This window comes from Podarcis pityusensis (assembly GCF_964106645.2).
Source record: "Podarcis pityusensis genome assembly, chromosome: Z".
NCBI lineage: Eukaryota > Metazoa > Chordata > Lepidosauria > Squamata > Lacertidae > Podarcis > Podarcis pityusensis.
This window is the reverse complement of record NC_138044.1, coordinates 34,411,896-34,483,984: the sequence shown is the minus strand read 5'-3', so window position 1 is coordinate 34,483,984 and position 72,089 is coordinate 34,411,896. Positions and strand designations below refer to the sequence as shown.

Here is a 72,089-nt window from a genome sequence, read left to right as displayed (position 1 = left end):
ATTTAACTAAATGGTAGGGGTGGGGGCAGATTTCAGTCTATATGTGAAGTTCATGCCAAATACTACCACAAAAACAGGAAAAGTGTTTCCCTGTAATTTGTTTGTTTAATTTGGATTACTTGGTGCAGGACAGCATATGGATGTTCTCAAACACGGTTAATTTGAATTTGCATTCAAATTCCCACGGAATTTCATCTCTGGATGAACTTGGGCAATGAGGAACACAATCCTATGCATATGTGCATAGAAGTAGTTCTTCATGGGATTTCTTCCCAGGAAACTGCATATGATTGTAAGCCTCAATACAGTATAGTGCTGGGGAATCTGTGGCCTTCCAGATACTTTGGGGCTATATCTCCCATTGGGGCTGACCATTGCCAATGCTTACTGGGGCTGATGGGAGTTGGAACCCAACGTTATTTAGAGGGCTGCAAGTTCCTCACCAATCTATATTAACAGTCTCACAGTTGTGGATACCATGTGTTAATTTCACTGGTACTCCATGGATGGAGCTTAAAATGTGTTAAATGCTATACTGCATGAACCAAAACTTTTTCTCCATGGACCAATTTAAAATTCTTGAGGGTCTTGGTGCACCACTTAATTATTTTTCTGCCTGTTGCAACGTACTGTGCTAGATGCAGTATGCTTTTTAATTGAATCAAGATTCAACTTCTTAATTCTAGCCCCCTATTAACTTCCCTGCTCATTGCTCCTTTCAAGTGCCTCATCTTCCCGTCAGTCTGTCCTGATCACCTGCCAAGTGGGCTGTTCTAAGAATGAAGGTGCTGTGGCTGCATCTGTCATCATTTTTCACAGACATGCCACAGACCACCTTGAAAAAAAATGACAGAGTGGTCTGCACTGCTTGGGAACCACTGCTTGGGAACCCCTGTCACAAACTATTCACATCTACCTCAGGCCTGTCTGTATACTTAGTAGACATAAGTGGCAAAAAGATGGTATAATATCAACATTAAAGGAAATGTCTTAACAAGCTGAAACACATGCCATTTCCAGGCAGGAAACAGAGCCAGGAAGGCAACTGTGTTGTGGGAGGACAGTGATCTCTACAATAACAGGCCATATGTGCATTATAGCAAATGCACTTTTTTTTCCTTAGCACATCACAGCATAATGGACAGCGAATAGGTCAGGAAGCTTTTAAGGATGGGATGTACAGCACAGTTATATCCATTAATAGCCAGATGAATGCCGAAAATTGCTGGTTAATTAATCTGCATTTTGTTTAAATGTTTCCCTTTTCAATTTTCACTTGGTGTGAAAGTTCCCCATTAAGGTTTTACCGAAATGTTAATACCTCCTACTGTGTAAATCTGTTTTAAACTGTCCTTGATGATTCTAATGTGAGACGGCTGAGTGTATCTTCAAGCAATTCATTGTGAGGACAGTTCTGTACTGAGTGAACCTAACTTACTTTTAAATTCTCCTTTTATTGATTCAGCTTTTAATTAACATTTGACTTTTTACCAGGTTTTTTTTTAAAAAGAAGACAACCAGGAGGAGATCTTAAATAATTACTGTTAAAAGTCCATATTTTCAAATCTTCTATAATCTGCTGATGATCACGTATAAAAAATAAATCCATATAGATTTTTACTCTCCTCTTTTATGTTTCTCTCAGTAAATAATGTGTTTGATGGGTGGTAAATATCTTTAGGCACACTTTCTCCCACTCTTTTTACAATGAAAAGGTTGATGATCACACCCCCTTTTTTTATATTTGATGCCAGAATACATGTACGGAAAGTATGATAGAAATCTTTTATTGCAGGGCTCACTGCTGATGGTCCTTCTTAGGGTAAGGGTTATCATTTTTGTCCATGAACTGCAACAACACACACTCACATGCACACACGCACAGCAACTGGACTCTCCCACACATACACACAAAGTTGAAAAAAGGTGTTGCACTTTAATAAGCAATCCAAACTCTACAAAGCCAGGGTAAATTATGCTGTTGTAATTTACACTATTCCAAACTCCATTCAGCAACAGGGCTACAGCCGGCTGAGACAACCCATGCTTGGCAGAGGGAAAACAAGACACTACACTTTTTGGCAGCATCACTTCTGTTGTGTTGCCAAGTCACACAACTGAACTGAACAGAATTTGGAATAGGGATAAGTCTCCCCCTTGCCCCATCCTGTCCCTGCCACTTCTCCTGAACGCTGCTTGAGACTTATTCTGGCCTTTACTTAGGTGGCTTTGGCTCAGCCACCTGAGCCCTGGCTGAGACAGGATGAAGGACTTAATGCCAGTCCACGTCTGGCTGAACTGGAATGAAGGTCTTCAGCCAGTGTATTCCCTGATGAGCCCAGATTCAGCTGCAGATCTGCCTATTCCAAGCTCTACTCATTCTGGCGTATCTTGGGCTTGGATTGCTCCCTAAGCAGCTACAATGGAACGCTTCATTTCAAACCTAACTGCAGTGTGGGAGGACATTTTAAAGTGTGTGGGGTCCTAGGCTGGGGAGTAAAGGGCAATCCTTCCTCCCCAAATACAACCCACCCCCCTTGGAAGCAACACTCCTCCATTTTAATTAATATTGAAAGAAGTATTTTATTTATTGTGCCTAATGGAAGGCTTATTGTCATGAGACAAAGGTTCTTGAGAGCAGAAGCAGGCAAGGCCTAGGCAGTGCAGCCCACGAGGCCTACACAAATCTTTCAAGCCTGTTAGCAGTAAAATGCTGTGTCACTGTGATTTGTGACTCATCCTGGGTTCCCTATACAGTGGTACCTTGCAAGACGAAATTAATTCGTTCCGCGAGTTTTTTCGTCTAGCGAATTTTTTGTCTTGCGAAGCACGAAATCCCATAGGAATGCATTGAAATTCAATTAATGTGTTCCTATGGTCAAAAAAAGTCCAAACAAAGCCAAATTTGGTACAACAAGAGTTTATTAAGTGCTCTTTAAAGTCACACATACTGTAAAGAGCATTTCAAAAACTGAAGGAACAATAAATTACATTTCTAAACATGACAGAAAAACATTTAAAAATCAACAAAGTGTACAGTACATTTTCTAAGACTCTGGGGGACAACTCGAAGAAGGTTCCTCTTCCACTCTTTGCTTCTTGCTGAAGAACCCCCTCCTCAACTGTTCCCCCAGCCACCCACCACACAGAAATTCAAATCCAGAATTTTTTTTTAAAAAAAACAGCAGAGTGGCCCAATGGTCACAGAAAATCATAAAAATGCAGAAAAAAACCACACAAGCTTCCAGATTCTTGCAAACCCCTCCTCAACTGTTCCCCCAGCCACCCACCACACAGAAATTCAAATCCAGAATTTTTTTAAAAAAACAGCAGAGTGGCCCAATGGTCACAGAAAATCATAAAAATGCAGAAAAAAACCACACAAGCTTCCAGATTCTTCCAAACCCCTCCCCAACACCAAGTCCTTGAATTCCAAACACCCCAACCCAAAATCCAAAAACCCCCCAAAAAGTTTTAAAAGTTTAACTTACCAAATGGCTGCAAAAGAAGTTTTGGAAAAGCTTCAAAAATCACCAAAGTCTTCAAAAACCTCAAAAAAGGCTACCACACCACGTGCTATGAGTTGCTCCTCGAAGTCAAGTCGCAACTGTATTAACGGTGTTAAGAAAAAGGAAACAAACTTGCAAGACGTTTTCGTTTTTCGTCTTGCGAAGCAAGCCCATAGGGAAATTCGTCTTGCGAAGCAGCTCAAAAAACGGAAAACCCTTTCGTCTAGCGAGTTTTTCATCTTGCGAGGCATTCGTCTTGTGGGGCACCACTGTAGATGTAACCAGCCATCTCTGTGGGCCTCAGTGTAGAGTGTGTGTGTGTCTTAGCCAGTATGCTGTGTTGCTGCTGACAGAGCGGCTGCAGGACTCCAGTTAATCAGCGACTCATATCTGTGCCTCTGAGAAGAGTCAGCTAGCTGTTTTGAGCACTCTGTGTATGCTCTTTGACTATGCTGTTTCTGAGCAAGTTTATTTTCTTCAGTAAAGTTTCATTCTCTTTATGAAGAAGACTCTGCGTTGATTAATTTACCGCTGTGCGACACTTATTTCAACCCAATTTCACAGTGGAGGGCTTGTTTGAAGGGGAGCTTGCACATGGTGGTGTTGGTAGTTGGCGCTGCCTTTCCCTTCTCCCCCAAATTGTCCTCATACTGCAACAAAAAATAACATATATATTCCAATCTCTGAGCAGTGTGAGATTCCAGGAGCCTATATAAAACCTGAGCCTATGATGGAGGGGCTCACAGCATTAACACTACAGAAGGTCTTGCTTCTCTAACATGCGCAGCCTTGGATTCAAGCAGAAATCAAGGATAGCTCTCACTCTCAGGCTTCTGCCTGCTTTCTGCTTCTTGCCCAATTCACACACTCAGCTCTGGCTATAGGTGAGCCTCCCTGGGGAGAGCATTCCAGGAGTGGCTACTGAAAAGGCCTGTTCTCATGTAGCCACCCTCCAAACCTCCTATGGAGGGGACACATGGAGAAGGGTCTCAGATTATGATTGCATGGTCTGAGCCAATTCATGTGAGGAGAGGCAGTCCTTGAGATTTTGAAGTCTTGGGGCTTTATAGATTGTTAAATGTTCGGAAAAAGTCAGAAGCCCAAGGCAATATAAGTTCCTCAACTAAGTTTATGCAACATTTGTCAGTGACAACAGCTCACTCATAGGTACACAAGAACCAAACTGACTGGACAACACAATAATAAACCGTGCATGAACTGACCGTTGACAGTTGACAGTTGAAAGTGCATGCGCTTACTTGCCATTAGAACGCTCGTCTACCAACGCTTATACGATTGGTTAGAACGCGCCTTGTGACCTAAAATGTGTTAAACCCAATACATAACACTCCTCCCCCCAACTTCCTAACAAAAGGAACAAACATAGTCATCAAGGTGTGCCGGCATTTTCCGCTCCCGCTGGGACCATTGCGGTTCCTGTGCCCGAGTGGGTGACCCAGGAGGTTCCTCCGGTACCCGCGGTCTGAGTGGGGCGGTCACCGAGGCCGGCTCTGAAGGGGTCACTGCTGATGGAGCCACTGAGGATTCCAGCCTGAAGTTGCCCTGCTGAGGTAACTCAGTCACCAGCAACCTGTCTGGTTCCCACCCTGGCCTGGGCACAGAATCTCTCAAAGTACCCATTTCTCTGTCCTCTGGTTCCACTTGAAGTTCCATGTTCGGAGGTGCCCTGGCTCTGATCTGGTCGAGGTGTCTCTTCCAAACCAGTCCCCCCTCCAACCCTACCTCGTAGGAAACCGGACCTGTACAGCGGGCAATGATACCAGGGACCCAACCCTGTCCAGGCCCATAGTTTTGGACGTACACAGTGTCCCCTAGGGAGAACCTTCATGGAGCCCCCCACACCACGGTGGATGGTCATTGCTCAAGAGCCCGGTCAGATCGATTCGAAATCTGCCCTTGGGGAAATCTGATTAAGCCCTGAAATACCTAAGCCTAACGACCTGAACCATGCTAGGCCCAGAAGGCTAGTGAATGGCCTTAGGTTATAATGAGGTTCAAATTCTTGGTGTACTTCTTAAACTGGACCTTGAAGGTGCCCGTCCCCTTTAGCTGGATTCTTTTTCTCTGGAAGTCCCACAGCACTACAGGGGCCGGGGGGAGTTGAGGACTGCCGTTAGGGCAAAGCTCTTTCTGAGTCTTAGCAGATATTATGGAGTAGGATGAGCCGGCATCCAACTCCATAGTGCACGGGGTTCCCTCTATCTTGAGTTGTACCCTGAGCTTATTGGACCCTGGCGGTGGAAATTGAAGTACCCTGGCTGGAGCGGTGGACACTCCTCTTCTATGTAGGCCTCGTAGACATGTTGCTTGGGTCATGCTCTGGAGGTCTTGGAGTGGCAGACTCGACCAATGTGCCCAGTCTTCCCACAGTGGCGACATGTGGTGTCCCGAAACCTGCATGTCCGATGCTAGTGGTTTTCTCTGCAGCTGGCACAGGTCCCTCAAGGTGAGTCAGATGACCGCTGGTTCGAAGATGCGCTCGTAGCTTGGGAGTACTGGTGTTGGTAGAATCGGTCCGAAGCTCGGTGGACATCCTCATTGTGGGAATCTACAGAAGACGACCGATCTCACTGGATGTGGTGAATTCTCCTTTTGGTATGTGGGCTGTGGGCCGCCTCGTGGGCGTTATCCTTCTCAAAGGCCGTGGCCATATTCGTTGCTTCCATCATTGTGATGTCATCTTTTGGCAGCAGCTTGCAGCGGAGACAGCTGTCTCTCACGCCACTGAGTAACCTTTCAAGAAGTCGTTCCTCGATGTCAGCGAATTGGCAGTACATCAAAATCGTGCAGAGCGCTGTGATGTATTCACTCGCTGACTCTTGCGCTTGTTGCTCTCTGTGTGCAAAGTCGTAGCGGCTGTGGTTCTTAGTTGGCTGAGGCACAAGGTGTCTTGTCATAGCCTGTGTCAGCTCATCGAAAGTTCATGCCTCTATGTCCCTGGGTGCCATCAGACCTTCCGGTAGAGTGATGGTGGAACTTCCCAGCACCATCAGTAGCACATCCACCTTGTCTGCCTCCCTAGTGAAGCCTTGTAGTTGGACATAGCTCATTATTCAGCAGAGCCACTGCGGCCATTCTGCAGGATGGCTCATATCAAAGTCCAGTGGTGGCCGACAATGACTGGTAGCCATCCTCGGACTTGGAGCAGTCGCTTGTGCGATTATGAGTGGCTGCGAAGACGCGGCAGGCGCGGTCTTGTTTCCGGGACTATTTGCTGAGTCCAGTGTGGCGGTGAGGTCGCGCTTACTGCGAGGCTGCAGGTGGTGGTGTTGTGGTGCAGTCTTGGGCCTCTGGCAGCCAGCGGGAGCTCATCTATCCCACCTTCATTGCCAATGTTAAGAGTTCGGAAAAAGTCAGAAGCCCAAGGCAGTATAAGTTGCTCAACTAAGTTTATTCAACATTTGTCAGTGACAACAGCTCACTCATAGGAACACAAGAACCAAACTGACTGGACAACATAATAATAAACCGAGCATGAACTGACCATTGACAGTTGAAAGTGCATGCACTTACTTGCCATTAGAACGTTCATCTACCAACTCTTATACGATTGGTTAGAACGCGCCTTGTAATCTAAAATGTGTTAAACCCAATACATAACGTAGATCAAAACCAGAACTTCAAACTTCAAACAGAGCCCAGAAACTAACTGGTAGCCAGTGCAGTTGTTCCAGAATTAGTGTTGTATGTTCAGATCATCCGTAACAGTCTAAATTTGAAAAACCTGCATCTCCGTCTTTTGCGGGGCGGACGGGCGGAAGGTTACAAGTCATGAAGATGTGAAATTAACATGCTTGGTGCATCCACAAGTGCTATAGCTAGCAGTGGACAATCAGTTGATTGCAGTTTCTTTCCATTTCTCATTTTACCAATCTTAAATTTAGTTCTCCACATTTCCATATTGCTTTGCAAATATTATTATTTTTAAAAATCCTGATGAAAAAATGCATCCATACTTTAATGCACGTTTCACCTAATATTCACAACACAAAAATTATTCCAAAGCAAATTTCCCTAATATGCTGCCTTTGTGATGTTACTTTTGCTATTATGTGCATTTGTTTGTTTTATTTTGTTTTATTTCAACAATCTGTTTACTGCTCAATCACAGTAATCTCTAGGTGGTATACAAATGACCCGATACAGTAAGACTCAAAATGAGTTAAAAAAATAAAATATGAATTCAGTTAAAAAGCCTGCTGGAATTTACAAAAAGTGCTCAGTAAGCACCAGAGGTTTGATAGGAACGGAGCTGTTTACGCCTGTATATGCACTTTTTACACATTACTTGGCAGGACAAATGAATTGCAAATGTCAGAGATGTGTAAATTATGAAGGAAAGTTGCGTTTAGGTTCTTGTATTGTTTCTGATAGTATGAATTAAGAAGGTTCACCTTTAAATGCAAATTGAACTGAATCTCTTCCACCATCTGTAATACTGTCATATATGTATATCATAATCGTATATAAGTACCTAACAGGTATAAGATGCATGACACAGCACCTTTCTGCAAGCTCTTTGCTTGGTTGTTCTTTGAATGCATTTGTCTATTTATAGCAACAGTGTACACAGCCAAAATCCTCACATCCTTTCAGTTTCTGACTGCACAATAACTCAGAGAGGGAAATGTGCTCTGACATGCCTACTGAGTTACGCTAACTCTCTCTTTCACTTACTTGGTTTCACCACTCCAGACAATGTTGTTCATTTCTGGGTAGATGAACTTCCTGCCTATTCTTTTTTTATGTAAGCTAAACACCATCCAGAGCCAGCAAAGCTGGTCATTGATATAGTTACTTGCAGGGCTTTTTTTAAAGCCGGAACTCACCGGAACTCAGTTCTGACACCTCTCAGGTGGGCACCATTGCCATTATGAGAGAACAAGGGAGGCATTCAGGGTGAGTTCTGGCATCTCTTTTTCTAGAAAAATAGTGCTGGCTACTTACTGGGTTTGTGCGTGTGTTTGTTTTTTTAAAGAAAGATGGTGGCTAACAGATTGAGGTTGAATCCTGACAACACAAAAGTACTGTTTTTGGGGGACGGGGGGCGGGCGGGTGTGAGGGACTCCCTGGTCCTGAATGGGGTAACTGTGCCCCTGAAGGACCAGGTGCGCAGCCTGGGAGTCATTTTGGACTCACAGCTGTCCATGGAGGCACAGGTTAATTCTGTGTCCAGGGCAGCTGTCTACCAGCTCCACCTGGTACGCAGGCTGAGACCCTACCTGCCCACAGACTGTCTCACCAGAGTGGTGCATGCTCTAGTTATCTCCCGCTTGGACTACTGCAATGCACTCTACGTAGGGCTACCTTTGAAGGTGACCCGGAAACTGCAATTAATCCAGAATGCGGCAGCTAGACTGGTGACTGGGAGTGGCCGCCGGGACCACATAACACCGGTCCTGAGAGATCTTCATTGCCTCCCAGTATGTTTCCGAGCACAATTCAAAGTGTTGGTGCTGACCTTTAAAGCCCTGTATACCTGAAGGAGCGTCTCCACCCCATTGTTCAGCCCGGACACTGAGATCCAGCTCCGAGGGCCTTCTGGCAGTTCCCTTATTGTGAGAAGTGAGGTTACAGGGAACCAGACAGAGGGCCTTCTCGGTAGAGGTGCCCGCCCTGTGGAACGCCCTCCCATCAGATGTCAAGGAAATAAGGAGCTATCTTCTCTTTAAAAGACATCTGAAGGCAGCCCTGTTTAGGGAACTTTTTAATATTTAATGCTGTTTTGTTTTTAACACTCGATTGGAAGCCGCCCAGAGTGGCTGGGGAAACTCAGCCAGATGGGCGGGGTATAAATAATAAATTATTATTATTATTATTGTTATTATTATTATTATTATTATTATTATTCAATTTGTCTCCTTAAGTAGTATAAAATAAAGCTAACTAAACTTGGGGCTTATCCATATTTTCCTTTATGCTGGCTTGGAATGCAAGTTAAGACACCCTTCTAATTAATTTCTATAGGGTTTACTTCTGAGTAGGCATGTATTGGCAATTCACTAATCTGAATTAATGGCTCAACATCAGTTATACATGAGACAGATGTAAACAGTGACATGCATCTTCAGTAGCATATACCTAGATAATTCTTACACAGATGTTACATTAGTGGCACCTTTTTATATCATCTTTCTGAACAATAGGGCATAGGTATTTTTTTAAAAACGAGGGTTGGGAAAATTGTGACCCTCCAGCTGATGATGGGCTATGGCTCTCATTATCCCTGATCATTGGCTACACTTACTGAAGCTGATGAGAGGAGTTGTTGTCCAACAACATCAGAAGAATCACAGATTCCATACCCCTATTTTAAGCTAAGGGTATGTGGGGTGTTAGTGGAGGGGTAGTACCTCTGTTGGGGGAAACATCCTGCTCCTTCTGGGGTAGTTTGTCCACCATTGGCCCCCACCCAGCGCTCGGCTCCCACCTGTGGCTCCTAGAAGCTGCCAACATGTGACAGCTATCACACCCTGGGAACAGCTTTGACTGGCTGGCTAAACCAGGTGAGGGTAACTGATGGGTCTCCAAACCTTGGTGGGTTAGGCACTTCCCCTGCACAGGCTTTGGCAGATTCAGCAGATGAGACCAACAGTGGGTCCAATGGTCAAGAAGGCAGGGCAGATTGGGCTTATTAGCCTGGGAAGGTAGCCCATCTAAGAGAAGGAAAATTCTGATTCTAAACCTTGTGGGATATCTTTGGGAGAAGAAAAGGATGCACAAATTTGGAGTGCAGACCCTAAGACGGATGTCATCTTGTACTAGCCAAACTGGTGCCAAATGGATTGTTCTGCTTTCCTTTGGACCACACCTGTGAGGCTGAGGTGTTGTGTGTCTTTTCATCTGGGCAGCCCAGAACCTCCACACACACTTCCCAGGCTTGTGCCCTGGAGAGGTTACTTCATTGCTGCTAACACAGCAAAAGCAATGTAGGAGGCAGCAGTTATGAGTTACCGGCCTCTGCAGCCATAGCAAGCGCTGTGATTCTCCAGCAGTTTGACTTCATCCCTGGAAACACACTCCATTGTCTCTCCAGAGAGATAGATGCCATCAGCAACAAATACTGAACTATCCAAGTCCACTAAAGGGAACTTTTACTGCAGAAGCAGAAAGTGCCCTCCAAATGTTTTAGACTACAACTCCCATCAGCTCTAATCAGCATGGGCAGTGATCAGGACTGATGGGAGCTGTAGCCCAAAGCATGCGAAAGGCATCATGCTGGCTGTCCTTGAAATACTGGTACTTACTAGCTGTATCAAAAAGCTGTATTAAAAGACTCCATGCCTTTTAACAAAAGCTTTTAAAAGGCAGAATCACAATTATGGCCAGTAGCACAAAGCAGTGTAATATCAAATAATAACTGCACACCATTTACTTGAACATGTCCATTATGATGGAAGTGCAATCTGGCAGAGTTTAAGCTTTGAAGCCAGTATAGCTAAAGGATAACTGTTCCCTTTGACGCTGTAGTGATCCCTCATGAACAATTCTGCGGGTGATTAGCAAGATGGCATTTGAGCATTACAGGCCTGTGAAACACACACAGACACAGAGCATTAAATGGCAAAACTTTTAGGGTGCAATCAGACATGGGGAATAATGCATTAGTTTTCCTGATTATAATGCTAGCACTTCTGCTCATTTTCTAATGTTCATTTCACGCTGCAGTACCTGTTGCATTACGGAACGGTGGCTTTTGGGCCAATATACTGGCACGTCGCACTAAATTTAATTCACACATTTCGTACAAGAATGAATATCACTGGGCAACATTGCAGCCTCCCCCCATTCTACACATACATGCTTCCCTTCTCCCATGAAAATGGAAGAGTAGAAATTTGTGCTGGTATATGGCCCCAAATTTTGTGTGTGCATCCAAGTTTTTCTGGATTAAAGGGATTGCAAATGGATATTATTCTGGAACCAACATAGAACTAATCATGAACCACATTCCACTAGTTTTCTGAAAGTGGCTTTTATGTTGTGTGAAAGCTCAAATATAATGTGGAAGTTAAAAAGGAGATTTCAGGAAAATTGAACAAACGTCTGTGTGGATGCAGCCTTAGTGTAAGAAAGGATGGCCAGAGTCAGGGGAAGACGTCAACCCAACAAGCAAGCATGGAGTGGAATTTTGACCAAGCAGCCTTAGTTACCAGAGTTTCTGGAACAGGAGATTACTTCATGAGGATGCGTTTCATTTCTCCACTCTGTCCTTCCAGGCACCAGTTCTTGCTCAGAGTTATTCTATATCTTAAGGAACAGTATTCTCTTTTGTGACTTTGTTGTGATTTCTTTTAAAGGATTGTCTGCCCTCTTCTCTGAGGTTGTCATGGAAGCTTTTACTAATGAACTCTGTGGACCCAGATCATGTTCTCCTTTGTGGTTAAAATTTACTATTAATCAGCAAGAGTGGCAACATTTCTAAGCCTCCCATTCTCATCTCTCTGTATCTCTTTTTTCTCTGTGTGTTGACTGTAATTGATACATTCTTAGCTCTCTAAGCACATGAAACTAGGGATGTCGGAGAATTCTGACAAAGAAACAAAAACGGGAGCAGGAATTGCCAGTATTCTCTTATTCATCCCATGCACAGAATGGAAATCAATCCAGTGAATATGATCGGGATTCCTTTTTGTTGGTTTCAGTCCTCAAACAATACGTGCAATTGATTACATCCCCCACTTGCACTGAATTTCCTTTACACTGAAATGAATGGGGTAGAATAACTTAATGACAACATGCAATTTATGTAATTTATGTAATTAATTACATAAATTACCTAAGTTAAGTAATTCCTCCATAGCAGACAGCGAGACAAATAACATAGTTTTTGTTCATACATTGCTACAAAGGAACATGGATAGACCACCTGCCACTCAAGGAAGGCTATGGATTGAAACTTTTATTTAAATATATCCTGATTCAGTAAAACACTTATCTCTCTTGAATACACCTTTGCAGCTATTCTCTTTGGGGCAGGGAGGTGGATGGAATTCTCCTCCTTTTTCTTTCCTTACTCTCTTCCTTGTTAAATCGTATCTGGTGGAAGTCAAACTTTTGTGGAACAGAAACAGTCTGGCATGTGACCAGATGGGGCTGAATAGAAACAATACATTCTTATAGCCCTACTTGCAAGTTACACTACTGCAATCAGATGCTACAATATGTAGGCTGTGTCCTACCATTCCTAGGCTACAATATCCTTGGGTTAAAGGAGTGCTGAGTGCACAGAGACACAATTTTGTGGCCCATTTGCTGCAAAATGGAAGTGGTGTGTTGGTATCTTTTTATTTCGGGGAAGACTTACTTGTAAGTAAACAGGTATAGTGGGGGGAGGCAACATGGTGCCCTCCAGATGTTGGACTCCACCTCCCATCAGCCCCCCAGACAGGATGGTCAATGGTAAGGGATATCCACAACACCTGGATAGCATCAGGTTGCTTACCCTTGATGTATAGGGTTGCTGCACACAAAACCCAGCTGGGAGTGGTGGTTTGCAAGCATTAAGTCATCAAATGGACATGTGCATTTGACTTCAGATGCTCTGAATAATCTATTACAACAGTGCATCAGATACAACCGATCAAACACTTGGCAGCCATCTATAGCATTCAGTACAAGAAAACACTATTATGTAGGCCCTGCACTTACCAGCTGGTTGGCAATGACTGACTGACACATTCATGTTTCAGTTTGTAACTCCCCCCGCCCCCCAAAAACCGCTCATTATTTAACAGAGTTTTCAAGGACACACCCAGATTTTCAGCTTGGCATCCTGCCATCATAGCAGTCCCCACACTTCACTGCTGTGATCATTTTTTTTTTGCCATTGAGCTGTTTTTTTAAAAAATATTTTATTAAGGATTTTCTTGTTTTACAGAAGTAAGTGTAATGCCTCGTATTTTTTTTTCCATGTAACATTTTTACAAATCCGTTTCATTTGTTGAGGCATTAGGGGGAGAAGAAAAAAGAAAGGGGGGGTGGAGAGAGGGAAGATGGATGGGGGTGGGGTCGGGCGGCAGTGTTTCTATTATGTTTAATGTATGTAGAGTTTGGTGTCAGCGTTGCTTGTGTTGTTCACTTGTGTTCCTTTGGTGGTGAGAGAGGTTGGGGTTGGCCTAGGGTGTGATTGTTTGCTTGTGATTGGCTGTGGTGATCTTTGTTTTCGTGTGTGAGTGAGGTGTGTGGGTGTTTTGGATCAGGTTAGCCATATTGATTTGTATGCTGTTGGTGGATTATTGTCATTGTCCTGTTGGGCTGTGTATGTGATAAAGGGGAGCCATCTTCTTCTGTTTGTCCCCGTGTCAGTTTCAGTTTATTAGTTAATTTTTCTAGTAGAGCTGTTTCCCATACTATTTGGTACCATTGGTCCATGTTTACTCCTGACAGGTCTCTCCAGTGTCTGGTTATGGTGTTTCTGGCTGCTGAAAGTAGGTGGGTTATGAGTTCTTTGTGGTGTAAATGGGCATTGTTGTCTTGGAAGATGTTTAGTAGGGCCAATTCTGGGGTGATGTCTATTACTTGCTTAGTTATTTTACATATTTCTTGTATGGCTGTTGTCCAGAATAGTTGGATTTTGGGACACTCCCACCACATGTGGAGGTATGTGCCTGTGGAGGTGCACCCTCTCCAGCATTTTGGTGAGGTTCCTGGGTGTATTAGCGCTAGTTTCCTTGGTGTTAGGTACCACCTGTAGGTGAGTTTTAGTGTGAGTTCTTTTCTTTTCGTTGATATGGATTTAAAGGGGGGGTTCTGGTCCATTGAGTGGGGTTCATCTCATAGCCTATGTCATTCTCCCATTGTTTTTTGATTGCATCTAGGGGATTTGCGGGATTTTGGAGTAGTATTTTGTATTTTGCGGATACCGTCCCTTTACCGTTTCCCTTTGTTGTTTTCGAAGGTTGTCAGGGGCCTAGTTGCTGCTGATTTTACTGTTGGGTTGTATAAGAGGGCATGTAGTTGGTGTTGTGTTAACCAGGGCATTTGGGTGTCTTCTAGTTTGTCTTGTATTTCTTGTGTTGACAAGGGTTTGTTATTTTTATAAAAGTCTATTAGGCGATATAAGCCTTTGGTTTGCCAGGTTTTTATCTGGAGGTTTTGTGCTGCCTGGTGGAATAATGGGTGGTACGCCAGGGGGATTAGAGGGGATGGGGTTGGGGATAGTTTGCCTATTTGTGTTTTCCATGCTTTGAGCATGGTCTGTGTGTACCTGTTAAGTGTTGTGGGAATTTTCTTTAGTTTGTTTGGGAGGAGTGGGTATGTTGTGGTGCAGGTATTTTCAATTGTGTCCCTCTCTAGGTGTACCCATTGTTTTGTCTCATCTTCTAGTATATATGGGATTATATGGCGTATTTGGTTGGTATTGTAATATGCTTCTATGTTGGGGATTCCCCATCCTCCTTCTGAGGTGGGGAGGTGCAGGTATTTGAGGCTTATTCTTGGTTTTTTATGTGAGAAGATGAAAGAGTGTAGTTTTCTCTGCCAACTGCGAAGTTGGGTTGAGGGGATCCAGATTGGGAGGGTTTGGAATAGGTAGGTTAGTTTTGGGAGTGTGATCATTTTGATCATGGCTATTTTGTCTGAGAAAGTGAAATTCATGTTATTCCATCTCTTTAGGTCTTTGTTAATTTGTCGCCACAGGGGCTTGTAGTTGTGGAGGTACAATTTATTGAGGTTTCTGGTTATTTGTACCCCTAGGTATCTGAACATGGTGTGGCAAAGTTTTATTTTGGTGACCTTCGTGAGTTCTTTTTGGGTGTGAGGAGGGGTGTTGAAGCACATAGCTTCTGACTTTGTAAAATTTACCTGTAGGCCCGACACCATTGCAAATGTGTTGAGTTCTCTGATTAGGGAGGTTGCTGTGCTTATGGGGTCTGGTGTTGTGACCATTAGGTCATCTGCAAAGAGCCCTAATTTATAGGTTCTGCCTTTTATTTCCACTCCCTTGATGTCTGTGGCTGCTCGGATGCAGATTGCTAAGGGTTCCAGAGCCAGGATAAATAAGAAGGGAGACAGTGGGCATCCTTGTTTCGTGCCTCTTTGGATAGCTATAGTATTAGAATCCATATTGTTAGTTCTGCATTTTGCTGAGGCTTGGGAGTATATTTGTTTGAGGATTTGTAGGAAGTTGGGGCCAAATTTCATGTTAGTTAGTACTGCTAATATGTATTTCCACTCTAAGCAATCAAAGGCTTTGAGGATGTCTAAGGACATAATTGTCAATGGGAGTTTGGTTGCCTTGCTGTGTTCGATCAGGTTCAGTAGTTTCCTGATGGGGTCTGTTATATTGCGGCCAGGGACAAAGCCAGTCTGGTCTGGGGCTATTAACTTGTGTAGGAAGATTTTTAGGCGGGTGGCCAAGTTTGATGTGAATATCTTGTAGTCTTGGTTTATTAATGAGATTGGGCGGTATGATTCTACTTTGAGGCTGTCTTTTAGTGGTTTTGGGATGGAGACTATTTTGGAGTGGGTCCAGGTTTTGGGGATGGGGCCCCCTTTTATGATGTCGTTGAATAGGCGGGTCATGTAGGGCATCAAGGGTTCTTTGAATTTCCTATAGAATTCTGCTGTGAAGCCATCTGGGCCTGGGGCTTTGTGTGGTTTCAGGTTTTTGAGGACCGCATCTATTTCCTCTGGGGTGATAGGGCTGTCCATGAATTCCTGTTCCTCATCAGTTAGGGTAGGCATGGACAGTCCTGCTAGAAATTTTCTGATTTCCTTCTCTGGTGGGTTATGGGAGGTGTATAGGTTGGAGTAGAATTCTGCAAATTCTGAGGTTATTTCTTCGGGGGAGAATGTTATGTTGCCGTCTTTTTTGGTGATGCAGTGTATTCTTGTTTTGAGTGCTTTTTCCCTACATCTATTTGCTAGTAATCTGGAGTTTTTCCCTCCATATTCGTAGAAACGTTGTTTAGAGTATAGAATGTTGATCATTGTTTTGTTAATTTCTAGGGAGTCTAGTTCTCTCCTTTTTTGTTCTATAAGTTTGAGGAGTTTTTTAGATCCTGTTTGTTTGTAGCGTGATGAGAGGGCTGTGATGTCTTGTTCTATTTTGCTAATTTTTGAGGAGGTTTGTTTTTTAAGGAATGTTTTCTCTTTTATGCAAGCTCCTCTGGTGACCGCTTTCATTGCGTCCCATAGGAGGGGGGTTGTTATATTGTTTACATCGTTTTCCTTGAAGTAGTTTTGGAGGGTTTTTGTGAGACTCTCTCTAATTTGTTTGTTTGTAGTTAGGATGGGACTGAAGGACCATGATGGGGTGGTTTGTGTTCCTTCTCCTATTTTAACGATGACTTCTACTGGGGCGTGATCTGTGATTTTAATGTTACCTATGTTTGTTGATTCCACTGAGGGGATCAGACCCTGTGTGAGTAGAATGCTGTCCAGTCTGGACACTGTATCATGGCGTCCCGATTGGAATGTATGGCTGATGTTTGGGGTTTTGCTCACCCCAAATGTCGTAGAGACCCCTGTTTTTTAGCATTTTTAGTAACTTGTAAGGGTTCCTAGTTGTTGGGGGTTTCCTTCGGAGGAAGGTTGCCCATGGGGTTGTAGGGTGGATATCTTTCAGGGATATACCTTTCATATTTAGATTGAGGTCCCCTCCTAGGATTGCTTCCCCTTCAGAGACGGAGAGGAATTTGTTTAGTGTCTTCTGGAAGAATTCTAATTGTTTCGTGTTTGGGGCATATATGGAGCCGATTGTCAGTTTGATTTTGCCATCTAGTGTCCCTTTAGCGAAAATGAATCTGCCTTTTTTGTCCTTGAGGACTGTTGTGGCAGTGAAGTTCAGGTCTCTACTGAGTATTATGGCTACACCACGAGCTTTCCCTGAGCCTCGTGCGACCCACTGTTGACTGAAGCGGGGGTCGCTCAGGAGTTTGCTGCCTTTGGGTGGGTTGTGTATTTCTTGTAGGAAGGTGATGTGTGGTTTCATGGTGTTTATGTATGAGGTGATGCGTTTTCTTTTGATGGGGTTTCCCAGCCCCCTCACGTTTAATGTAATTGCTTTTAGGTTAGCCATCTTGCTTATTTATTATGTGGGGCGATTCCCTGCCAACCTGTTTGGGTTGTCTTGTATCTCTCTCTTCGTGTTGTTTAAAGTACCAGTGGGGTTGCGCTGACCTAGGGTGTGGTGGGTGGGGGGCTAATGGGATTAGAGTAAGATTTGGGTTAAAGAGTAGGGGGTAAGTTGTAGAGAGTTTCCTATATGTAGTCATATATGTGTTTGTTTGGGGTATTTTAGGCCATCTGGCATTTAGCCGGTTGGTCCTAGGTCTCAGCTGGTGTGGAAGGCCGTGTTCAAGGACAGGCCATCCCCCCTGTTGTTTGCGATAGGGGGTGATCGGTGAGACAGTGTGAAGTGACTTTGTAACGTCGCTGTCAGGTATAAGGTTCATAAGCAATGTTGCCAATGTTATGAGCAACATTGTTGGTGTGTTGGGGTGGGGATGTGGGTGCTGGTACGCTCTGGTGCCACCATGGTGCTGGTTGGGTATCAGATTTTAGCCTGATTGTGGGTTGTGTTATTAAGGTTGGAGGAGTTGTTTTTTCTTAGTATGGAGTATGGGGATGTTGAAGGTGTGGGTGATGGGGAATGTGGTTGAGGTCGTCTGGACTGGTGTTGGGGTGGGGATTTCTGTGGGGGTGCGGGGCTGGGGGGGATGTTGATGGTGTTAACTAAATCTATGGTTTGGGGGAGAGAGAGGGGGAAAGGGGGGGGAATCACCAGTCCTTCAGTTTGTGGTTTTTTCCTGGTTGCTTCATTCAGCTGGGGTTGTTGTAGGGTTGTCCATCTGCGATGAATTGGTTTGGTTAATCTTGGTCTGGTTTCTTGTGTCGTATGGCCGGCGGGACGATTCTGAGCATGATGCTTCTCTGTATTGGTTTGCATTGTTGTGCCGCTTCTGTTGTTTCTTTTTCTTCTGTACCGTCGTCCAGTTGTTTGCTATTGTTTCCTCGTGGTTGGGGCTGTCACTTGGTGGGTTTGTCGGTTGCCATTCCGGTGGGAGGTCGAGTTCAAGGTTCTTTAGTAGTTGCAGGGCCTCAGGTATGTTGGTAGCCATGTGTTGTGTTGTATTGGTTGTTACAATGAGGCGGTGCCATTGAGCTGTTGTATGCCAATCCACCTGGTTTCTAACTTCTCCTATTCATTAAGAAAAGAGGCAGGTTTTGCTCACCGAGAGCATATGCATTTGGCATAATCATGCTTTTTGCTAAATGTTTGGATTCCTTGCAAACTTTACTACTTAGAATAGTTTAGGGCCTCTTCAAGAAACCCAGAGTGATTTTCTTGTCAACCCACTCTTGCAAGCAGGAATCGCAGAATATTAACCTTCCCAGTTTTCTAATCCTTATGAATAAATGCAATGATATGAGAAGATCTGGGAGAAGAGCTCTTATGCTCTTTTCTAAATTTACTTATTATAAATGAAGGAAGGTCATGCAGCCAATCAATTCATTGAAAGATGAAACTTATTTATGAAACATCAGTATTCAAAATTTCAAGATAAAACACAGCCACATGTCTTCCTTCCACTCATCTGATTGTGATAGCAAGTTATAAATATTTTTCTTATTGATGATCACCTCCTATTTAATTACTATCTGTTTTTAGCACCAGGAAACAGCATTCTGCTTATCTTTTAGTAGGGTGTGGTTGAGTTGCATCAGCCGTGTGTGTGTGTGTGTGTACACACACACGGTTGTTTATCCTTGTTTTTAATGTTCATTCTTATAAGTTGATTTAAATTTCATTGTTCTGAAAAAAGTGTCTAATAAATAAAAATAATACATCTCCACATCTTCTTTCTTCTTCCCTTTTTAATCTATCTTATTTTCTTCCCCCCTCTGTCTTTTTTCTGTCTTTGTTTCTCTGAACAGATAAGATCCATTTAGCCTTCTAGGGCCCCTCCAGGCATTCTTTTCATTGTGCATTCATGACGATTTGTGTTCATGATGGTATTGTGACAGTTATCATAATCCTGCTTTCAATAATCTTTGCACTTGGAAAAAGGTTTGGGATGAACATACTCCTCCATTTGCAACTTATGCATGTCCCACAGCTTGCTGCTGAAATCCTGCAACATTTTATGCCAAAAAAGTTGGGGGGGGGAGGGTTGTTCATCTTTTGTACTCGTATAGTGCAACACTGCAACAGTGCCCCTAAAGAAAATAATGTGATAACATTGGGGAAGCATTGAAGAGCAACTAATTACATGTGGACGGTCCAGTATAAATCTGCCACTAATGTGCTAATATACAGTGGTGCCTCGCAAGACGAAATTAATTCGTTCCGTGAATTTTTTCGTCTAGCGAATTTTTTGTCTTGCGAAGCACGAAATCCCATAGGAATGCATTGAAAATCAATTAATGCGTTCCTATGGTCAAAAAAAGTCCAAACAAAGCCAAATTTGGTACAACAAGAGTTTATTAAGTGCTCTTTAAAGTCACACATACTGTAAAGAGCATTTCAAAATTCAAACCCAGAAATTTTTTAAAAAAACAGCAGAGTTGCTCAATGGTCACAGAAAATCATAAAAATGCAGAAAAAAACACACAAGCTTCCAGATTCTTGCAAACCCCTCCCCAACTGTTCCCCCAGCCACCCAGCACACAGAAATTCAAATCCAGAATTTTTTTTTAAAAAAGCAGAGTGCCCCAATGGTCACAGAAAATCATAAAAATGCATTAAAAAAACACACAAGCTTCCAGATTCTTGCAAACCCCTCCCCAACTGTTCCCCCAGCCACCCAGCACACAGAAATTCAAATCCAGAATTTTTTTAAAAAAACAGCAGGGTGCCCCAATGGTCACAGAAAATCATAAAAATGCAGAAAAAACCACACAAGCTTCCAGATTCTTGCAAACCCCTCCCCAATACCAAGTCCTTGAATTCCAAACACCCCAACCCAAAATCCAAACCCCCCCCAAAAAGTTTTAAAAGTTTAACTTACCAAATGGCTGCAAAAGAAGTTTTGGAAAAGCTTCAAAAATCACCAAAGTCTTTAAAAACCTCAAAAAAGGCTACTATGTACACTGCGTTCTATGAGTTGCTCCTCGAAGTCAAGTCGCAACTGTATTAACGGTGTTAAGAAAAAGGAAACAAACTTGCAAGACGTTTTCGCTTTTCGTCTTGCGAAGCAAGCCCATAGGGAAATTCGTCTTGCGAAGCAGCTCAAAAAACGGAAAACCCTTTCGTCTAGCGAGTTTTCCGTCTTGCGAGGCATTCGTCTTGCGGGGCACCACTGTAATAACATGCTGCAGAATATTCCCTAAAACACACACATGAAAACACAAATGGTCTAGAGCAGGGGTGCCTTTTTCAAAGAGGGCCAGATCTGATGAAGTGAACATGCGTGAGGGCTGACCAAAGTTGTTGAGCTTTTTTAAGGATTTGACTCCTAAACTGCCACAGGGGATGGATTAGACTTTGGACATGCCTGGCATAGGTAACTCTCTCCCCCAGTGGAAGGGCACAGCCAGAGGGCATAAGAGAAAGGGCTGTAGAGCTGCCACCATTGGCCCCTCTTCTTTGCATGTGTCTATTGAGGCAATCAGCTATCTCTGCCTAAAAATACAGTCAGCTCTGTAGAGGAGCTTTGAGCCATTAGTTGCATTGTAAGAGTCAATAATGTTGCCACAGACTCTATAAATCAAATGGTTCTGAAAGCCACCCACCCACTTCAAACAGCAATCTGAAATAAACATGGGGGGGGGGGGGCGGAAAATCATATCATTTTCTACAGATGCTAGGTGGACATCTTGCTACTTGTTTGCATGCGCTCAATATAAAAACAAGTGGAGGTTTCCTGAATGCATGTAAAGTGGAGGTTTCCTGTGTAGAACAGCTGGCGCCGCTAGAGGGCAGACGTTCTCTGGCTTGTAGGGTGCCGCGCATGCGCTGAAGAGGCGGCTTTCTTGTGTCAAAAAAAAAAAAGTGAGAATAAAAGGTGAAGGCTGGCGGCCGCTGGCAGCTACACGGGCCACATGACGAGGTCTGGCGGGCCGGATTCGCCCCACGGACCTTGTGTTTGACACCCGTGGTCTAGAGGGAACCTAAGTTTTCATTGCATATGTGATGGCATTAAATATTGGTAGTTTCTATTGTAATTTTTTTGCTTTCCCACTTCATTAAAGCGAGCATGATGCAGTGATTAGAGAGTGTCAGGCTAGGATCCAGGAGACCTGTGTTCTAATGCTCACTCAGTCATGAAGCTCACTGGGCGACCGTGGCCCAATCGCTATCTCTTGGCCTATCTCTATCTCACAGAATTAATGTGAGAATAAAAAAAGGAGGTGAGAACCATGCACACTGCCTTGAGATCCTTGGAGAAAAAATTGGGATATAAATGAAACAAACAAATTAAATAATCAAGCAAAGAACTAACCATTCCAGTGTTTCACAGAACCACCTTGAAAGACTGGTGGAATCTTTTTTGTTCAGTAGGAAATAAAAGGAACTATGTCAGAAGTTTAGGATGAACCTAAGTTCCAATTGTTTCCTTTTTCTTTTATACATCCTCCTTCAAGAGTTTAAGTGCCAAGAAAGAGCAGTTGCCATTAGCCTTGGCAGGACCACTGTATCCTTCAGACAGATGGGCCATCTATCCAATGGGAGTCCCATTACATTGATATCAACTCTGTACTTGGACACCAGCTGGTTGGACATTTGGCAAGATTTGGGGGACGTGTTAGAGGAGCCAAAAGTTAGCTGGCCACTGGGGTGGCTGTGAACTTACAGTACCACAATTGTGGAGGCAGAAAGGGATGGGATTATAGGGAAGCCATGCTGCTGGCCACTGCAAGAGACAAGGGAAGAGAGGAATCCTTATTTTAAGAAAGGATGGGACATTTATTAAATGAATAATGAACCAGAATCAGTGTGGCTGACAGATATTTGACCTCAGTAAATGAAATGAATTATTATTTGCCTGTTTGCAAGGCTTTAAGAAAACAATGCCAAAATTCCATCTGGCACATTTTAAATTATGATAATCCATGCTCCTTGAAAAAATAAAATAAAAATCAGTTGATATTGTTCTGTTTTCTCCACCAAAGAGCTGGCAGCCTGAAATCACAGATTAGCAAGAGGCGCAAGGGAACTGTTAGCACTAGTATTAATGCCATTACCGGGTAGCTGTATACATAGTCACTAGGGAGAAGGGTGAAGCACTGTCCCATCTAGGTAACCACTAAGGGTTCTTATTGTAGGTTGTGCAGCCCCATCCTTTCTGGTACATCAGGGAAGGTTCTGATCCTGGAAGCAATGAAGCCACAGTCTCATAATCAGGAACAGAGGTTGGTGAAGGGAGGCATCATGCTGCCAGATGAGCTCTCTGCCTTCTAATTCTTTTTTTCTGTCTGGGTTCATTGCCCTACTTGTCTTGGGCTCCAGGCTACTGTAGGCCACTGGCGTATAGCCTGTTAGGGACAAAGGGAAGGATTTTTGGGGTTGCATCCAAAAACGTTCTACTAAGAGTATTGAAATAAATGAACCTAAGTTGGCCATGTCCATTAATTTGAGTAGAACTAAAACTGGAAACAAACTTCCAGTCCAGTTTGACCCCCAATACTGCAAGGCTATGGGAACATGCAGACTACATCTTCCAGTATCCCTGAGTATTAGCCATGCTGGCTGGAGTTGATGGGTTCAGCAACGTTTGGAGGGTCACCCGCATAATTCTGAGCACTGTGTTTGGATGAAGAATGACTCTGTTTTCCATATGCACTTAATTGCTGACAATGCATTTCAGAAGTCTCAGCATGTCTCTTATAGAGTTGGTGTGTATTTTTTTTTTTTTTTATTAAACCGGTCTAGCCTCGGAGGCTAGCTTAGCTGGGGTTTGAGATCCTCCTTGCCCATTCTTTTAAAAGGGAAATGAATTGCTGCCATTTCATTTCTCTAATGCCTTTCCAATAGATCTAACAGTCACTCATGTTGCAATGTTGCAGTTGTTATCTTGGAAGCTTGCTACAGGCAAAACAAGCAAACAAAACCTGGGACTAGCTATGAAATCCAATGGTACATGCTTGAGGTATACAGCCCAGGAAGAATACATTAAAATATGAATGTTTGGCAATTACCTTCTTATTGCTTCATATGAGCTACTAGAAAACCATGTTCTGCTTGTGCCAGGGAATTGAAGAGCCGTGATTCAGCTCACCTTCTGACAGTTAATAGATGCTGAAACATGACTGTGAGAGAAAGCAAAACCCAGTCAGCATTCAGCTTCTCATTTAGGAAGCTGTTGTTTTCATTTGGAGGAGCCTATAGGAACTGCTTATCAGCCAACCTAGTCAAACAAAGGGCAGACAGAGCTGTCATCCCCATACACGGGAAACTATGTTTGTCAGCAACTTGCTGTGCATAGGGGAGTGATGGATATTCTCTCAAGAACTGCCCCATCTATATGAATCAGTGGAGAAATCTATGCATGCACCATTTGGGGGCATGTAAACCAAGCTATGTATTTGAAGAAGGAAGGCTCACAAAGAGAGCCTGAAAAAAATGAACCAGTGACCGACTTGACAAAATGTAGGTCCTTAAATCATAAGTCAAACTGAGAACTTCTTTATCCCCCAAATGTCATGAGAGTGGAGTGATATGGCTGGGTGGACTATGCCTTTTTTGAATGTTCTTGGCAGATCCTGCATCCACATGGAAGTTTATTCCATTTTCTTGAAGTTTCTCTAACTGTTGATTTCCGCATTATATGCGAGTTTCCACGTGACATAAAAGTCACTTCTAGTGCAGGTTTAGAGGACTGGACCATTTCATGGAAGATAAGGCTATCAGCCTATACTAACCATTATGGCTATGCTCTGTCTTCATGGTTGGAGGCAAGGTGCTGGAAAGCATGGGAGGGGAGAGTGCGCTTATGCTTGAATTCTTATGGTGTTCCCATTGGCATCTGATTGTCCACTGTGAGAACCAGATGCTGGGCTAGATGGGCCATTGGCATGACCCAGCAAGCGTTTCTTATGTGCTTGTGTTCTGTCATACATTATTCAAGTGTCTAGTACCAGGGTCAGCAAACTTTTTCATCAGAGGGCTGGTCCACTGTCCCTCAGACCTTGTGGGAGGCTGGACTATATTTTGAAAAATATAAATACCTTGCAAGCGGGTCCCGCAGCTGCCTCCGGACCTGGAGGAGGAACACACTCTGCACACGCTCAGGAGCGCATCTTGGCGCCACCTGCTCACCGGCGTTGTTGACAAGGAGCAGCCGCTCCATTGGCACGTCCCCATGGAGCTCCCAGGTGGCATGCACCATGGGCTGCGGCCTGTCGTCCAAGGCCAGGTCGGCGGGCAGGCCACGCACATGGAGCACCAGGAAGGCAGCACACATCTCGCCCACCAACTGCTCCAGTGCAGCCACTGAGCGCGCCACCAGCAGCAGCACCGAGCCAGGTGCTAGGCTTAGGGCCAGCAGACACGCCAAGCTTCAGTTGAAGCCCCACGATGCGTTCGTCATGATGCCCATGGCGTGGCCCAGACCCACCGCCCACCCGCTCGCCTCTCCGTCCATGGCCGCACCAGGTTTACCTCAGCTGCGGGTGGCGAAGCTTCAGATTGGCTGCAGGCAGTTCCTGCAGCAAATCCGAAGCCGTGCCAGAATTGCTGCCCACCCAGAAGCCATGCCAGCATCGCGGAAGTCATTCCCCGCGCGGTGAGGTGTCTGCAGCACGTGGGGACTGACTGAGCGGGCGGCAAGGTCCATCGGCCAGATTTAAGAGCCTGGGGGGCTGCATCCAGCCCCCGGGCCTTAGTTTGCTGACCCCTGGTCTAGTACAGAGGAAGGATGCCACGCCTCTGTCACTTTAAGCATGTCACCATCTGCAAAACATATGAACTGGAACACAGGCCCATTTGTTTGCATCAGCCTTCCCCAGCCTGATGCCCTGCATGCGTTTTGGGCTCCAGTTTCCATCAGCCCCAGTGAACAGCTTGGCAAATGACCAGTGATGATGGGAGGTCTAGTTGAAAACATATTTATGGCACTAGACTGGAGATGGTGGCTTGCATAAAAGTTGGTTGAAGTACACTGGGTAGATATTTGACTCTTTTGGCCAACTTCTTGGAAACACACAGGAGACAGGCCCATGTTTGATTCACTGAGAAGCATATTCCTTTGATGCATGAATACTGGTGGAAGCCACATCAATCTTCCTTTGACTCTTATATCATGACCTGCTTCTTTACTTTTCAAATAAAAATATATTATAAAGCAAAGCAAAGAACCAGTGGGTAGTCTCTGCCTTCTGTCCTGTATCTATTTGCTCTCTGGCGAGTATGGAAAGAAAACCTCTTGGGATTATCTGGTGTGAAGCAGATCTCTTTTAGAGTCATATTCTTAACCCAGTGAAGAGAATTACAGAACTTTGAAACAACTGCTTCAAAAAAGTTTTTGCTTCTTCACATGAGCGCCTGTCTTGTTGCAATCAATTTTTAAAGCCCCCCCAAAAAGAAACCCAAGAGTCCTTTATCAGTGATTGAAAGAGATTCAATTTGGCCTCGTCTAATTCCTTATCTAATTATTTGATGTGCCGTGCAGCTTGAAAGCTAATTGACATTGTGTCATTTTCAGTTTCTTACAACAGAAGCACAGAGAAGCCGCCCTTCCCATTTTGGCATCTTCCTTGAGTCACTTTGCTGGAGAAATAAGTAATCTAAATTTAATTGAGTGCATTATTGCCAGGACTATGAGACCTTTGCACACTATTAGTATAGACACGAATGCAACGAATCGTTTCCCTCCTGAGGATTTAGCAGAGGTGCAAGTGGGACCAGAGGGTTTTCCAGTACAGTAAATCCCTTCCTTTTCTTGAAAGGAAATTAATATCTGTTTGGAATATCTACTAAGCCACAGCACATAATTTCATTACTTATGGAATTACAATTCTTAACCTGATATCAATCTGAAGGCTCAGGGCAGGTAATAATATTTTAAAACACTTAAAGCGGGGTGGGGTGGGGGGACGGACATCATTGAAATGTGAAATACATGAAATTTTATATGGAAACTTTATCTTTCAGACTGAAGGCTGCATCGTTTCATGGGTAACTTTCATGACCCACACACCCGCCAATTTTACTATTTATACCCCACCCATATGACTGGGTTGCCCCAGCCACTCTGGGGGACCACCAACATATATAAAAACATAATAAAACATTATGGTAGGAGAGGGAAAGCCGGTTACAAGACTTCAGCTAGATTGGAGGGGAGGGGAACTGGAGGAGATAAGGGTTGTGGAGGAAAATTGAACAGGCCTGAATACCTAGGCCTTTAGGGGATGCCACACAGAGAAAGGAGGTTTAGCCCTCACTCTTTTGCAGGAGGCTGTCTTCAGGTTCTCTCCCTAAGCCCCATTGGGTGGAGGCAAAAATAAGTAGCTGCATCCCAGGTTGAGGCAGCATTGGACACCTCCACTGAAACTGCAACAGTAATGGTAGCCTCTGAATCATCATAGAGTCAGTAAATTTTATCCTCAACATGGTGGGCCAGATGATCACAGCAGTCCTCCATTGCCCCCAGAGGCTTGCCTTGACCAGCAGTTAAGAAGCAAGTTTCAAACAACCAGCAAAACCTATGCTGCGTGCTATTACTTGAGGATGTAGCAGACGCAGAAAAAAAGGGACTTCTTTGCTGCATTTATTGTCACATGATAGGTGCAATTATGTGCTTTAACCAAGGCTTAGTCACCTTGGAACAGGAACCTATGCCACTTGAGCTCTAGTGACCACCTAGCCTACTTCACTGACCACAGTTCATTAGAATTTCAGGGAGCATTGCAGGCCTTGCAGCATCAGAGACCACACTCAGGAGTGATCAACAGAGATTCCTGTATTGCAGGGGGTTGGACTAGATGAACCTTGAAGTCCCTTCCAACTCTACAATTCTATGATTTTATTAATTCAACAGCCCTTCTCAACTCACCATTACACAATAAGGCAAGAGCCTTGTTCGAATTACCTGTTCCTATCCACTGAAAAGTCCTGAGCATTCAGGAATCCACCAAGAACCATAAATAAAATATCAGTACCCTCCACCCTTTGGCTTTTGTTCACAAATACTTTCTTCTATTCCAAGTACGTGCATTTACAGATAGATAGGGAAAAGATTCCTGTCTGAAACCCAGGAGAGCCTGTACAAGTTCAGTGTTGGTAATACTGAGCCAGAAGGCCCAGTGTTTCGATTAAGGCAGAATTTTAATTTGCAATGTCTGAATTCATTTAATTGGGCCATGGAGTCTTGGAAAATGCAGTTTCTATGCATCCCAACAAATCTTACAAGGTCTCTGCTGTCACCAGCCAATCCTCCCTGCTTCAGGTTCTTTCCTGTTCCTTTAGAAGGGTAAAATTTGCTTTGGAAGACGAGACTGTCAGAAAGGGATGAGTTCCCCCAGGGTGGAACATATTTGAGCTTTCTTAGAGAAATGCCATGAGTTTCCCCAAGGGTTCTGGGAAAAAAAGGCTAATTATGAACAGAGTTGGGTGTAAGAAAGAGCTTATTGGAGCACCAAATATTTAGTCTTAACTCTATGTAAGTGATTTCTGTAGGAGTGGATCGAGAAGAACCACACACTCCAGTTCACAGGCACCCACAAAGGCTTGCATCACATATATTGTGATGTACCCACAAAGCCCCTGAAACCAGAAGATGCCTTCATGGAAGGAACCACACTGCCCATCATCTTCAATCATCAGCCATGCTGGCTGGGACATCTGGAAAACCACAGGTTCCCCATTCCTGCCTCATGATGTCATTTAAGGAGCAGGTTTGTTGAGATGAATTGAAAAGATCCTTCAGGTTGAGAAGTCTGTATGCCAAGGGTGGGGAACTTGTGGACCTCAGAAGGTGCCAAACTACAACCACCCCGAACATTGGCCATGTTAGCTGGGGCTGATGGGAACTTTCCCATCTGGGGAGCCACACATTCCTCTCTCCTACTGTAGCTGCACTAGAAAATGCAGGATCAGATTCACTAGAAAATGCAGGATCAGACAACCTAAAGAAACTAGCACAGTTAGTAAGGAGCAATGTAATATGTGCCAACAGAGCACTACATAAAGTGTGTAGAAGCTTTAGATCTTCAGGTGCTGCTGAACTAATACTCCCACCATCCCTAGCAAACATGGCCAAGAGCTAGGAGTGATGGAAGTTGTAGTTCAGTAACATGTGAAGTCCCCTTTACATGAGGTTCAAGCAAGCCTGTCCACATGATCCTAGGAGGGAGGAGAAAATGGAAGTTGGAATCATTTTCTGTACTAGGTGGAATAGCCCAAAGGCTTTTGGGAATATAAGTACATACCTTCCAGCATTTCTCTGATGAAAATAGGGATGTCCCATTCCATAATAATAACTTTACTATTTATACCCCACACAATTCACTGGGCTGCCCCAGCTACTCTGGACAGCTTACAACATATAAAAAAAACATAATAAAACATTAAACAAAAACCTTCCCTATAGAGGATTGCCTTCAGACAGCTTGGGGGTTGGGTAATTCCATACCCTCCCAACTTTCCTCCAATGAAAATAGGGACATCCTAAGGAAAAGTGGGACATTCCGGGATCAAATCAGAAACCGGGACAGCTTCTCTAAATCAGGGATGTCCCTGGAAATAGGGACACTTGGAGGGTCTGTAAGTATGCATGGAAAACTATACCATCTCCATCTGTTTAGACATAGAGATAATGAATTGGACACATTGCACATCAATGAATCTGACAATTTAGAGGTTATGGGTCAGAACACAGGAGCCTTTAGCATGGAAGGAAATTAGCTGCAAAGTGAGGAAGAGACAAATCACTCCTTGAAGGTAGTAATAATCTACAGCTGAAGTCATTTGGAAAGATATATGCTGGATTGTGGTTATTAGACCCTGAAGTCTAATAGCAGAGAAAGGTGAGGGGGAGCGCTTAAAACCCTCAACAATTAATTACAAAGGATCCATGTTTTACCATTTGGAATTGAGAACAGGTGTGAGAGAATTGTACAAAACACATGCTCTGCCTTAGTGCAATTTAGAACAAGTGATAATTGTTTGAAGACAAGACATATGAGCCAACAGCTCCAATTTCCAGTCTCACTATTTATCTGTCCAATTACGAAAGTGGTTCAAAGGTTGTGAAAGGTGAGTTGCAAAGTTTCTGCCAAGCCAATTCTCTCTTTGAATCTTGTAATCAAAGAACTGAGGTGTATGGATGTGGGTGAGGTTTTTGTTGTTATTGTTGCCATGGTGACTGTGTGATGTATCATGTCATAATTATGTTATGAGACCACAATTCACCAAATATAGCTCATGCTCCATATTTCCAAAGATTTTGTGAGCCAGGATGTATACAGGTGCTAGGGGTGTTTTAGGGATTCAGTTTTGGATGCTAGCTGGCCTGATCTACACCTCCCAGACTTATATGCAGATCTAAATATAGATAATGTTATCACCAATATATATTTTATTTACACCCCACCTTTTCCCCTGATGGGACTCAATGTGACTTACTGATAAAAACATGAATCTCCAAACACATCAAAATAATATCGGAAAAACAATAACTAAACATTCCTCAATGGCCTTGCAGACAACTTCATTGTCCGGAAAGTGGGAGAAGCAACAAGAGGAACAGCCATTTTAGATCTGGTCCTAACCAATGTTGATGACCTGGTTAGTGGGGTAGAAGTGGAAGGATCATTAGGCGCGAGTGATCGTGCTCTTATGAAGTTTTCTATACAGCGGAAAGGAGCAGCCAAGCATACTAGGACTCAATTTCTTGACTTTAAGAAAGCCGACTTCATAAAACTTAGGGAAGTGCTGGGTGAGATCCCATGGACAGTAATACTAAAAGGAAAGGGAGTTCATGATGGCTGGGAGTTTGTTAAGAGGGAGATAGTAAAAGCACAACTTCAGGCAATACCAATGAGACGGAAACATGGAAGGTGCCTAAAGAAGCCAGGGTGGCTATCTAAAGAACTTTTAACTGAGTTAAGATTAAAAAAGGATGTGTACAAAAAATGGAAAAGGGGGGAAACCACCAAAGAGGAATTCAAACAGATAGCCAGCACGTGTAGACACAAAGTCAGAAAAGCTAAAGCACAGAATGAACTCAGGCTTGCTAGAGAGGTTAAAAGCAACAAAAAAGGCTTTTATGGGTATGTTCGTAGCAAAAGGAAGAACAAAGAAACAGTGGGGTCACTCAGAGGAGAAGATGGTGAAATGCAAACAGGGGACACAGAAAGGGCTGAACTCCTCAATGCCTTCTTTGCCTCAGTCTTCTCCGATAAAGAAAACAATGCCCGACCTGAAGAATTTGGAGCAAATGATTCAGCAAAGGAAACACAGCCCAGAATAACTAAGGAGATAGTACAAGAATACTTGGCTAGTCTAGATGTATTCAAGTCTCCAGGGCCAGATGAACTGCATCCAAGAGTATTAAAAGAACTGGCAGATGTGATCTCAAAACCACTGGCAGTCATCTTTGAGAATTCCTGGAGAACAGGCGAAGTCCCGGCAGACTGGAGGAGGGCAAATGTTGTCCCTATTTTCAAAAAGGGGAAAAGAGAGGACCCAAATAATTACCGCCCAGTCAGTCTGACATCAATACCAGTGAAGATTCTGGAGCAGATCATTAAGCAAACAGTCTGTGAGCACCTAGAAAGGAATGCTGTGATCACCAATAGTCAGCATGGATTTCTGAAAAATAAGTCATGTCAGACTAACCTGATCTCGTTTTTTGACAGAATTACAAGCCTGGTAGATGAAGGGAACACAGTGGATGTAGCCTACCTTGATTTCAGCAAGGCATTTGACAAGGTGCCCCATGATATTCTTGTAAAGAAGCTGGTAAAATGCGGTCTTGACTATGCTACCACTCAGTGGATTTGTAACTGGCTGACTGACCGAACCCAAAGGGTGCTCATCAATGGTTCCTCTTTATCCTGGAGAAGAGTGACTAGTGGGGTGCCACAGGGTTCTGTCTTGGGCCCGGTCTTATTCAACATCTTTATCAACAACTTGGATGATGGACTCAAGGGCATCCTGATCAAATTTGCAGATGACACCAAACTGGGAGGGGTGGCTAACACCCCAGAGGACAGGATCACACTTCAAAACGACCTTGACAGATTAGAGAACTGGGCCAAAACAAACAAGATGAATTTTAACAGGGAGAAATGTAAAGTATTGCACTTGGGCAAAAAAAATGAGAGGCACAAATACAAGATGGGTGACACCTGGCTTGAGAGCAGTACATGTGAAAAGGATCTAGGAGTCTTGGTTGACCACAAACTTGACATGAGCCAACAGTGTGACGCGGCAGCTAAAAAAGCCAATGCAATTCTGGGCTGCATCAATAGGAGTATAGCATCTAGATCAAGGGAAGTAATAGTGCCACTGCATTCTGCTCTGGTCAGACCTCACCTGGAGTACTGTGTCCAGTTCTGGGCACCACAGTTCAAGAAGGACACTGACAAACTGGAACGTGTCCAGAGGAGGGCAACCAAAATGGTCAAAGGCCTGGAAACGATGCCTTATGAGGAACGGCTAAGGGAGCTGGGCATGTTTAGCCTGGAGAAGAGGAGGTTAAGGGGTGATATGATAGCCATGTTCAAATATGTAAAAGGATGTCACATAGAGGAGGGAGAAAGGTTGTTTTCTGCTGCTCCAGAGAAGCGGACACGGAGCAATGGATCCAAACTACAAGAAAGAAGATTCCACCTAAACATTAGGAAGAACTTCCTGACAGTAAGAGCTGTTCGACAGTGGAATTTGCTGCCAAGGAGTGTGGTGGAGTCTCCTTCTTTGGAGGTCTTTAAGCAGAGGCTTGACAACCATATGTCAGGAGTGCTCTGATGGTGTTTCCTGCTTGGCAGGGGGTTGGACTCGATGGCCCTTGTGGTCTCTTCCAACTCTATGATTCTATGATTCTATAAACATCATTAAACTTTAATAGAATTAGAATTCTCTCTCGCACACACTGTTTAAAACATATGAACAATTACAATAAAAACAGCATGACACCAGCCCTTTTCTTAAAAGCATTTAGTGCCCAAAAGCCTGTTGGAACAAGGAGATCTTCACCTGCCAGCAGAAAGACAAGAAGGAAGGAGCAAGTCTAGTTTCTCCAGGGAGGGAGTTTGAGAGTCTGGGAGCAGCTACTGATGAGGTGCCAGAAAGATTGCCCTATGATAGATTGCAGTGCTGCAAGTTTCTCCAAGCCATGTTCATGGATGTAATTCATTTTCCATATGTGCTCTCAAACATTTCTTTTTCTGATTAAAAACCAACATAAAATTACCTTCAGAATTTTGCAAGGGTAACTAATGTGACACCCGTCAGTGCCAGCATGCTCACAAGTACCTCCAAAAAATCCTATAGAAGTCTTTAGTGATATCTCCTTGCAAACAGCCAAGACCGTCTCCCTGCTGGGCCTTCCCTACACTGAACATGCCCCCTTAAATGTGCCAGGACCCATCCTCCCTTCTGAGTGGAGAATTGCAAATAGTTTCTCTTTCTGAGCAAGTGTAGCAGCAGCTATATAGGTGCCTTTTCCTCCTATTAGCAGGTGGCTGCTGGAGGGCATGCGCCTTTTGTGTCCCTGTCTCTAGCAGATGTGACAGCCATTTTGTGTTATGCCTCCCCACCCCGCTATTTTGTGACTGGCACTCAGAATCTTAAATGGTCTATCACGTACAATTCTAGTGGCTCAGAGGTCCTAGTTTTACTAAAATAATGTATTTGTTCCATTTTTGAAGTGTTGGAAAGTACACTAAGCATCCTTATCAATGTATTGATTTCCATCCACTTTAGATAGATTTGGAGTTATCACTCGGTGGTAAAAAGGGCAGCCTGAAGCTGCTGGGGAAACTGTGTACACTAGTCTGAAATATAAGTGCATTCTCACATTAGTATTCTTATGCTTGCATTCTGAGGGCCTTCTCGGTAGTGGCTCCCGCCCTGTGGAGCACCCTCCCATCAGAGGTCAAGGAAATAAACAACTATCTGACTTTTAGAAGACATCTGAAGTCAATGCTATTTAGGCAAGTTTTTAATGTTTGATGTTTTATTGTATTTTTAATGTTATGTTGGAAGCTACTGGGGATACCCCGCCAGATGGGCGGGGTATAATAATAATAATGATAATAATAATAATAATAATAATTTTATTAAACTTGTTAAATTGCAGAAATAATATATGTTTTGACATCTTTGGGTCCTTCTTTGCTTGACTTAAAGGATGAAGCTGTATACATAAATGTACAGTGAACTCATGATACCCTTAAGCCACACACACACCAGCTTGGTGTTCATTAATAGGTCCATTTATATGTATTTACCATGGCAAAAGCCTTGAAGTTAAAAATAGAATTCTCTCTGCAAGTTTCGAAATAGTCCCAATTCTATTTGTTACTCGAAGAAATGCAAAGTATACTTACATGTAGGTACAGATTAGCATCAACTGCAATTTCTTTCTACCAGAATAAATTGAATCAGAAGAATAACTAGAAAATAAACACACACTTTCACTAGACCTTCTGCCTTGAGAGATGTTGGAAATCTAATTATCAGAATGTCAAAGATGTATTTCACTTAGATATTTCACTTGTGCAAACCTTTCCAAATTCAGATCATAATTTGGTGGCCATGAAGGATGGGTAAGAAATTCAATTCAGTTCACATTTAAAGGAGAACTAATTCATATTTTCCAAAACAATATGTGAAATAATAGCCATCCTTTGAAATTCAACTTCTCTGAATTTTTCAATTCCTCCAACTAAGTAATATGTGTAGGCTTTGACATTTAAAGCCTTGTGTGGCTCAGGACTGCCATTTCCCATGTGAAATGACCTGGACCCTGTGATCATCACCTAAGTGCCTTCATGGTGTGGATCCTCCATGGGAGGTCTGGATGGAGGCACACAAGAATGGGTCTTTTCTGTGGTGGCTCTCCACTTGTGGAATGCTCTCCCCAGGGAAGCTCACCTGATGCCAGCACTAGATATATTTAGTAAAGGTACCCCTGCCCGTACGGGCCAGTTGTGTCCGACTCTAGGGTTGTGCGCTCATCTCACTTAAGAGGCCGGGAACCAGCGCTGTCCGAAGACACTTCCGGGTCACGTGGCCAGCGTGACGAAGCTGCTCTGGCGAGCCAGCACCAGCGCAGCACACGGAAACGCCTTTTACCTTCCCGCTATAAAGCGGTACCTATTTATCTACTTGCACTTAGGGGTGCTTTCGAACTGCTAGGTGGGCAGGAGCTGGGACCGAACGACGGGAGCTCACCCCACCGCGGGGATTCAAACCGCCTACCATGCGATCGGCAAGTCCTAGGCGCTGAGGTTTTACCCACAGCGCCACCCGCGTCCCAGATATATTTAGGAGTCAGCAAAAAAAATAAATTCTTTGTCACCAGGTCCTTGGCTTTTAATTATCTATGGCCTTCATTAGTGGGTAGGATGCTGTGATCCTGTCTTTAAAAAAATATGTATGCATTTTAGATTTTTTCTATGCTTTGTTTTATGCTGTGTGTTATTTATGGATTATTGTTAGTTGGTTTGGGATGCAATGGTAAAAAGTAACTAACAAGTTGTATTATTAATAATAATGATTGCCTATGTTAGGATAAAATGTGAATAAAAATAACATACTAAAATGTGTCATATTAGGGGAAACTGTGTTGCAAAAACATGTCTATTACACAAAAAAAATGCATGCCCAAAATGTGTATACAAGGAGAAATTCACACTAAAATAGTGATAACTTTTTTTAAAAAAAATGGATGGTGGTGATGGGAGTTTTAGTTCAACATAATCTGGAGGGCAACACATTGGCTACCCCAGGGATATCCCCTGGATTGTTTTCCATTTTTCACAATTCCCATAGTGCCAACTGGGCACTGTGCCATCAGCATTCAGATTACACCTTGTTAGCTAATTTAAAACTAAGATGCACACATATTTTGTTCTAATCGAGACAAGCTTTGAGAAATTACCGCCAAGAGACGGAGCAGATTTGAAAGGATGAGCACCTGGAAAGTGATGGATGGGAAGCCGAGATAAAGTCTTGTCCCTGCCTTAATTATCAGAAACTGTCTGATTAGTTTTACTTTTCTCTGACGCAAGGAATAAAATCCAGGTGTCAGACTTTAGCAGTACAATTAGCGCATGCAAGATTCCAAACATGATTATTAGGCCGTAATAGAGGCGCAGAATAATGGGAGTCAAGCTGATGAAAATATAAGTCCAGGCCTGCTCGCGAGAGGAACGTTGGTAGCGGGAAAGAGAATAGCCATGAGTCTCTTACTCTGTGGTGGCTGGTGCTGGGAAGGCAGGGACCCCAGTGGTAGATGGAACTGGAGTCAATGAGAGGCAGAGCCAACTAATACACCCTAGTGGTCCCGGGCCCTAAGGAAGTTAGATTGGCTTCAACCAGAGCCAGGGCCTTTTCAACTCTGGCTCCGACCTGGTGGAACGCTCTGCCTCATGAGACCAGGGCCCTGCAGGATCTGATTTCTTTCCACAGGCCTGTAAGACAGAGTTGTTCCGCCTGGCCTTTGGCTTGGAGCCAATTTGATTCCCTCCCCCTCTTTCTTTTTTCTTTTTGCTATCTCCTCCTGTGATGAGGCTGCATTTTAGTATTTTAATGTTTCAATATTTTAATGTTGTATTTTAGTCTTGTTTATAAGTTGTATTCATTCAACTTGTTTTTATTATTGCTTGTTAGCCGCCCTGAGCCCGGCCTTGGCTGGGGAGGGCGGGGTATAAATAAAAATTATTATTATTATTATTATTATTACTCCTTCCTGAGTTCTACAAGGGCAACTCTGAGACTCAGCAGGAGGAAGCTGGTATGCAGTGACATGCCCTGAACAGTGTGTGCTGGACTGACCAGCCTCCACTGCCCATACTGTTACCCCTTTCAAATATCTTCCTCAAGGATTCCTGTAAAGGCTTCCTGAAAATAAAAACACCACAAATCTAAATATGGAATCTGCACTGAGAGAACAGCTCCGTGCATGCAATATTGTTGATCAGATATTTTTAAATAGGCAATAGGTACTTGCCCATGTGTGTTTTAATCTGCAAACTATTGGTGAGAACTGCCAACAAAAGCAATTTTCCATCTTGAAGAAATTCTCTCCCTCTCACCCTCTCTCGTTTTATTTTGTGGCAAATTAACTTATGTAGCTCTTTTTCAAAGTGTATTCACAGACCATAACATTTGATTCAGTTCATAGGATAGCTAAAGCCCAGGCATTTATATCTGTAAGACTTGTCCCTGTTACACTACTTGATGCGCATGTCTATGTGCGTGTGCACATGCAGGATCAGCTAAACCTCTGTACAAAACCTGACAGTAAACATGTTTAATGGAACTGATTGCAGAGAATTATTTGATGGCCCCATTTTGCTAGTGAGGCAACCTTTGTACTTACTCATCTTGACTTTGGGTTGCCTTTCATCAGATGTACAGATGTTAGCACTAAATATATTAGCTTGGGAGCTATTTTTTAACCAGCTGAAAGGGATGGAAGCATGGAGAAAGCAAAATTTCATATGCTGAACATAGGCTATCATTCAGATATTTGCAACCAGAAGGAAATGATGTATGACTGTTGTACATAAGATAAGCATACTATCAGAACAGACAAGGAGCATAAGCACTGAATTTCTGTGCCCAGGCCTACTTGACTTTCATCAATTAGAAATAACTTTTGGGTTGGAAGGAGCTACTGTGCTCGCTTCCTAGGGGGTTAAGTCACTGTTGTTTACCTGGAGGGATATGGGTGAGGAGCTAGGGGAGGTTGGTGTGGTGCAAACACACAGGTGGACCCTGTTCAGCCCTCCTGCTGGTATGTTGACACCACATCAATCTTCCTGCCACCTCATCCTCTTGGTAAGCAACAGTGCCAAGAAGGTAGTGTAATGTCTCTGTGCCACTCAATGAGCTGCTTCTGGCATCAGTGGAATGTGATGCTCCCTGTAAAATTGACATTTTTCTGCCTCAGGCAGGGGGCAAGAACCTCCTTATAGTGTGTACAGAAACCAGCTGGACTCATAACTAAAACTTCAGCGCTGGTAAATGGGACAGTATTCACCACCACCATTGAGGGCACTAGGCTAACATGTAGAGGAAACATGGCAGACCACACAGCACAGACAGCTCTGTCCTCCAGCATCGTGCTGCTACTTCCTGCTCTCTGGCACCTGCAGCCTGAGGTTGCCATCTCACCCCTGGAAAGTTTGATATGATTAATTCACAGCTTCCTTTAAAAAATAAAAGTAAGAACACCACCAGCAAACTTGACTTTTTAATGTCAGAAACAAAAAGCAATGAGCACAGGGTTCATCAGATCATATACTATCAAGTACTATCAGCTATCACTATTTACAGTTCCTTCTCCCTTTCTTAAGCAGTGAGGTGGGCTGGAATGATGTGATGACATCAGGGCCAGCCCACCCATGAGTAGGGTGAGATTTCCCCAGACATTACTGGGATTTCAAAAGCAGAATTGACAAATTCTGAAAGGCAACTTTGGGGTGTCCTGGTTTTTACTTTTTGAAATGTGGCAACCCTACCCATGAGGCAAGCTGAGGTGACTGCATCATGAGGCAGGATCAACAGGGGCAGCAGATCCCTATGTTTATATTTCTTCCCCCCTTGTTTCTGGTGTAGATCTTCCCTCACTCCTTCAAAATGGGGACACCATTCTGGGGTATACCTCAGGTGCCAAAATGTCTTGGGCTGGTCCTGGACGACATATAGACCTTTGGAGCCACATTATGCATATGTCAAATACAATCTGGTATGGAGAAGAATTGAACTTAAGTTCTAGGGGAAGTTAGAATTGGAAAAGTCTAAGAGTCTCTTTCCCCCACCTTCTCTTCCTCTTGGGTCTTCAGCAGGATGGGAGCAAAGCAGCACATCCCCTTCCTTCATGTAATGGGCAGAAGAAAAGCAGGCTGGAGGCAAGTTTCCTGGTGGGATCTTTTTCTCTGGCTTTCATGTAAAGGACTGTTATACAAATGGGCAACAATTAATATATGGAAACCACAGCAGAGCTAATATGCATTTCTCATGCACTCTTAACTAATACAGATGGCCAATTACCAAGTAGTAATTTGCTATAAGGGACACAGGTAGCACTGTGGTCTAAACCACTGAGCCTCTTGAGTTTGCTGATCAGAAGGTCAGCGGTTTGAATCCCCACGATGGGGTGAGCTCGCATTGCTCTGTCCCAGCTCCTGCCAGCCTAGCAGTTCGAATGCACACTAGTGCAAGTAGATAAATAGGTATCGCTGCGGTGGGATGGTAAATGTGTTTCCATGCACTCTGGTTTCTGTCACGGTGTTCCGTTGCACCATAAGCAGTTTAGTCATGCTGGCCACATGACCCGGAAAGCTGTCTGTGGACAAACGCCAGCTCCCTCAGCCTGAAAGTGAGATGAGCAACGCAACCCCATAGTCGCCTTTGACTGGACCTAACTGTCCAGAGGTCCTTTACCTTTACCTTTACCTAATTTGCTATGCCATACAATGATGGGAGATCATGTGTAGCATCCCCACACCTATTTAGTGAAGAGAATATTTTATCACTCCATGATTTTCTGATCTGTGACATGTGAGCACATTGTAGAATTGACCTGTACAGCTTGTATACTAGGCTGTATACTAGGAGGAGTGGGGAAACTTTATCATCCCAAGGGGACAAGTGCTTTGAATTCGCAGGTTTAGATTCCCTGACATCTTCATGTAAAACAATCTACTGGCAAATGAGGGGAAGGACCTCAACCAGAGACCCTAGCAGAGTAGACAATACTGAGCTTGCTAGATTGACTCTCTGACCTCATATAAGGCAGTGTTCTCTCATAGCACTACAGAGACACAACTGCATAAAAATTCCTCTGACCTGAAGCTGTTAATGAACTCTGAAAGCTTCTATGATTGTTATTAATTATTTTGAAAGAAGCTACCTGAACCCTTTTGTCTCTTTACACAATGAAGTTCAGAATGCAGGCCAGCATCTGGGATAGCTAACACTAATAAATACCATCCTTGTTGTTACTGTTGTATTTTTTTTTTTACTGAAAATTGTGCCATTCTTTTAAGCCAGTCTCTTTGATCTAGGTGGTTGTCAAGATCTAAACAAAGTTTTGAATTCGCCACCGTCAGAGAATAATCAGAAACTTAAATCCTCTCCATGAAATGAGATTTTTTTTGTATCATAAACTCCTCCAAGCAATGTTTGATGTTTTATTAACAGTCCCCACTTTCTCTAATAAAACAAAGACTTCAGCGTGTATTCATCTTTGTGGACAATGAAAAAAATTTGTTCACAGGAGAATTCATTCGTCCTTCTTTGGGAAGAATGCTTGAGCTATTTCTGTGAGTCACTTTATCTAAACCATCCTAATTGCAGAGTGGCTAGCTTTGCTCTCGGTCGAAAATCCCTCTACAGTTTCAGAAGTACACTCAGTAAACCATTGCACGTTTCATTTTTGCCAACTTCCAAACAGCTTTGAAGTGCCACCTAAAATGACTGTATACAAAGAAGGAGATAAAATCATCCAACTGGAAATTTGAAGACATTATTAGTATAGATGGATGGATCTGTCAATTTTGATTTCTCTCTGTTTCTCACTGTTTCCAAGCCTAAATCCAATCTTCACAATTCTAAATGGGTTTGGGATTAAAAAAAAAAATCTCATAAAAATTAACCAGCATTTCAGTGAGAATATCTCAGGATGGACAAAATTTTGCAAGCACGTTTCCCTAATAAAATATCATTTTTGAACTCATCTATTGGTTGCAGAACTGCTTAGCAAAGTTTAGAATTTTGGAGGGTGTTTTGGAATGTGCGAATTAGGGACCTGTGCTTTTACAGTGCAAACTGAACCAAATTTCTCTCCTATCACTAGTGCATCCACTTCATCTGTATTTTCTGGTGACGTGAGCTTCACATGCCACGCCCCCAATGTAGCATATATAAATTGGACTGCTGAACAAATGTGAGAGAGGCGGCGGGACATGCCTATCCCTCAAATGCATTGGTGTTTCCTATACAGCAATAGGAGAGATCAGAGATGCCTGTCGTGATCGGACCCCTGCTGGGAGGATCGCACCACCTCACTGCTATCAAACACCTCCCCCCCCCCCCGGATTGCGCTGCTGTGCCAATCGCCCCGCCCATGGGCAGATCATGCCTCCCCACCACTCTGGGTGCAGGAACAGCTAGCTCCACCACTGGTATCAGACATCCAGATATAAGATAGATAGATAGATAGATAGATAGATAGATAGATAGATAGATATAGATGATAGCATTTTATAGCAATAAAGGAAATAAAAAACCCCGCCATCCGTTAGAGATAAAAAAAGACTTTGAACTTCTTTAATCTTCCTGCCCAGGCACAAACCATCCTCTCCCCATTACTTTTATTATTTACCTAGGGTGGCTTTCGACATACACATCTCTTCATGCTCCATCCAGGCAAACACACGGTGTATTGTCGCAGTTGAAGAACACATCCCAGCCAGGTGAAAGCATTTGAAGAGTATGTTGGGAGCAAGTCTAGCGAAGAATCATGCAGTCTGGGAAGAATTCCGTGGGCCACACAGAGAGGCCTGGGCAGCTACATTTGACCTCTAGGTATGTGGTTTCTTCACTTCTATCTTATTGCAATGGTGCTGCGAGTGATAGTTCTGAAAGTGGTGGGTAGGCTTAAATGCACATAACCATCAACTTTTCTGTCTGCCTTCTGCCCACCCCCCTGCTTTGCTTGGCAAAAGGCTCTGCACTAAATATCTTTGTTTTATTGACATATGACAGTTCTTTAATAATTGACAAATTTAATATCTGTCACAGCAATAGTGTCAGTGCGTCAACCTTTTAGGGGTGACTACCTGTCTCAAGACATATAGCAACATGCCGAGATTGCCTTGATGAGTGAACAGTTTGCTGAAAGGTCACCATGCAATTATGCTGGGACCTAAACCTTTCCTACGATGATGGTGGTGGGGTGGGGGAGATTGGCAACTTTCCCACTCCAAAGAGGTGGTGGGTACTTTATTTCAAGCTAAGAGCAGGATAAAAGGATATATTTTTTTGAGTCTATCCATCTATCTATCTTTGCACAGATATAGCACAATTATGAGATACTGGCTCTATAACAGGAAACCTTTCTTTTCTTTCATAAATGTTTCTCAACTGTCACAGGGTTGTAATTCAGAAAATGTGTATCTTTCCTACTGGAAGAGATAGGAAATAAATTGTGTGAACCAGAGAAGTGGTGCATTATCCACTTGGCCAGGGATAATCCAGCAACTTCTGGGAAACTATTGGGTTTGATGACTGCCAATATCCCTGTCCATGACTCTGCTCTAAACTCTGATTAGTTGGACCTTCACCTCTGCTCCAACCCCCCCCCCCCAAAAAAAACCCACCAGTGCTGCTGCCTTTGCTTCTCCCGTGAGCCTTAACCATGTTGTAGATATTCTGGGTGTTATTTGCCATTCAGAGAATTAAGCATTCGGTAAGTGAACATTCGGTTCGAATCCCCGCGACAGGGTGAGCTCCCGTTGCTCGGTCCCTGCTCCTGCCAACCTAGCAGTTCAAAAGCAAGCCAAGTGCAAGTAGATAAATAGGTACCGCTCCTGTGGGAAGGTAAACGGCATTTTTGTGCGCTGCGTGGTTCACCAAAAGCGGCTTGGTCATGCTGGCCACATGACCCGGAAGCTGTACCCTGGCTCCCTCGGCCAATAAAGTGAGATGAGCACCACAACCCCAGAGTTGTCCACGACTGGACCTAAAGGTCAGGGGTCCCATTACCTTTTTTAAGTGACTTGGAGGGACATGGGTGGTGCTGTGGTCTAAACCACTGAGCCTTGGGCTTGCCGATCAAAAGGTCAGTGGTTCAAATTCCCGCAACAGGGTGAGTTCACATTGCTTGGTACCAGCTTGAAAGCATGCCAAAAAGTGCAAGTAGATAAATAGGTACTGCTTCGGCAGGAAGGTCAACAGTGTTTCCATGCACTGCTCTGGTGTCGGTGTTTCATTGCGCCAGAAGCAGCTTAGTCGTTCTGGCCACATGACCCGAAAAGCTGTCTGCGGACAAACGCCAGCTCATTTGGCCTGTAAAGCGAGATGAGCACCGCAACCCCAGAGTCATCCATGACTGGTCTTAACTGTCAGGGGTCCCTTTACCTCTAAGTGACTTGGAACGTTTGTAGTTCACCAGCTCTGACCATTAGATTGCATATACCCTGCCCTAGGTTTAGTCATCTTGTTGCCATACTTGTATATTGCTTTTTGAGTGCAATGGGGTTATCACGATTAATTTTAAGCTGTCAAATAATTGCAGAAATATTGCCAGCAAGGCAAGCGGTAAAGGAGCTGTGGTAGCATTAAAGCTCCAAAATGATGAGATGAAAACAAATGGAAGAAATCCAGTAGAAGAAATAGGCTCCTCTTAGAAAGGGAGGCAGGGGACACAACATCAGCTCAGGAGGGGAGGGATTCCACAGTTTGAGGGGCCACCACTGAAAAGGAAAGGAAATGAGGAAACTGTAAATCAAGCGGTAGGGAACTTCAGGCAAGGTGGCCAAATGTGCACCTCCAAGCCTCTGTATCCTCTGGTCCTCAGGATTCTCTCGAGGCCACATGCCCTCACTAGCCACACCTCATACTGGCCCTGCCTTGCATGCTCCTTAAGTGCTTCTGCCTGCTTGAAACATGCCCTTGATTTCTGACAATGCCTTTTGCTTTCCTAGGTGGGTAATAGAGAGAGGAGTGACACTGGGTGTAGGAAGCAGTCTACTGTACAAAGGTAAGATTTGCATTAATTGTGCCACCCTAGCCCTGCCCACCACAGGCATGTAATCCCGGAAGGGAATGTGGTCTTTGTGCTGAAACGCGTTTCCGTGGTGTTGTTGTAAAGCAGGTGCACCAATTCTAGAGGTGTCTTCAGCCCCCCTGCCAATGTCTCTTGGGACAGGGCAGAGCCCACCCCCCCAGTCAGCTTCCTCCTTGTGGTGGTGAAAGAACAACTGCTCTGCCCTTCCTTGCACTGTCTCCCAATGGGTCACTGCCTCTACAGTGTCTCCCAGTCCAGCCTCCAGTGCAAGTTGAGCCTTGGTGCTGTCTGGTCCCTCCACCAAGCTCACTTTGTCTGCAGGGTCAGCTGCAATGAGGTTGAAAGCCAGCAGCTGAGCACAACACCATGCAATGCGGCCAGGCTCCATGCTCAACTTCTTTCTGATGCTACAGTCATGCATGCGACTGCCTCTCATCAAACATGTGTGACGTGTGATGATCACCTTTGATGACACCATTAGACATATCAGGAGAATATGCAAAATCTTCTCAACCCATTTGACTGACATACTGACATAGATTTATGTTGCATGCTGTGGGCTCCATTCAGACACGGGGTTTATTGCATTAGTTTTACTGGTTATAAACCTAGCACTCCAGTCCCAATTTCTAACATTCCTTTTACACTGCATTACCTGTTGCATTATGCAACTGTGGTTTATTATTATTATTATTATTTATTTACATAATGCCATGCTAAATTTTCGATGGTAGGAAAGAAATTTTCAATGGTAGGTATGCTGGAATATCACTGCAAATTTCACCACATCAATTTATAATGCAAACCCATGATTTTCTGGGTTAACAAGGTTGAAAACAGATATTTTCCTGGACGTAACAAAAGAAACAAGTACTAAAGTTCTGCTGGGATTCCTCTACTTTTCTTAAGGTGCCATTTACATTGTGTGAAAAATCACACAAAGTGCGGAAATTATCAGGTAGAGAGACATCAGGAAAATGGAACAAAGTGTTGTCTGTGTGCAGCCAGTCACCTCTCCCCACATATTTGAATACTAAAGCTGCATTAACTGACTCGCTCTGCAGGTTGTGAAGCTTGATGCAATAAAGTCCATAATGGTTATTGTAATCAGCTATTTCACTCAGTATAACTAAATGTTCTTCAAAATTGATTAGGTAAAAAGACAAAACAAACAGCTCCGGAGTGATATCAAAGACCCATCAATTACCTGCTAATTCCTTCTCAAGGACATGGAAGAACAAAGCATAGTAAATGTCAGCTATTTGTGTACTTCGCAATGCTGATTTATTTAAAAGTGTTATTTCCCCCATTTTTGCAATAGCTTGTTTGGGGGCACGTCAGCTGCATGGTTTTAGTTTTTTGTTAAATGGTTAGCTTTTGAAATGTCTTTGTGTATGAGCATGGTGGGTGGGTGAAAAGGGGAGATGTCTATTTTTGCACTTTAACTCCCCATCCTCCCTTAGAGCTTTTCTCCCTTGTTGTATTTATGGCCAAAACAGACATGGAGGCTTTTTAAAAGGAAAAAGGAAATTTCCCAAACCCTAAACCCTAAACCAGAGCTTTCCAAACTGTGTATCATTACACATTAGTGTGTCAGCTGCAGTGTGTAGGTGTGTCACGCAAAGGCTCCCCACGCTCCTCCTGGGGCTGGAAAGGGGTTCGTTTAACCTCTGGTTTGCTAGTAAAACAGAATTACTGCGTCGCAAAATGATGCATGTCTAAAAGGTGTGTCACCAACATGAAAAGTTTGGAAAGCTATGCCCTAAACCTTAAACCCCAAACCTTAAAATGGCCAGTTCTCCCCATGCTGCTTTCAATCAATAGGCCTCATCCCACACCAACATGCAAATATCTTTGCTAGTCCCCATCCACCTGCCATCTTTCTTAGTCAAGGGTGTGGCCTGGGTTGTTAGCTTCCTACACCTTAATCAAAGTTTTGTCCCTGTAAGGTGCTACTAGAAACCTCCCCCCCCCTCAAAAGATGTTAAGAACACAGGAAGATACCTTATAACATTTCGGGCCATTAGGACATCTAGCTTCGGACCATTTGTGCTGATGAGCAGTAACTCTTCAGCAATTCAATCAGAGATCTTTCCCAGCCCTACCTAGAAATGCCAGGAATTGGAACAGGTATCTGTTTTTTGCTGCAAAGCATGTACTCTATCCATACTCTCTCCATTGGAGGAACTGCAGCTTTGGGAAGAAGATTGATAGCAAGTGGAGAATCGATACTGGGAAAAGGGTTAAAGCCTACCTTCCTAATACAATTCCCTCTGCAGCTGTTTTTAAATAAATATGTATCAGAAGTTCTAATGCTGTATGTTTGGGCTTTAGGGATGGAGGAGAAATTCGATTCATTTCACATTTAAAGGCAAATCTACCTAATTCACACTTTCCAAACAATGCACAAACCAAACAGATATTTTCTTCAAAATTTCCACTTGCCTGAATTGTACAATGTAGTTCTTCAGCCAAGCAACATGCACAAAAATAAATAAACTAGGGTAAAGTGTGCATAAATTAGTGAAACCAACATTGGAGCCAGTGTGGTGTAGTGGTTAAGAGCGGTGGACTCATAATCTGGTGAACCGGGCTCATGTCCCCACTCCTCCACTTGCAGCTGCTGGGTGACCTTGGGCTAGTCACACTTCTCTGAAGTCTCTCAGCCCCACCCACCTCACAGAGTGTTTGTTGTGGGGGACGAAGGGAAAGGAGAATGTTAGCCGCTTTGAGACTCCTTTGGGTAGTGATAAAGCGGGATATCAAATCCAAACTCTTCTCTTCTTCTTCTAAAGGAAACTGTTTTACAAAGAAGTGCAAAATTGCATACAAAAATATGATATTGAGAGAAATTGGTACTAAAATATTGACAAAATACTGATTTTTATGAAGACTTAAGATAAAACTTTGTGAACTCTTATGGAAATTAACCTTAGTATTGGAAAAATGAGCAATGGAGAAATATCGAAAGATTCAACCATCTCTAGTCCCTAATCTAGTTTTGCTTTCAGCCTCCTTCCCATTCAGCTACAACTGCCAGATGCAAACATGGCCACAACATCTCAGTTTGCCCTTTGCTGGCATAACATGGAGCAAGGATTTTTTAATTGTATAAAACAAGATTGGGAAGGGATTTATTCAGATAGGTCCATTACAAATAAAATCTTTGTATACAGAACTGCAGATATAGTCAGAAATCTTGAAGCTTTTTAACTCCCTGGGACACCTGCCATTTCATCATCACAATCATAAATCAAGGTGTGAATTTGAGCAAGAAAAATAACTTGATAGTGACAGGTGGCACTTAATCTATAGCAGATTAAAAAGTTAAGTTTTAGAGAAACTTTTGTGGAATGATGGCACTTTCATGAAGCATTCCTCATTTTGTTCTCACAGATACATTCCTGCGAAATGATTGGCAACAATCTTTGAACACAGATTCCTTGATGCAATGCCTGTCTAAACCATACTGAATTCCTTTGAGTGACTAGGGAACCAAGACAGTCATTTAGCATGATATCCCTTGGCTGCATTTGCTAAGCTGTGTTCGGTTCGTTATTATTTCTCAAAACCACCCTCCTCCCCAAGTACATGTGCACAGAAACAACCTTTGTCAAATTGCACACAGACTAGGTGACATATTTTAGGCCAGTTTCTCTCTCTCCTCTGTATTTCTTACATTCTTAAAAGAGGAGAATGGTAATGCAACATTTGAAATAATAAAACTGTCATTAAATCCCAAGAGATTCCCCCCCCCCAGCATGTGCAATAAATTCTTTGCATTTTTTAAACGATTGCTTTATTCTCTATCTCACAAGTTTTCGCAGTAAATAAAAGTAATATATTTTTGCATGCCACCCCAGTTTCTGAGTGATGCAAGGTTCTAGGGGTAACCCACAAGTCGGTTTCCTTGGAATGAGAGACAGTGGAGACAGTGTTTTTAAGCAGAGGCTGAATGGCCATCTCTTATGGATGTGCCATTTGAAATTTCAGCATTGAACTAGATGACTCTTAGGGTGTCTTCCAACTATACAATTCTAGGGGCTCACAATATTAACCCCCCCAAGAGGGCCTTGCTTCTCCCATAGCCAAAGCTTTGGATTCCAGGAGACATCAGGCATGTCTCTCCCTACAGGCTTCAGCCTGCTGCCTCCAGCTTCTGACTTCTACCTCACACACCTCAACTCTGGCTTTTGTCTTTCTAACTACCAGGCAGTTGGGAGATAGGGGGCATCCATTTGCCTTCCTGCCAACCTAGCAGTTCAAAAGCACATCAAAGTGCAAGTAGATAAATAGGTACAGCTCTGGCGGGAAGGTAAACGGCGTTTCTGTGCGCTGCTCTGGTTCGCCAGAAGCAGCTTAGTCATGCTGGCCACATGACCCGGAAGCTGTAAGCCGGCTCCCTCGGCCAATAAAGCGAGATGAGCGCTGCAACCCCAGAGTCGTTCGCAACTGGACCTAATGGTCAGGGGTCCCTTTACCTTTACCTTATTTGCCTTCTGGTGTGGAGCCACTTCCTTTGTTAGCTTAACTACCCATAGTTAGGCCATTACCTCACTGGGAAGCTGGATCCCAGAATTAGAAGGAACTCAGATGTGCAGCCTACCCTACCCTCCAAAAAACCTCTCACAATATATTTTAAGGGGGATGACGCTTGTTGGTGGAGATAGGCAGGTTCACTTGATGCCAGAGTAATTAGAGCAGGGGCAGTCCATAGTTCCCTCCATATGTCGCTTGACTCCAACTCCCATCAGCCCCAGACAGCACAGTCCATGCTCAGGGATTATGAGAGCTGTAGTCTAGCAACATCTGGAGGGCACCATATTAGCTACCACAGAACTAGAAAGCCCCTTAAGAAGATTCAGTAAAAATCACTATGCTGAAAGAGAGAGACAAAGACAGAGACAGAAGATGGAAAGGAATTGCTGAAATAATTAACAGAAGTGGAATACAAAAAGGGAGGTGTGAGGAGGTCGTGGAAATAAGTGAATGAAAGATGGGATAATGAAATTGTTTGATTTATTTTATTGTCTTTGTCTTGTTTTGTTAATTTGATGTGTTGTATTGTATTGTATTTTCTTTTTAGTGTTTAAGTTTTTGGAAAAATAATAAATATTATTTTAAAAAACAAAAAACAAAGACAGAGACAGAAGAGGGTGTCTGAAAAAGAGAGAAGGGGTGGTAAAAACACACAGAGGGATACAGGGGTGCCCACCCATCATTGACGTGTGGCCCCTAAGAACATAAGTAAGCCTTGCTGGAGCAGACCAGAGGACCACGTAATTCAGCATCCTATTCTCACACTGGCCAACCAAGTTCCAATGGGAATCCCGCAAAGGAAGAGAAAATGGTGAACACGCAGATGCATTAAGGTGTTGAAAGGAGTCTTACTAGTTGGAGGAGACATGTGTAAGGAGGAGGCACTGCTTAGGTCGAGATGTTTTCATTGTCCTTGGTGGTTACTGGCTTGTGTTTGATGAAACTTAAAGAGGTTCTTGGTGCTTAATTAAAGACAAGTTGCATTATTCATCTAATGCTTGGACCTGGGGTCAGATCATCTGTCCAAGGTGGACTGCAGAAAAGAAATGCCATAGGTTACCAGTTGTACTCCAGTATTTTGTGAGAAGGGAATAAGAGTTATTAGAACTTGGGGGTCATCTGTCACAATGGGTTGACAGTAGATTCAGGACAGGCAAAAGAAAACACTTCATCACGTAATACATAATAATGTATGGAATTTGCTACACAAAGATGTCATGGTGACCACTGGCTTTCATTACTTAAAAAGGTGATATGATAAATTAATGGAAAATAGGTCTATCCGTGGCCATGGTAGTTCATTTTTTTAAAAAGCTAAAAATTATTTACTTACAAAATCTTCAGATATCAGATTTCTGTGCTGTCCCATACAGCATTCAGAAAACGCAGGCAACAAAATTTAGGTTAGCTTCAAAGCCATGAACATTCCTAAATTATTTGGTATGAGAACACAAGGATGGCTGTGTAAAAAAAGAAAAACCGTGTGGTTTGAGCTTGGAGCAACCAGCTGAGACTTCCTTACATGCTGAAGTTCACATGGTAGACAGTAGAAGTAACTTTTCCCCAATGTGAGCAGGAGTGACTTAGCTAAGCCTGGCAAATCATTTTACTCTATGGCATTAACCATTTCATGCATTGATTAGACTTAAGCATATTGCTTATATGAGACTAGTTATTCCACATCTTTGAGATGGCCTCCTTCCCTATGGTAGTACAACTAAACCTCTAGGTCAGAGGCAGTGTATCTCTGAGTGCTTTTTGCTGAGGGACGAACAATGGTTGAGGGCTGTTGCCTTCATTTTCTGCTTGCGGGCTTCTCTGTTGGGTTGCAATTGTTGGAAACTGGGTGCTGGGTTCGATGGACGTTTGGTTGCATCCAGCAGAGCTCATCTTGCCAGGCTCCTTTTTAAAACATCTATATAACAGAGTTCTAGAAACAGTGGCAACTAATTTGATCCCTTCTCCCTTCAAAGAGGCTCTTAAATTTGATACTCATGAATAAAGCAGTGGAGGAGCTGACATTTTGGTCTGATTAACAGTCTAAGGGTGTTGTAAATGAACTAGAAGAGCACCATTGTTTGGTTACTGACCTCTTTATATGCATTCTTTATGAGCTGTGATCTCATAAGCTGGTGGCTTTTGTTTCCCATTGCTTTCCTCTGGGCAGACAACATTTATGGCAACTTTGCTTCAGTTTGGTAAGGGATTTCTTATCCATCTACACCCTTTTTTTTTTTTTTGCATCTGCCTTCTTTGGATGGTTGTATTTACTGCCACATCACAGTGAACGTCTTATAGATTTTCCTGTATAGAGAAGAATTATTTGCTCCCTGAGGGAGAAAATATAATTCCTGGTGCCTTTAACTGAGAAGGCTTAAGTTCAGCCAGCCTGATCCATTCAGTTACTTGTGAATGAAGAATTTATTCTATAAAAAAAGAGAACAAGAGCCTGGTCCTTATGATGCTGGGTGAGGGTCAAAGATTACCTTCCAGACATCCATGTGAACAATAACTGTGTCTGTACTGACTGGAAGCAATTTGTTTATTAAAATAATGTGGTCTTCAATGGATGGGTACAGAAGGTAAGGATCTGGCTTCCTGGCCAAATCCAGTTCTCTGATCTACAGTATATGATCACACAACCTCATCATTTTGCAGGGGATGGGAAGGAGAAAAGGCATTCTATCCTCCTCCCAGGGATGTAAATAAATAACCAATTAAGCAACACCCAGTCCGTCAGCTAAGTATGTTTGCTGTGGCTGGTTTGCTCCTGGCACAAATTTCACACATCCCACGTTGTTGGCATCTGTCTTGAGAGATAATGGAAGGCACCTCTTGGGGATGAAGTCAAACTGCTGTGTTAGCAGTACTGAAGTGGCCTCCCCAGGGTGCAAGCCTGGGCGGTGTATATGGCTTTCCTGGGCTGCCCAGATGACAAGATCGCCCTCTTGGCCTCATTGATGTGGCCCAAAGGACAGCAGAACAAAACAAAAACTCTTATAAGTTGTGGTGGTGGGGTGACTAAATCAGTTGTGATTTCATTTTATTGTTTTGGAAGCTGTGTAGGTGAGACAAGCACAGGAGCCCTGAGAGCGCGAAAAGTTGGCAACTCACTTCTGTGTCCAAAGCTGCCCTACCTACCCCCAACTTCCTGGGGCTGCTCCCGTCGCCTAGAAAATGCCTCTTTCCCCTCATTCGCCATGTCCGCTTGTGACATCACAGGCAGTTGGTAGATGTTTGTTTGTAACATCATAGGCAGTCTGTAGCCAACAGCAACAGCTGAGGCAACATCTGCACAGACCCAACCCCCAGGCCTCACAATTGTGGGGGCACCTCTGCAGTCATTTCTTTAAAATACTTTTATTTCAAAATAAATAATTTAGAAAGGCATTTATTTCTTGGGAGCGGGGGGCGGGAACCAGCAGCTGGCTTGCTTAAGTCATGCGGTTCTCTTCATGACTTTTGCAGTTGGTCTTTGAGAAAATCTCACCAGCTTCAGACATTCCTGTTTTTTTAAAAGAAATAAATCAAATCAAATCCGTTTATTGTGAGGACCATGCCTGTACACAAACATTAACACAACAATAGTTAAAAAATATTAAAATTCATTACATACTACGCCAACAAAACCTTCATCCCACAAAATAGAAAGAGAGGGAAAACAAGCAACGAGTTAAACAGACGATGAAGGGGTCTTTACATTGTCATCCATAAATCTTTCCCTGGCTTTCATGGCCTTCATCACAAAAACCGCTACCACATGGGTAATACGTGGGTTTGCATCAACTAACAAAAATTTTACTCTATCTTCAGGATTGGTTATAGAGTTGGGTATAATTTGCAGCAATGCGTCTCTAAAGCCCGAGTAGATGGGGCAATAGAGGAGGTAATGTGTAAGATCCTCTTTAATTTTCATAAGGCAAGGGCATAAACGATGTTCTACTGGGGTTTTTGTGAATCTACCGGTCAGATATGCAGTTGGCAGTGTTTGAAACCGTGCCATAGTGAAAGCTCTCCGAAGGGTGGGATCAGTGATCTCCACCAAGTAGTTGGCACAGATTTTGACTGCTTTTACTCGGGGAAACCAGTAGGAAAACCCAGAGTTTTTTATCTTTGTGGAGTCCAAAAAGGCGTCTTTTTCAAAGATCCATTTCCGAACTTTATCAGGGCTCCACAATTTAAGGGTATTAAACTCAGGTAGATTGTATCTGGATAGGATATCTAGTAGGTTTTTATGCCAAGTAGTATTATTTTGTAATGATACAAAGGCTTGTTTAGCCAATAAGGTGTTCGGGGCATCTGTGAGGTTGGTGAAAAAACGCAGGAATCTTAAGTGGGCCCTGGCAGACACAGAAGGTAATCCTACTTCCACTCTTAGGAGAGCTGCCGGAGTACTCTGAGGGAGGCCTAGAATTCTTCTGAGGTAAAAATTTTGGAAGATTTCAAGCCGTTCTAACAGCTTCTGATTCCATCCCCAGAGTTCTACTCCATATAGCATCTGGGGAATCACTTTTCCAACAAAAGCTTTTAGTGCCGGGATCACCAGTTGCCCTCCCCTCGAATAAAAAAAGCTGAGCAGAGCACCGATTGTCCTACGTGTTAGAAGGGCTACAGTCTTGAAGTGGGCAAGCCAGCTAGATGTAGCTTGGAAAGTGATACCAAGATATTTAAAAAAAAGACACTGTTCAATTTGGTGTTCATCTAAAGACCATCTAAATGTGTGGCGAGCTCTAGTAAATACCACAATTTTTGTTTTGTCATAATTTATCTTTAGAGAGTTTTGGGAACAATAAGCTGCGAGCCCCTCCAGCATGCTATGTAGGCCCCTTCGAGTAAGTGCCATGACAGCCATGTCATCAGCATATAGTAATATATTCAGGTGTTTGCCTTCCAGGGCAGGAGCTGATGACTTATACTTTGCCATATGTTGAACAATGTCATTTATATAGAAATTAAAGAGGAACGGCGCTAACAAACAGCCCTGTTTAACCCCTTTCCCCAGTGGCAGTGGGTCAGTATAGTTGCCTGACATCCCAGTTCTGATTTTAACTGTGGTGTCTGAATGTAACTCTCTAAGTATTTTGAGAAGTCGTCTATCAATATCTGTTTCATATAGTTTTTGCCATAATTTGTCCCTACAGATTGAATCAAAAGCGGATGTGAGATCTACAAAAGCCACAAAAAGTTTGCTCTTATGTACCTTTGTATACTTATCTATCATTGTCTGTAGTACCAAACAATGGCCTGTTGTACTATGGCCCTTTCTAAACCCTGCCTGTTCCGGATTAAGCAGGTTAGAGTGGTCAGCCCAGTCAACCAGTTTATTTAGCAGGTAGCGAGTATAAAGTTTATACACAATGTCCAGGAGACTTATGGGGCGATAGTTTGAGGGGTCTTGGGGGTCTCCCTTCTTATAGATGGGGGCTACCAGGCTCAGTTTCCAGTTTTCTGGGATTTTGCATATATCATTTATTACCGTAAAAAGTTGGGCCAAAATAGCAGCCCACCACTGGGCATTTAGTTTAAACACCTCAGGAGGAATCATATCCTCACCGGGAGCTTTGCCATTCTTGAGTGTTTTAATTAGCTGTAAACATTCTGATTCGGTAACAGGATCCCAGCCCATTAATAGATCGTTTTTAAGAGGAGGAAACTGGCTCGGTTTAGCAATGTTTGGAGCTGTATATAGCCGGGAAAAATGTTGGTACCATAAGTTAGATGAAATACTGTTGGTTACAATTTTCCCTTTGGGTGAAACTCCCTGAGCAATTATTTCCCAGAACTTTTTGTCGTCCCGCAATTTGATCGCTTTGTCAAGTGCCTCCCATTGTTCCTTTCTGTAGAGGGATTTCTTAAATTTTAGAGTATTTTTATAATGAGAACGCCACCTGTGCAGGTTTTCCAATGAGGACAGGGTCCCTTCCTGTTTTACCTTATTTTGTAATTTCCTAAGCAAAGATCTTAGATTCCTACAGTCTTTGTCGAACCAGGCCCTCGAGTTGTTTTGTTTTTTGGGAGGGTTGGAATTCGTGAGTAGTGGGAAGAGCGACTCTGAGACCTGCTGAAATGTTGAAAAGGGGTCAGAAATAGATGAGATACACTGGTCTCTCAAGGCCAGTAAGTCTGATGAATGCAGGTGTAGTTTGATTTTAGATTCCAGGTCGCTGTTCCATTTACGCCTACGAAGGGCCAGAGTTGGAGGTGGGTCTGCACAGTGATTGCGGTATTGCGGATCCTCCAAACCACGGGGAATTAGTGAAATTGATATAGGAAGATGATCACTCTCAGTTCTATTGAAAGTCCTGAAGCCCTGTGACCTCTCCAAGAGTTTTGGGGAGACCAGGATATAATCAATAACGCTCGCACCTCTAGGTCCAAGGAAAGAAAAGAAACCCCCTGACCTGTCCATATGGGTACCATGCAAATTATACAAATTATGTTTGAAGGCAGTCTCCATTAATGTAATGCCTGCCTTATTCAAGACCTTATCGTCAGAGGACCAGGGAATAAACCAATCTGCCTCTGGCAGGAACTGAGATTTAGAGCAGTACGTATTAATGTCATTTCCTATCCTGGCGTTGAAATCACCTGCCAGCAGGATATCCATGCCAGGGAGTTCTAGTTCAGCCTTCTCCAAACATAGCTCTAAATCTTCCCAGATTTGTGACGACTGGGGAGGGGTGCCTATGGGAGGGATATATATATTAAAGCAAAGGAAATCTCCTCCTTCACTGCTAGAAATAAGTAAGATTTGTAAATTGTTACTCTTCACCCACTGCTGTTGCCGGGCCTTGCACTTTAGCTTGGTAGAAACAAAAGTGACTAAACCACCACTAGGTCGGCCTCGGGAATTTGGTTTTATCGCAGGGGTGGCAAAGGCTTCGTATCCCTGTAAAGAGGGGACATGGAGATCTAGACACCATGTCTCCTGTAGACATAAAATCTGAAATTTTGTAAGGATTAAAAGAAATAAATAAAGCAAAGAAAGACACGACTGCTGAGGTGCTCTCACAATTCTGAGGCCTGGAAGGTCTATGCAGATGTTTCACTGGTTGTTGCTGTTGGCTATAGACTTCCTGTGATGTCACAAACGAACATGGCAAATGAGCAGAAAGAAGTTTCTAGGGGGTGGGAGAAGTTTAAGCACACTTTATAGCAAGGTGGAAATAATGTAACATGTAAAAAGGTAAAGGTAAAGGGACCCCTGACTATTAGGTCCAGTCGTGGCCGACTCTGAGGTTGCGGCGCTCATCTCGCTTTATTGGCCGAGGGAGCCGGCGTACAGCTTCCGGGTCATGTGGCCAGCATGACTAAGCCGCTTCTGGCGAACCAGAGCAGCACACGGAAACGCCGTTTACCTTCCCGCCGGAGCGGTCCCTATTTATCTACTTGCACTTTGACGTGCTTTCGAACTGCTAGGTTGGCAGGAGCAGGGACCAAGCAATGGGAGCTCACCCCATCACGGGGATTCAAACCGCCGACCTTCTGATCGGCAAGTCCTAGGCTCTGTGGTTTAACCCACAGTACCACCCGCGTCCCTAATGTAACATGTAGTTTGCTCCTAATACCCCTGCCTACATGGGTAAAGTGGGGTGGAGGGGAAAGGACGTATTTTTGCTGTTGAAGTGACTGGTCAAAGCAGGTTAATTTGGGAAAGCAAATTGCTATTGAAGTACTTGTTAGTGCTGCACCAAGAAAACACTCAACTCCATCATGGGAAAGGTTGCTGAAGATCCAAAGCAGCACAATCGAATACAGCAATAATAGGCAATTTTCAAAATACAGAGATTTGTAATGGGAGAAAGCAGAGAGCATATAAAACAGTTTAAGTAGCAGCGCCCACCACATCAGCTATAATTTACTTATAAAGCATAGTGCAACAGCTAGACATTACAAACAGCATACCACATCAGTTCGATGTTAATTCAACTATTTACAACCACATTCCTGGCCACTTAGTCAATACCTGAATTCCTAATTCAGTTGTTTCTCTCTTATCCAATGCTGATTTACTGTGCATTTGTTTCTGGTTGCTGACCCCCAGGTTTTTTTACCTGGAATTGAGTTTCTGAAAGGGCCTAAATTGTCACACCCCTTTTTGGGGGGGATAGTGTCCATTTGGACTGGTATGGTGGAAGGCAACAAGGCCAACTGTAGATGGAGGCAGAGGGAGAGGCAGAGGCAGAGCTAAGGACAGCAAAGTCAACTAACTCTAATCTTGCTTCCATCCTCCTTCCTGTTGAGTTCTACATGGGCATATCTGAGACTAAAGAGGAGGAGGAAGCTGGCAGCCACTGCTGGAACCTGAACTGGTGGTACGTAAGAAGGCAGGTAGATGCAGACTGACTGAGGAGACCAAGGTTGATGGGGCAGTGCCCCATTTGCCCTAAGGAAGTACTGTATTTTTCGCTCCATAAGACGACGCACCTGACCATAAGATGCACCTAGTCTTTAGAGGGGGAATGCAAGGGGGGGGGGTTTCTTTAAAGGGAGCGCTGAGCAGAGCCTGTATGCATCCCAGGCTCTGCTCAGCTCTCCCTTTCACGAGCCACGTGGAGTGTGTGTGCAGCGCTTGCAGGCTTTTCCCCGGGGAGGGAGAAGGATGGGCTGCCCTTCTCCCTCCTCGGGGAAAAGCCCCCAAGAGCTGCACGCACGCTCCGCGCGGCTCTTGTGGGCTTTTCCGGGAGGTGGGGGAAGGGACAGAGGGGCTAAGCCAGAAGCTAGAACAGGAAGAGGGAGCGCTGCGCAGCAATCCCTCTTGCTATTCTGGCTTCTGGGATAGCTGCACGAAGCCTCCTCAGGGCAGCGGGATGAAGGCTCCCCGTGCCCTGAAGAGGCTTCACGCGGCTAAGCCAGAAGCTAGAACAGCAAGAGAGAGCGCTGCGTAGCGATCCCTCTCACTGTTCTGGCTTCTGAGATAGCCATGCAGCCTGCATTCGCTCCATAAGACGCACACACATTTCCCCTTACTTTTTAGGAGGGAAAAGGTGTGTCTTATAGAGCGAAAAATACGGTAACCTCCATTGCTGCTTTTATTACATTTTAGCAGCAACACTCAGGGAAAGTTCCAATCCCCTTAGCCCAATTTTTTCATAGATGCTTCTCTTTTAGGGGAGCATTTGCAAAGCCAGGATGGGACCCACTCGAAGACAAGCCCACTGGTTCCATAAAGTCTAGAGCCACTTTGCCTATTATACAAAGTGCACCCCAGATGTTTGAAGTGTGCATTTCAAAATGGAGCATGTGAATGCAAGCAGTACCAGTTTACAAGCAATAGTACTGTTGGGAGTGGACATCAGTCAGTCTTAGTTTCTTGCGGTCCCGGCCCCCCCCCCTCCCCATGTTAAATTTCATTTCTGCTTCAGCTTGTGATTTATTATTTATTTTAAACGAAGTCCTTGTACAAATTCAGCAGCATTTTAATGGGCATTAATCCATCCATACACAGCATTGTTTGCAGTTTTCCATAAGTTGCATACTCACAATTTCCTCAAATATAATGCTCATAGGTGTGCTATTTTCAATTATCTGTGCATTGCTGCTGCTGCTGCTGAACTGCAACATCACAACATTTGCAAAGATGCGGATTTCAAATGTTAGCTTCTTGAGCTTGTATATTGTTTTAGTTAGTTAGGATTCAGTTAGTTAGTTAGTTAGTTAGTTAGTTAGTTAGGATTTAGTTCACATGAGCAAAGTGAACCAAATTTAACCTCCATTTGTAAATACCATGCTCAGAGACAATGCTTTCTGAGACCTAGGTTTGTTTGTTTTTAGGGATTTTGATCGTTAAAAATCAAGTCCCTTAGACCTACTGCATAGAAACAGTAGATGAAACATGGAAGAAAAATCCTGTTCCACATAGTAAAGAAAGTTCTTGTCATATTTATATAATAGTGACTGCAGCAGCAGCAACAGCATCATTACAGCTCCATATCACTACTGTGCTATGCCCCCCACTGGGAAAATGGTGGAGGAGTGTGGCTGACTGTGCTGCAGCTTGTCAATCAATCAAGAAATAGCAGAATGAGGTAACTACTGCCATTATTTCAGTCTGGTCCTAGGGGGACATGCCAGGCAACAGTGGAAATTGTGAGCTGATTAAATGGGACTTAATGGGCTACATTTCTCATTGTGGCTCACATTTGTTGCAAGCCTTTTAATTGTGTTAGGGAGCAGCTTCAACATCTAACAGATTGTAAGGATTGTTATTGTTTCACTAATTGGTGACAATCAAATGAAATGCAATGCAAGCGCGCAGCTCGCTTGGGTGCTCCTGGGTGACCCCAGAAGAGGTCCAGAGCTGGCAGAGTTAGTTTCTTTTGCCCAGGGGGATGGTTTCCAGATGCCCTTTCAGTGCTAAGCTGGAAAGATTGTTCATTAGGCCAGTCAGAGAACTAAATCAACTGTTGCGCCTCATACACAGTTGTTAAACATAGATGTTGTGCCTTTCAGATTATGTTCTGAAAGATAGCTGGAGGTTGGTAGGCTTTTGTTGGTTGTCTCTGCTCACTGTAACCTCCAGAGAAATGCACTCCGTATAAATTCATCCACACTACACAGCTCACTCTGTGAACCCATTTGCTGAAATCATGTACAAGTGTATTACTATAGCATATAATCATTTGGAAACTGTAACTGTGTTTTGTCATTCTTTCCCAGCAGTGACGGTGCTGCTGGGGACTGTGCATGCCTTCCTGCCCCATTATATCTCACAAGTGTCAAGGGCATACATTCCAGCATCTCACTGATTAAAATTAGTGAGACACCTTTTGTGCTTGTAGCCATAGCTCAGTGGTAGAGTATTTACATTGCATGCAGAAGGTTCAATCCCCAAAATCTGCAGGTAGGACTGGGATAGAACCCTGCCTGAAATTCTGGAGAGCCAGGACCAGTCAGTGTAGTGGTCTAACTCAGATTCCTATGTCCTTACTCTCCATATTGAGAAAGGATCAGTATCTCAAATCCTCCATAATACACATTGGTTTTTGGCTGTTCCACATTATAGCTGTCTATGATTTTAAAATGTATGAGGATTTAGGCTTCAGTCCTCTGCACAGGGTGGGCACTCTATGACAGTCAACTTAATTTCATGCTTATTAGCAAGGAGGGGAAAATGGAAGGGTGTGGCACAAAAGGATATACAGGAGGCAGGGAAAGGAGAGAGGGAAGGAGGGAGAGATATTCAGAAACTATTAAGAAATTATGGCTCTCAAGCTCTTGCATATTATTTTTCATAGAACAGAGTTGCATTTCCCACCCTAGAATGTAGTTGTATCTTTAAAAATATATTCTCTGCAAGTCTTGTATACAGACATACTGTTATGCATGTCCTCCCCAATTATGTAAGCAATTGAAATACGAAAGCAGTCAAGACAAATGAGACATTTCCAGCAGGTCTACATTATACACACCCAGCTGCAAGCAACATCTTACTACTGTTAGGTGTCTCCCATCTTGACAGCTGGTGAAGCATTCGAGCCATTTGGAAGAGAGGAATGCACTTCTGGGGCCCAATTTGCTTGCATAGATGCATAGGATTAGGAAACCTTAAAGCACATGGAAGCAATACAATTCCCTATGCTCTCTCTATGATTGATAAATCTAGAAAGTATTTACATTGCTGCATATGGTAGCTGAATCAAACCAATTCACAACACTGTCTCTCCCTAGTTTCAACCTGCAAAGAGTATTTATGACTCTTACTCCCTCTTGCAAACTCTTTGACCTATCATTGCATTACAAAGACTATGTCCATCAAACAGTGTCCAGCCCTTTTCTAGAGAACATGATGAGCCACTAAGCTTATCAGAGTACTAGGTAAAGGTACCCGTGACCGTTAGGTCCAGTCATGGCCGACTCTGGTGTTGCGGCACTCATCTTGCTTTATTGGCCAAGGGAGCCGGTGTACAGCTTCCGGGTCATGTGGCCAGCATGACTAAGCCGCTTCTGGCGAACCAGAGGAGCACACAGAAACGCCGTTTACCTTCCTGCCGGAGCAGTATCTATTTCTCTACTTGCACTTTGACGTGCTTTCAAACTGCTAGGTTGGCAGGAGCAGGGACTGAGCAACAGGAGCTCACCCCATCGCAGGGATTCGAACTGCCAACCTTCTGATTGGCAAGCCCTAGGCTCTGTGGTTTAGACCACAGCCTCACCTGTGTCCCCTTCCATCAATCAGAGTACTAGGTAAAGGTAAAGGGACCCCTGACCATTAGGTCCAGTCGTGACTGACTCTGGGGTTGTGGTGCTCATCTCGCTTTATTGGCCGAAGGAGCCGGCGTACAGCTTCCTGGTCATGTGGCCAGCATGACTAAGCTGCTTCTGGCGAACCAGAGCAGCGCACGGAAACGCCGTTTACCTTCCTGCCAGAGCAGTAACTATATATCTACTTGCACTTCTTGACGTGCTTTTGAACTGCTAGGTTGGCAGGAAATCAGAGTACTAGATCCCCCCCATATTGAAGTCACCCAACCTGATGACTATGTACTTCAGAAGTGGAAAACCTATGGCACTCTGTAGCTTGTTGCACTCCACTTCCCACCAGCCCCAGCCAGTAGGCCCAATGGCTAGGGACGATGGAAGCTGTGATCCAGCAATGGCTGAGGACCACAGGTACTTAATTCCTAATACACATTTTCTCACTTAGCTTCTAGAGAAGTTCCAGCACAATGGAAAGGCATCCTCATTGCATCTGACTGGTGTGTGTGTGTGTGTGTGTGTGTGTGTATCCATATCCCAGTTCAATAATACTCTAACAACAGTACAACAATCCAATAAAACAAAGGCAAACCTTTAGAGCATACCACAGTATAGTTTCAGCCATAGTTTTTTACGTCTTACTCAGAACAGAGAGCCAGAAAACTATACTGAAGCACCATGAAAAGCAGAGATTAAGATAATAATACACATGGGTTAGAATGGTGCTTAAAGGCCTGGGGAATTATTATTTTTTTTAAAAAAAAACTTTGCTTGACACCAAAATGGGGAGGCGTCAGGAGAGCATTTTCTGGTGAGATCATGCTGCAGCTGGGAGGCCACAACTGAAAAGTCTTTATTTCCACAGTAGTCATTTTACATACTTCAGTTTGCAGGTGCATTTGATGCTTGAAGAAGGGGCTGTGTCTTGAGCTGTGACAGGGCCTCTTGACTGTGTGGATGGAGGATGGAGAGATGTGGAGGGGAAGAAACCTGGTTTGTGCATTGCTGGAATGTATCCTAGTGTACAAAGGCTCATTCAATGCTCTGGTCATGCAAAAATCTGCCTCTGGCCATGCCCACCACTGGCATGCAACTCCTAGAAGAATGCCCATATGGGAATGTGGCCCTCAGGATGAAACAGTTATCCCACTCCTGCTTTATTGCCTATCCTGTAAACCAGTATTGTCACCACTGAGAGTTCCTGAGTCCAGCAGCAACAGCTCCCAGCAACTTTGATTGTAATGCATTGACACCTGATGAATCCTCATACCTTGGGATAATATGCTGCCAAAAAGTGGAAGACTAAACCCTGCTCCAATAGGTAGATAGTGTTGACTTCAGGCATCCAACATGGTACCTTCATCTTTGAAAGCACATTTCCATCCCTCTTAAGTCTGCTCCAGCACACTGTTTGGGAATCACTGGCCTATTTCAGTCAAATTGTGTTCATCTCTCTGCTACTTTTTAGTTGCAAGACAGAAGGAATTTTATTAATATTACACAAAGTTTTGAATGATTTACTAGAACCCTGCACCCCAGCAGATGGTGTTACTTCACATGCTGCGTGCCAGCATCTCATAATGGCACTGTGACTTTAAGACCATTTGAGGTTATTCCTTGTAACATGTGGCAGCAGATTGAGCCAGCCAGGTGATCTTGCAAATCGTGTTTCTGCACCATAAAGTACCATAGTTTGGAAGCCATTTTCATAAAGCTAATGTCAGCAGAGAGAAGGCAGCAGCAGAGGTGGTAAATAAATGAATGATAGCTAAATTAGATAATGATAGACGATGTGGGAGTATGCGTGAAATCAGGGGATATATGCTCATGGCTATGGTTTGGACTTATACTTTAAAAATGGCTTGACTGAGAGTGAAGCACACAGAGAAAAACAAACTTTTTTTTCTTTTTTAATGGGTGGAACATTTTGTAAACCTCCTCAAGTCTCCTACTCAACCACCAAGCTTGTTGGCTTTTAACTGTGGACTCCCTTTATGCTGCAACCCTGGCTGGCATTTCAGAAATGGGCAAGGTGAACAAAATGTCTACTGCTGTACACAACACACAAACAAACCCAGACTATTTAAGGGTGTGCTGGGATGAAGTGAAATTTGCTGCAAAAGGAGCAGACATTCTCTTGTTGGACCTCCAGGAGCACATGGAAAGTTTTTGTTGCATTTATTAGCATCCTCAAATCAAAGGCCCCCACAGATGCACATGACAGATGGCCATCATCCACATCTGCCTAAAAACCTCCAATGAAGGAGAGTCTACCATAGAAACACAGTCAAGCATGGCTCTCATTCAAGCTTCTGCCACCTTCCAGCCCAGCTCTCACACTCACCATTCTGCTATTGTCCTTCTCACTACCTGCCAGATGAGGGTGCGGGGCAATTTGCCCTCTGAAACAGAGGAGCTTCTTTTGTCAGACGAGTGACTATGTTTAGGTCCATTTACCAAGAAGCTGGTCTGGCTACTTCAAAAAATGAATGCTCCATTAGGTTTTAACCCTGATTAACCCCTACCCCAACCTCCAAAGTCACAACAGTATTCATACAATCCCAACCATAGTCAAGAAAGAAACAGATTCCAGGTTTGAGGTCCAGGAGCTTTCTGTTGGGACTTAAAACTCCACCAGCTGCTGCAGCCAGCACCATTCATGAGCTTACTTCATGGCTGAGTGGGGATTTGAACCCAAGTCTCCCAGTTCATAGTCCAACACACTAACCCTCATACATTTGCCAAGGAGGCCATGCCAGCAGCCTCAGACCTTAGCTTGTGAGCTTTGGGCCAATAAGAACACAAGGAGCCAGGACTGACTTTGTGTCTCAGAGGCCTTCCAGATGATAAGCCACGAGGAGTTGCTTTGATTATGTTTTCTGTTGCCACTCAGGGTCTTCATTGTTGTCCCTTATCTTTCTCCTTTTCTCCAACCTGCACTGAATTTGTCAATCTCTTTCAATGGAGGTTTCAAATACAAATCTAGCGGATTATCAGTCCTGTAGAACAGGAGAAGAGGTGGGAAGACTTCAAGCGTGTCACTTCCAGGGTTGTAAGAGGGCACCGTTTTTCATTCCCCAAGTATTAATTGCAAGCAGTATTGTTTCCATCCTGCTACAGTTCGTCTTTCACCAAAAGCTTCATTATTCACCTTGCTGCCTGCTGTGGTGAAATTACATAGCCATTATGTTATCCCACCCAATTCATTTCAGTGCAAGAGAAACACAATGCAAATGGTGAATATAGAATCAATTATTTATAATTTGTGTGCTGAAAGCACCACCAACAAATATCAATAACAGCTGATGAATTGATTTTCTTTGCAGACATGGGATGAATAAGTGAACATTGGCAATTTCTGCTCCTGTTTACATCTTTTTTTTCTATAATTCTCTAAAACCCAGGATCTACCAGCCAGAGCCAGGTGTCAAAGACATACCATTAGAATTAAAGAACAGGGTACATCTGAGCACACTGCAAGCCTAGGAATTGGTTTACAGTACCAGAACCAATTGAACTTAGTCTTTTGACCCCTGTTCTGTGAAACAGCATTCATGCTGAGATACAACAGGCACCCACAACCTGCACTTTCTGGAAACGAAACGATTGAAGGTATTTTTGTTCCAACAAGATTTCTTAGCTGGACAAATAGGTCTCTGCCACGGGTGTCTGTTTTTTACTGTTTTTATGTTTATCTGCTGTTATTTCATGTATCATTGTTTTTAAGCTGCATTTGCATTTTGTGCATTGCCTTGAGACATGTGTGTGGAAGGCAATTAAATTAGTAGTCATAGTAGTAGTAATAAAATGCAGCTCCTGCAAACTGGAAGCACCAGTGTTTTCCTTATATGTGAAAAAGTGAGAAGCCTTTCACCAAAATATGATTGAAGTTTGGTAGAGCTGTCTGTCAGGGAGCCATGGGAAATTCCTTCTTGGTTGGATCTGGCTTTCTGATCTCCAGTCAACCATCCCTGAGTTAGATTGTATGCACACACACTCCAATTATGTTTATTATTTTCAACAGAATGCTTCCTGGTGGATTGTGTCCTTGCTCTATGCTTCAACCCCAATTTCCCAGTGCAGTCACCCATGTCTTAGATAGATTTCCCAGATCGCATTTAGTATATTTGTCTGTGCATTAGTGACTATTAAGTGGTTTCTCTTTAGGTAGAAGCTCTCTTCTGCTTCTTCTTCTTCTTCTTCTTCTTCTTCTTCTTCTTCTTCTTCTTCTTCTTCTTTTTCTTCTTCCTGGTTAGTTCACACAAGCCCTAGAAATAAATAAGGGACTGAGGTTTGTAAAGGAAGATGGAAAAGCTTGATTGGGTCTCCATCATTTTCTCACTGGCAATTTTCAGGTATTATTTCCTATTGCCAACCTGTCAATCAAAATGAATTCTTCTCTGTGATGCTGTTAGCTCCTGTGTATAAAAAGATTTTTGGATTAACAGGCAGGTCCCTAACAGTTGAAAGTGAGATTTCTTAATAAGATTTGCTGGTAAATACAGGGCTGTGGAACACTATTAAATAAACCACATGAGGATTATGGAGTAATTCACTTAGTGGAGGGCAGAATTTACTCTCTGGGATGAATCTATTTGGTGACAGATGTAAATATACTTTTGATGGGAGACCCTCTGGTCGCTTTCTGGGTCAGCAGGGACTAATCAATATGTACTCTCTTGTAAACTACATACAGCGAGATTTGCTTCCTCCAATGCACACAGGCTAGGGATTCTTCCAAAACTCTCAATTACGTGGTGTAGTTTCTATTGTGAAACTGATTCCTGCCCTCCAGCACTCCCATTCCCCTCCCCCGATTTTGTACAGAGCACTGTAACAGTAGTAGACCTTGCCATCTCAAATTTCAGCAGTGACCTGTGTGATGCCAAAATCCAGTGCTCCCTGCCTCTCACTGTCCATTAGACTTCATAGTTGTGGTGCCTGCTGTGGTACCCCAGAAGCTCCACACTTGGTGCAACCAAACTGATCACGGTTGTGCTGAAGCAAGTGCACCATTGTGTTTCTAATTTCTGCTTTCCTCCCAGCGGACATTCCTCATCTGGTTGGTGGTGTGGATACTGGACTGGTTGTCTGCAAGGTCATACCTACCTTTGCATCTGGCTGCGCCCTCCTCAAGCACATACAGCCCCCTGTTAAACATGGGGGAAAGGGGCCCTCAGACTGGAACGTAGCCTTTTGTATAAATGCTGGATTTACATGTATTGCTCCACGCACAAATTTCTTCTGACCATGCCGACTTTTGCCCCTGGCTGCACCTGCCACCAGCACCAACAGCTCCTTGGAAAATTAAATATGGGACAATGCAGCCTGCAAGCTAGAAAATGTTCTTCCCCCCTGTTCTACTCAAAAGAAAGTCCGGCTGAGTTATACTCCCAGACATACACCCAGAGAGGGTACAGGATTATACCCTTTGGCCACAGTCTTACACCGGCTTCCCTAGTAGTATTTCCTACTGAAGTCAACACGACTTACTGCTGAGTAGTACTGTACAACACATAGGATTGCACTGTGAGCCCCCCCCCCGCCCCCCGCATTTCATATTACATTTATCTTCTCTCTGTGGCAGGTCTTATCACCATCAGTTTATCAGCCTCCCTTCCAAAGTAAGAACATTTCTTGTGAAGAAGAAAGCATTTTCTTTGCTGCCAAGATACGGAACGACTATCCTCCAAACTCCACTGAAGCCTCCTGTGTGGGAACTACAGGTAAGAAATCACTCATTCCATTTGATTACAGCCCATCTGCAACCCCCCAAAGAGCGGCACTGGCATCTTAGAATAAAGTTTATGAATCGTTCTGCAGAAGAGAAATCAGCCTTTTGAAACATATTTTGTGCCGGCAATGGCAGGCGAAAGACAGAAAGCTTCCTTTTGAAACCCTTAATAAAATATAAGTGTTGGATAACTGGCTACATGCTTTTCTCTTTGAGAAAGTTTCATATGCTCAGGGACTGAGTCCTGATAAGAAATATGAATGCATTTCAACATCAAAAACCTTGGAAGAAATGCAAAGCAGAAGAGAAAGACAGCTGGAGGTAGCTTGGAGGAGGAGAGGAGCTGACATCCATACAGATGACCTGCACAAAGCAATGCACACATCCTAGAAAACAGAGGCCCATAATGGGGGGGGGGGGTTTGATGGGGAGGATTCAGGTGTATTTTTGCTTTTGGACATAGGATGGACAGGAAGATATAGGAACATAGGAAGCTGCCTTATATTGAGTTAGGCTATTTGTCCATGGGGTCACGAAGAGTCGGACACGACTAAACAACAACAACATTTGTCCATTTAGTTCATGATTGTCTATGATGAGTGGCAGTGGCCCTGCAGGATTTCAGAGTGGGTTATCTCCCAGCGGTACCTGGAAATACTAGGGATTGAACTTGGGACATTCTGCACTCAGAGTGAGTGCTCTGTGACTCACCTATGCTGCCTAGAACCTGTCTGGAAGCTCCTTTGAACAGGATGAGACTGCAGGTCCAAGGTTATAGGTAGGGCTCTTCCCCAGTCCTACCTAGGAATGGGGGATGGAATTTATTTCAGTTCACATTTAATTATGAATGTACCTAATTTTCCCTTTCAAAAAGAATGCACAAAGCAAAAACAGCTATTCTTCAAAATTTGCATTTTTTTTTAAAAAATACTGCAATGCAGTTCTCCAGCCAAGTCATGTTTACAAAAATACATGAACTAGAGGAAAGCATGAATTAAAATGCATAGATAAGGAAAGATGAAAGACAAAAATGCATTATTTTACGGGAAATTGCTTTGCAAATATGTATATATTAGGCAAAACTGCAGGTAAAAAAATTTGTAAAGAGAAATTCACATAAAAATGCTGATGAGGATGTTTAAAAATACAAATTGATGTGGAAAACTGAACTTAAGCCTGAAAAAAGGAGAACTGAGAGAAACTCAAATTGTCAAATTTGCTCATCCCTGGTCCATTTTGGAGATACCAGGGATTCAACCTAGCTCCTTTTGCATGCAAATCAAATGTCCTGCCACTGGGTTACAGCCATTCTCCTTGAATAGAAGGCAAATGGATTTGAGGATGGTGCAGAACAGAACTGGTGAGAGGTCTGGCCTCAGACAGGTGAGTATTGAGGACAAGATAGAGAGGCTTGGAAGACCTCGTTCAGCCTGCAAGTCTGGGATTCTCATCTCTGCCTTACAAGGATCTGAGCAATAGTGTTTTTCTGAGTAACTATTGTATAGTACAGGGATGTGGAACAGGATCTGGCTAAGAGGCTGGATCCTTTCCCCTCCTGCCCTCAACCAAGTGGGAAAGGGGCCACCTACCTGTCTTTGAACATCTAGTTTGAAATTAGGCAATAGAACAGCACTTTGCAAGCCCCGATGACCAACTGATTGTTGGGACTTGCGAAACACCATGCATGGGACTTTATGCAGGGCTTTGCAGGTGTTAGAAAACCACCTTTTGACCTAACTGTGTCTCTATTCTACTGAGAGCCAGTGTGGTGTAGTGGTTAAGAGTGGTAGTCTTGTAATCTGGTGAACCAGGTTTGCGTCTCTGCTCCTCCACATGCAGCTGCTGGGTGACCTTGGGCTAGTCACACTTCTCTGAAGTCTCTCAGCCTCACTCACCTCACAGAGTGTTTGTTGTGAGGGAGGAAGGGAAAGGAGAATGTTAGCCGCCTTGAGACTCCTTAGGGTAGTGATAAAGCAGGATATCAAATCCAAACTCTTCTTTTTCCTCTTCTACTCATCTAAGGTCACATATGGCCTCAGTTAGGATGGAGGATGTGCGTTTGCCAAAATGGCCTTGTGGACCAAATGGGGAAGTCTGATAAGCTACAGTTTCCCCACTGCTGGTTTTGTGGGTATCAGCAGGGGATATACATAGGACATCTCAAGAACTCCAAGTCCTACAACGCTGACCAAGCAGAGTCAAAAGGCTAGGCTCCAAGTATGTATACCAGGCCTGGCCAATCCAGAGATGCTTTGTTGTCTGCCAATCACAAGAGAAGAAGTTGGACACCTGAAATACTCTTCTGTTCCTGAAAGGGCTTTGAACTCTGAAAGCACACAATCCAGATAATCTCCTAGAATTGATGTCATTCTCAGTCTCTGATGACATGCAGTTCTTAATGTATTGCCAAAATTCTTTTTCCCAAAAAGAGCACATTACTGGACCTCTACTTTATTTAACTTTATTTTATAAATTGTAATCCTAAAATTTATTTTATAAAGTGTAATCCTAAACCACCAACTATTTAAAAATATCCTTATGTACAACAAAATCATTAAAACATAAAATAATAAAATACAGAGTATTGGTTCCAGCAATACTCTGTTTACTCCACAGCAATCTCCTGTGAATTTGATTTACTGACTTTTTTTCAGAAGCTTCTAGGTGCTGGATAGTGACTATATTTTGGGTCAGTGGCTATGCTTGGGACCAAATGTATCATTTTAGTATCACTGGAAAAGCTTTCCTTTTTTCCTTTTACACTGATAATCAGGTAAATCCACTCTTCCCTATAAAGTGAACATATTTTCAGGAGGCTCAGATTCAAGGACTAAGTAACAAACACTTCAAATAAACTCCAAAGTCTGCATGCACAGCACTGTGAAATCTATACAAGGAAGGCAGAAACAATCCAGTCTCATCTTCAGTGGCAATAAACCTTCTTGCAGCTGTAGGAAAGGTAGGCAGCCTAAAGATAAGTTGTTGGGGATAAAAAGGTGATATTTATAGCGCCAATGTTTTCCTTATTCATAAATCTAGCCAAGCTTGGAATGAAATTTCAACATAAAACCCCAATCTCTTTTTAAAAATGGTGATGCAAGAAATGGAAGGAGAAGTTAAAAAAAGAAGTTCCAATTAAAATGAATTATTCTACAACATAGTGGTAAATACATTGAGGGGCAAGTGGGAATGTCTGCATGAGCTACACCAGTAGCCAACATGGTGCCTTCCAGATATTGGACTTGACCGTCCCCCAATCAGCCACAACCAGTAGGTACAATGCTCAAAGGTGATGGGAGAGGCACCAAGCTTGCTTTCCCTGAGCTTCAACATTTGGCAGATCTATTAGCCATGTCCTAGCAGCCAAAAATTCAGCATCATTATGAAAGGGAGTTTATGTGCATTAAGAAGTATGTGCATAAGGCTCATTCAAGGGGAAGAGGAGACGTAACCCTGCTTTCTCCACTGCCATTCTATTTCCCGCTACAAATGTGGTCAATTACAAGCCTCATGTGTCTACTAGAGACCTTCTTAGTACAAACATTGTCACTTTTAACTTCATAACTGCAGCTATCTTATTTATTTATTTATTTCATGAAATTTCTGGACCATTTGTTGTAAAAACAAAACAAGACATCAAACCAATTTTACTATTGGTGCTATATAACAGTGTCAGCTGTAATACTGTATGAATGGGCTATAGTCACTTTTAGGGGGATGGCAGGTTTAATTTCATCTAAAATATCAAATGCTGGGATCATAATTTCAAATGTGATCTCTTCTGAATATTCTGACAACACTTGCCCTCTGACATTTCAAGGTAATAAATTGGCAAGCCTGCTGCTTAGCTCAAGGGTACCCATCCTGTATTTGCTATGCAAAAAATATATGATCCCCCACTTCTGACAACTCTACACTGTGTTAACAGAAATGGGGTCTTATCAAGTCATGTCAAGGTTTCAGGGACTATGAGTCCCATCTTCCCTTTTGAGATGTAAAGGAGAATCATATAAACGCAGTGCTGCAATTAATATTCATTGCTTATTTCTTGAGAATGATAGAAAAGCTCTCCCCAAACCAATCTGACATCGCAATACAAACAGATTGAGCATCAGAAATAGAGCAGAGTCTGGAGCAAATATTTATTCCTTTCAATTAAAGTTTCAGAAGCGTAATAAGGGCCTGCTCGTTTTGTCCAACATCCTGTTGTCACAGTAGTCAACCAGATGCCAATAAGAAGCCTGTAAGCAGGGCCTAAGTGCAAAAGCTTTCTCTTCACTTGCAATTCCTGGCAGCTGGTATACAGAGACAATACTTCCTCCTACAGTAGAAGTAGAACATAGCCATCAGAGCTAGTTGCCTCTGGTAGCCTTATCCTCCATGAATTTGTCTCATCCCCTTTTAAAGACATCCAGGTTGATGGCCATCATGGCATCTTGTGGTAGTGAGTTCCAGAGTCTGAGCATGTGCTGGGTGAAGCTGTTTTTCCTTTTATACTGAATCTTCCAACATTTAGCTTCATTGGATTGCTCCAGGTTCTAATATTCTAAAACAGGGGTGTCCAACAGGTGGACAGCGATCAACTGGTCGATCCCTGGGAGGTTTGGGTAGATCACGGGCTCTTTTTCCTTTGCATGGGAAAAAGAGGACCCATGCCCGCTCCCTTGCCCCGTCCTCCATTCGCACATGATCACTAGAACGGAAGACGGAGTTTTCGCTGTGAGGTTCTTTGTTTCCTGATCGATCTCTTGGTGAGCGACTTTTTCCTTTCTCCCCTAAAGTAAGCTCAACATTTTTGTCCTGCCTTTCTAAAGAAAGGTCAACAACTTTGACCTGACGCCCCCCCCCCCCCAAAAGGGGTAGATCACTGCCAGTTTTTTATTCTGTGAGTAGATCGCAGTCTCTTAGGAGTTTGACGTCCCTGTTCTAAAGGTTCTTTCTGACCACTTTCTTCACACCATGCATATTTTTCTACACCTCTATCATGTCCCTCTCTTAGTCACATTTTTTTCTCCTAAGCTAAAAAGCCCAAAGTGTCATAAACGTTCCTCACATCCGGTCAACAAAACTACAATCCTATGTCCTGGAATTTGATGCAGCCTTGGCCAAGGTGAGATTATTTGTCAGTCTAGCCCGGTAATGCCTACTTTGATTGGTTGCTGACCTTTAGGATCTCAGGAAGAGGTTTTCCCTGCCACCTGCTATCTGTTGCTTGCCAGAGGACCTGGGCACTTCTGCATTCAACGAAGAAGCTCTACTACCTAATCATAATTCTCCTTTCCTCGAATACTTACTTGAAACTCATTCCCACTGCACATCAGAGGTATGGCTTCTGAATAAGAATCAATGCTTCCCCCCCCCCAGGGGGTACTCAAGGATACACAGTATTGGCCCCTCTTTTTGTTGTTAAAAACTGTAGCACTTACTGTATCAACTTCATGGTGAGTACTGGCACCTACTTTTCTAGGGGGGAGGGGGAATCACTGATAAGAAGCATACAAAGAATTTGCATATAAGAAACCCACCTGTGCATTGAACGGGTGTGAACTAGGATCCCTTGGGATCCTACGATAACTCTATAGTTCTATGAGACCTAAGGCTCAGGAGTCAAATGTGACTCTACATGCCCCCTCTGTCTGACCCTTCCGATTCTCTGCAAGAAACACACCCTTCCCATCTGCATTTTCACCCACAGACCGTATTCCTGCCTGACCTTGGCTAGATCACGACACATCAAAAAAGCATTTCAGGAAAATGCGTTGCAAACCGCAAGGTGGGAAATCACATTGGCGAAAGACAGAACTCCACAACTGGTGTCACAGTGTTATAATGCATTAAAATGCTTTTTCTTTACTAATGTAGCTGAGTCCCTTGATTCACATCCTCTTTGTTTGTTGGATTGGAATGTGTCTGATGATTCTTCTTGCTTGTGTGGTTGAAGGATAGAGAGGGGTGCAGGTGTGCAGAAAGTGCTCTACTATGCAAAGCTAAGTGTAATATTATTTGGACCGCCCACCTATGCCTCTGGCCCTGGTCACCACTGGAATGTGCCCTATGTAAGGTGGCCCAGAAGGAAATGTGACCCTCAGTCTGAATAAATTCTTCACCCTGTACTGCAGCAAGACAGGGAACTTGGATTGCAGGGCATAGTCATTTCCCTTCAACCCAGCTCCAGCTCTCTGCCTGCTGATGTATAGGATCAGTAATGTAAAGGGTTACTGGGCAAAGATG

The 72,089-nt window shown here is 43.5% G+C and overlaps 3 long non-coding RNA genes across 3 annotated transcripts; 1 reads left to right on the top strand and 2 right to left on the bottom strand.

Annotated features, from left to right (window-relative positions):
• Positions 1-4,620: 4,620 nt before the first annotated feature.
• LOC308468378 lies at positions 4,621-7,447 on the bottom strand. The gene is made up of 2 exons (XR_013981615.1): positions 6,238-7,447; positions 4,621-6,134 (listed from the first exon to the last, which is right to left on the bottom strand). It is a non-coding gene; the product is annotated as an uncharacterized lncRNA (long non-coding RNA).
• A 16,174-nt stretch (positions 7,448-23,621) lies between these two features.
• LOC308468374 lies at positions 23,622-36,130 on the bottom strand. The gene is made up of 3 exons (XR_013981610.1): positions 35,839-36,130; positions 33,972-34,037; positions 23,622-23,726 (listed from the first exon to the last, which is right to left on the bottom strand). It is a non-coding gene; the product is annotated as an uncharacterized lncRNA (long non-coding RNA).
• A 4,860-nt stretch (positions 36,131-40,990) lies between these two features.
• Positions 40,991-65,978, top strand: LOC308468380. Its single transcript, XR_013981618.1, has 3 exons — positions 40,991-41,184; positions 43,305-43,360; positions 65,712-65,978. It is a non-coding gene; the product is annotated as an uncharacterized lncRNA (long non-coding RNA).
• The last annotated feature ends 6,111 nt before the right edge of the window (positions 65,979-72,089 follow it).